Raw genomic sequence first — 72,089 nt, 5'->3', positions numbered from 1 at the left:
TAAGGAGGAAGCAAGCACATGAGATATATTCCCAACCCACCTCGTAGATAACTACTCTGGCAAAACTTTTTGAGCCAGAATGTGCAACATGAGAGAACATTATCACTGTGGTTACTTAATTTGTTTAGAACTCTTGGTAATTAATCTACTCAAAATCTAGCTATACCACTCTTGATCATATACTCAAAGGATGCTCCAGCCTACCACAAGGACACTTGCTACCATGTTCCTTGCAGTTCTATACATAATAGCCAGAAACTGAAAATAACTGAGATATTGCTCATCAGAAGAATGGATAAAGAAAGCGGTACATTTGCACAATGGAGTACTACTCAGCTGTTTAAAATGACATTATGAAAGTTGCAGGCAAATAGATGGAACTAGAAAAAACAACCATGCTGAGTGAGGTAGCCCAAACTCAGAAAGATAAACGTGGTACTTATTCACTTATATATGGATATTAGCTATTAAATAAATAATAACAATCCAATCTACAATCCATAGACCCAGAGAGGTTAGATATAGAAGAAGAAACTGGGGGAGGGGATTTGGATCTCCCTGGCAGGAGGCAATAGAATAGTTTTTAATGGGTGGATGGTGGAGGGAGCAAGGGGGGATGGGAGGATCTAATGAAGAGGAGGAGGGGAGATGCGGTTGAAGGATGGAATACAGGAAGAGACAGCTGGAATTGAGGGGTGCTTGAGGGATGATAAGGAAACCTAGTGCAGTGGAGACTTCCTAAAATATATGAAGTTGGTCCTAATGAGGTCTCCTGATGTAGGATGCAGAGTCCCAACTGTCCATCTCTTGTCACCAAACATGGCTTTTAGTAGCAGAACTAGGTTGCATTCAACTGAGTTGTTGGTTAGAGGCGTCCCATGGAAACCCCAAACAACCCAGGCTGTTGATAACACAGTAGGTTGCTCTCCAAAAATTGGTGGTTGAGGGGGTAGCATTGCCAAGGACAATAGCCACACCAGTAATTGAACATGGAGAGACTGAGCTGGTGCCTGTAAAAAGCCCTCACTCCATATTCTAGTTCATTTCACCGAGGAAGAATTGTAAACACTGACCCAGTTGCAAAACTTTTGACCCATGTTCTGTCCTTTCTACAAGATTAGTTAGAGCAATGGTGACACAAAGCTTGTGGGAGTAACCAAGCAGTGTCTCATTTACTTAAGGCCCACTCCATGAGACAGAACTCATCCCTGACACTGGTTGGGTAACCAAGAACCAGAGACTAGATAGCCCAGAGGCCTATAGTAAACAAACACTACTGGTCTTTAAAAAAGTATCAATAAAATGACTCAAATGATATTCTACTGTACTGGTAGATCAATGCCTTCTTCATTTATCACCAGAGAAACCCCGTTCTGTAGATGGGAACAAATATAGGCCCACAGCTGGACCTTAAACAGAGAAAGATCCCTTGGGAAACACAACTCTAAATGGGATGTCTCCAACAAATCCCTCCACTCAGAGCTCAGGGACCCCACAGAGGCAGGGAGCCCTGCAGAAGAAGAGGCAGAAAGAGTGTAAGAGCCACAGCGGGTGGAGGACACGAGGAGAACAAGGCCCTCTGAATCAGCTAAGCAGGACACACAAGCCTACATGTGTCTGCAGCAGGTCCTCTGTGTTTTACGGGGCTCCTGGATGTGTGAATAAGTGGGGCTCACTCCTGGATGTGTGAATAAGTGGGACTCACTCCTGGATGTGTGAATAAGTGGGACTCACTCCTGGATGTGTGAATAAGTGGGACTCACTCCTGGATGTGTGAATAAGTGGGACTCCTGGATGTATTCCCACGCCTGCTCCTGGGACTCCTTAACGTCTGTTGGGTCGCCTTTTCCAGGCTCCATGTGATGGTTCTTGAATTAAATTATTTTGTCATGCTGAATTTTTAATCTCTTTGGAGGTTATTGTTTTCTAATGAGACAGAAAGGGAGTGGATCCAGGAGGAGGAAAGATGGGGAGGAACTGGGAGGTGTAGACTGCGGTGAAACTGTAATCAGGGCATACTGTATGAGAAAAGAATCTTGTTTCAATAAAAGAAAAAAATTTTTAAATTTTCATTGTGAAACACTACACACATGCAAGAAAAAGTACAGGAAAAACTTCCCAGGACACTTTTCCTTCAAATACATATTTGTGAGTCCACTAAATCACTTAGCATTGTGGGTAAGGGCCCAGGCTTGGAGTCTCAGCTCCTTCACTCATTGCTTAAGTTAAGTTAGTTATGTGTCTGTGCCCTAATGTTCTCTCTAGCAATTAAACAGCAACAGAGCCTACTCCAGGGGTAGTGAAAATTATAAATCAGTGTTTGTACTGATTGCACATAATGTAGCTCCAGGCATACAATACAAAATATGTAATTATATAAAACATATAGTATATAAAGAATAAGGGGAGAATTCGCATGCTCATGCTAGTCTAGGGAGTAGATGGAAATCATTTTGAAATCAGGTGAATATTACCTACCAAAGTAGGGGGTAGCTTTAAAATGAAAGAAGCTGAGAAACTGGAAGAAAAGGAAGGGGGCTACCTCAGATAAACTGCAGACTTTCTTGACTAGAATTTCAGCCCTAGGAAGAACTATATTCATGTTGTTTTAACTAATCTAACAAGAGATAACATTTGTAATTTACATACAAAATCATGAGATTAGTCACCCAGTGAATAAGAGCTTGCAAGTAGCTCACTGGAAACAGTAAATTCATTTGCCAAGGTCAGATGTCTGCCTTGAAACCATCTGCTTAGGCCTAAGGAAGACTGTCTTAACTCACTTGGTCTCAGGGGAGCCTCAGGTAGATGCCTACAGCTGCATTTTGTTTCTGGTTGTGGGTTTCTTCCAAAAGGCAAGCTTTGCACTTTTACCTATGTTGCTTGTAGAAGACACAGGAGAATGCAGGTTCTTGTCAATGCATATCATCACACCTGCCCACTTCAGAAAAGATCTAGAAAAGTTGTGCCTCTCTTTAGTTGAGAAACACAACTCTGTTAAATGTAGATAGATAAATGGACATTCGAATAACTGCTCTATTTTAACTAAAATATTAAATAGTAACATATTTCAATTCTGGGTGGCTGAGAACGAATGAGCGGCCTCTGATTCCTGTTTGGTGCTCTGGCTTGGGGCAAGAATTTCTATGTAAAGTGTAAGAAAGCTTTCAAAAAAGCTTTTAGACCCACAAAAATGGGAGCCAAGTGCAGCTTCTTGGTAACAGCATTTTTTTCAGATAGTCTCTGTTTGCAAGGGAGGTGCTGTAAAAACTGCACAGCTTTTTTGTTGCTTCCTGGTTCGCCAGCACAAATGGCTGTGACACTTTCGGGAGGTCTGCCTATGCCACCCGACCCTGCAGCTGGGGCAATGTGCATGGCTCTCAGAGGCAGTGAACATGCCTCCACCGCGTTGGACTGAGTGGAGACAACAGGGGGTGCTGCGGAGTTGGTCCTAGCCACGCTCACTTAGCATTTTTTTAAGTGCTTCCGGTCAGAAAATAATTACAGATACACAATAAAGACAGATTCAGATTAAAAAAATACTCTAAATGGGTCATTTTATTTTATTTTATTTTTGGTTTTTCAAGACAGGGTTTCTCTGTGGTTTTGGAGCCTGCCCTGGAACTCGCTCTTGTAGACCAGGCTGGGCTCGAACTCACAGAGATCCGCCTGCCTCTGCCTCCCAAGTGCTGGGATTAAAGGCGTGCGCCACCACCGCCCAGCTCTAAATGGGTCATAATGTTGGATAAATGTATGTAGGGTTGGGAGAGAAAAGAAAATGAATATAAATGTTTATTTAAAAAAAGTAAATGGTTTTTAAAAAGATAAGTCTTTAAAGAGACAGAGTACAGACAGTCATAGATTAAAAGGAGTAAATAAAAATAAGTCACGTAAAGATGGAAAATACACAGAGAGTCTGGATTATGTATATTATTGTGTTTTCCTTGAATTTTTTGACTGTGAATGACAGAGAGACATTTCATTGTATGAACTTCTAAATTAAACCAACTGGACTTCTAAATTAAACCAACATATATATATATATATGTTGGTTTAATTTAGAAGTCCATATATTTTAAAGGTATCTTGACTTCAAAATTTGGGTCTAAGGACTTGTTGATTTGGAAAAGAGGTTCTGCTTTTGTTCCCACAGAGAATGAGAAACTGTGGATTCCTTCCAAACTAATGTGGTTTAATGAACCAAGACCCCACAGAAAGGTTGCCATGCACACCCCCAAAATTTACGTCACCCAGCAAAAACCAGGAAGAAGTTAGGAAAGAACTATGCCCAAATGCCCAAATATTATTTACAAATATTTGTTTACATTTAAAGGGGGATATGCTACAGAGATTCGCATTGATGTAGATCTTGGTCTATTGATACAAATTTTAGGTCACTTTTGTTATATGTATATTTCTTTGGCTCTTGATTAAGGTATTGTGTTTGTGTAGCTTATTTAAAAATGTAATGTATAATTGAGAAATACAGGTTAGTAGATATTCATCTATAATAGTCATTTGTAGTCATGTTATTTAGGTTTTCTAGATATATAGAGATATATTTCAGTTAGATAATCTACAAATTTTTCAAAGACTAGCAGAATATGGCATTTAAATGTTGTAAGAATTTAGGACTTTTCATGACAGTGGGACACATCTCCTAGAAGCATCAATCTATTTTAAGAGAATGATGGGCGTCAAAGAGGCTCCTTATGGAGTTGGTTAGCCATTTGGGCAAGAAACTGCTCTTACCTGGACTCTTGATAGTAAGCTGTATGAACTGGACATGCAAAACCCACAGAAAAATGATTGCTGAACTTACCTAAAGAAGGTGAGACAGTCCTTCAGGGTACCAGATTCATGAACGAGTCTGTCAAACATTCTTCAGTACACAGAAGAAAGCGACAAACTGCAAATAAAGGCAAAACAGTCTTTCAAATTTTCTGCTTCATGTAAAAGTCTGCTGGATACTACGGGCCTGTAGGCTGAAGATGGACGCCAATGTTACACAATAACTTTGGATGACTGGCCAGGCAGCAAAAAGTCTCTGTCAATTCTAGAGTTTTGGAAGTTGCTTACAATGCACTTCCTGTTAACTTAAACTTAGGTAATATATTTTTCTGTGGTCTTTGATGAATTTGAAGAATTGAAAATTATAATTATAGTTTTTCTTAGTTATGATAAAAGATAAAGTATATATAAATATTGTAACTATAATTCTTGCTTGATACTTGTTTTATATGTAATCTTGTCATGTTAAAGTTAAAACCTTTTTTATTTATACGGAAAAGGGGAGGTGTTGTATGTTGTGAATATATTTTATTTCCATTGGTTAATAAAGAAGCTGCTTACTTTTAACAGAGTAAAGCCAGGCTGAAAGAGATAGAGAGAGAGTAGGTGGAGTCAAGGAGACGCCATGTAGCCACAGGAGCAGACAGATGCCAGAGCTTTGCCTGGTAGTAAGTCACAGCCTCATGGCGATACACAGATAAATAGAAATGGGTTAATTGAAGATGTAAGGGCTTGCTAGGAATACGCTAGAGTCATTGGCCAAGCAGTGTTGCGATTAATACAGTTTCTGTGTGATTATTTTAGGTCAGGCAGCTGGGAACGAACGAACAGCCTCCCCCAACAGTCACAGAACATATGTTCCTTTGAATTAGGACTTCTAGCATTTTTCAAAGTGTTGAACTTCAAAGAAATTTTGTAGTGTGGCCTTTAAGATACTGGCTCTTTTATTTAGCTATTGAAAAGCAGAAAATCCCTTTCCTGCTGTAAAATCTAATTCCTAGTGATGTAAATACAGGTATGGTTATCGGGCCCCAAAGATGCACTTCATTAATTCACGATACTCTTGTGAAGTTCTTATCTTCTGCTCATGCAGAAACATGAGGTGTTATTGTAATGGTATAAGACATTGCCCTAGCCATTTTTTTTTTTTTGGTTTTTCGAGACAAGGTTTCTCTGTGGCTTTGGAGCCTGTCCTGGAACAAGCTCTGTAGACCAGGCTCGTCTCGAACTCACAGAGATCCGCCTGCCTCTGCCTCCCGAGTGCTGGGATTAAAGGCGTGCGCCCCATCGCCCGGCTTGCCCTAGCCATTTTTTGAGAGCTCAAATGCATTACCAATAGACGTTTTTTTCGCCCTCACTGCACTCTGTTACTGTGACTGCACTAACCATCGTGAAATTCTAATAGCAAGTTATTGGTGCTCATGCAGTTCTGGCTTCCCTTTTAGCTGTTATGAGAGCTCTAATCTCCATGATGGTGGGTCCCTGGGCATTACCCCAACTAGGAGACCTTACAGGCATAATTTGAATGGTTCTCTTCTTCTCGCTTAAAACCATAACAACCCAGTTCAGCTGACCCCTCTGCCCTGACACAACACTTCTGAGTTAAATATGGAAACCAAGACCAGACCTGACTACAAGAGAGCCTGTATCCAAAAAGAAGAAAATAAAAGCAAAACAAAACAAGCAAAAAACCCAGTAGCATATCTCAGTGACTCCGGTTTGCTTCATCATCTTACTGCGTGTTGCTGTCTTTAATGATCCCCCAGGTATGTTCTTAGTGATACTTGCCTTCTTTTCCTTTTTAAAGTACCATTTAAAAATTCAAACCTTGCAAGTTGGAGAGATGCTCAGTGGTTAAGGGCACACTGGTTGCTCTGCCAGACAGCCAAGGTTCAAGTCCCAGTACCCTCATGGCCCAGTATGCACGTGGCATCCAACAGCTGTCTGTGGCTCCAATTTGGGGAGTGGCTGGAGGGAATGTGCTGCTCTGACCTGTATGGTCACTGCATGCACATGAGGCATAGACATGCATGCAGACAAAACACCCATACACATAAAATAAAAATAAGAATTAAAAACTTTTAGTAAATAAATGCTAATTTTAAAAATTAATCTTGAATTCTGATATTATCTTTTTTAATACTCTGTCATGAAATTAAAGCATCTGGATCAGGTCATCTTTTTTGCTCTTTCTCCAGTTATACATCTAGTTTCTTCCTCTAAGGTAGTCGGATCCAGATTCCTCCTCAACAGGAAACAAACATTCCAGGTCCCACAGGGCTGCTGCTGTTCTAACTAATGAAGGGCCTATTACGGGTTCTCCTTCTTGTGTAACGCAAGGTTCTGCCTGTTTTCAGACCAGGTTTCAATCTGTGCTGAAAGGTAACAGATCTGTTTTGGTGAAGCAGTAAATACTGACAGCCACAGAAAGGTTTTCTAGGCTGATCGCATTAGCAAACAGAGAATCTGAAACTCATCCATGGAATCATCTCACCCAGATACCTGAATACAGTCTCCAACACTGCACTCCTGCGCTCAACCCAGGCTGCTGCAGAAGCAGCATGCTGCAAGCTAAACATATTCCAAGTCTCCTTGAGTTTTTTGCCTTTGAGTCCTAGAACATCTTTACTGACTTAATGTAAAAATGGGACTGGAGAGATGCTCAAGGCTTAAGAGCACTGGCTGCTTTTGGGGTGAAACCAGGTTCAGCGCATAGCACATAGCTGGTGTCTCACCATTGCTGTAACTCCAATGATACAGAGGAACTGAAGTCGTCCTCTGGCCTCTGTGGGCACTGTGCACAGAAGGGGTACAACATACAGACACATAGGCAAACACTCACACACATCAAATAAAGACAAATAAATCTTTCCTGGGCAAAGTGATGGACACCTTTAATCTCAGCATGAGGGAGATAGAGGCAAGTGAATCTCAGTGAGTTCAAGGCCAGTCTCATCTATATAGGGAGTTATAGGACAGTCGAAGCTACATATTAAGATCCTATCGCATGCAAACAAACAACTAATTAAAATAAGCATTAGATCACCAATGGGGGCATTTAAAGATGTTGTGTTTGCTAGGAGTTCTCTTTCATGTACTTTGGTTTGCTATTATGGAATCTGGCAAATTATAAGATCTACTGAATTCTGAGGGGCCAGAAATCCTTTTGCATCAGGTGGAATCTAGCAAGAAATGATATTTTGTTGAACTGGCTAACAAGAAGCTAACTGCTTGTGGGTGAAATGTATCAAAGTAATCACTGGTTATTGTTATCAGCATATTTGTCGTGTTGGGGGAAATGTGTTGCAGAAAGCCTACGCTGAGAAGTAAGATGGTACAACACAGAGCAATACAGCATGATAAAATGCGAACAAGTTTTTTAAAGCAGAGTTTACTTTGCTTCCTGCTGTGTCGGTGAGCACTTCAGTCCTTACTAGCTGTACCTTTAGGACAGTCTGAGGCTACCTCTCTCCTCACGGCAGCTAGAGATCCTCTGGAGCAGTGGTTCTCAGCACTCCGAATGCTGCGACCTTAGATACAGTTCCTCATGTTGTGCTGACCTCCAAGTATAAAATCATTTTGTTGCTACTTCTTAACTGTAGTTTTGTTACTGTTATGAATCATAATGTAAATATCTGATATACAGGATATCTGATGTGTGCTCCAAAGAGGTCTCGATCCACAGGTTGAGAACTGCTTGGTAGACTCGGGTTAGGAGGCATCTCCAGGCCAGTGGATTTTATTAATGTGCTATGCTCTAATACATTACTCAGTTCTTTCGTATTACTCTGATTACAATATTTTGCATCAGCCCCTTACATGGCCTCCAGGACTTTTATTAAAGAAAGTCAAATTGATTTAAATGAAATTGTGGTTTTAAATTATCAGGCCAGAAATGTCATGGGGAGAGCCGGCTGGACTGACAGGAGGGCAGGATAGCCCTGCCTCGCTTAACTTACTTTTTCCAAAGCTCAGCCTCAGTGTTGCAAGTCCATAGATTTTATTTTGGTAAAAATGCCCCAAATTGGTCACCCCAGGGGGCAGAGGCTGTGCAAATGCAGGGTGCAAGTGAACACTGTGCAAACTGTAACCCCCATCTAAGAGCCAGAGGGACTAACGACTTCTAGGCACCTAAAGGTTTTCTTCCCGTTATGGACTTCAGTTCAGCAGACATTTATTAAGCACGTAGGGTACATGTCACTGTGATTCTGGGGATATTTTGAACATCAAAACACACTAACTACATTTGTGGAATCATTGAATTATAAGAGAAACACTGTTTTTTTCAGAGCAAATTGTTTTAAGCCTATTTTTGCATTGCCCCATTTTCTGAAGTTATCTCTTCTGATGTCAGCTTGAGCCATTTTGCAGACTGGTGAGCTATCTGCTTTATGCAAGAGGATCATCCAGTAGTCATGGTCACAAACCCACTCTGATTCTCTCTAGGAATCCCATGTCTCTCTAAACAGTTTCACAGATGATCACAGGCAAGGTATTTGTATTTTCTGCTCTTTGGTTTTATTACCAAGGAGGAATGTCCACATTTAGAATCTTTTAGGTTCTTCTGCAGGGAATCTGGGCAGACAGGTCACCAATGGAATACAGCCCATTCCCTAATAGCAAGGTATTACTAATGCAAATTTGTAAAAATTGGAGCCAGTTGACGCTAGCGTGCCCCATTTTCTCACATGTAAGTTTATAACATATAGCTTTCCCTGTGTAACTTATTCAGGTCATCTGGGTTGACCCAGGCTTGTGCCTGTTGCTAATCTTTTCCAGTCTACCTTCTGGAATTTTGTTTGGGCCAGGTGAAGGAATCAGACCTTTCTCCTTCTGTTCTTCTGAGTTCAAAAGAGACATCTATCTACTCTTCTTCTCTCCTGTTGTCTCAGTTAGTCCCCCATCTGTCACTTCACCACCCTCAGCATACACGTTGTTCCTTAAATGCCCAGTATTCACCTCTCACTCTTTCCCTCAAGCACAAATGTGTCCGAAGTCTCAGTGATCTCTGCATCCAGTTGAATTCCCTTGCCACATCTGAGCCTCGTTATCTTTGGTGACCTTCACCACAATTCTACTTTATTCGTACATAACCAGAACCAAGAAGCTGTCACCATCTGTAATATACATTGTATTAATAAATTATCATGCTCTGTTTAAGCAAAAAAGCTGTTTGTAGAGCTAGGGTTGCCTACCCCCTACCTTCGGACCCAAGCATGCTTACCTTAAAATATCCAGAACCCCCTGATGGGGATGGGTTGTGCCTCCACCTCTTAGCCTGTGAGAAAGAAGGAGAGTTGAAAAATAGCGTAGGAGTGAATATACCATTTTCTTGAGAACATAGGGAGTGGGTTGAGTTTTTTTAATTACATTTCAGTGAAATCATGGACCAGAACTAGAACGTAAGTGATCTGATGGCTCCTTTCCAAAGCAAAAGCCTCAGCTACTGCTACCCCATGACATGGGAATGGTGAGTTGCAAGGCTCACACAGAAGACTTCTATCTGGGAATTTTTCTGTGGATCAGAGGCTCTAGCTGATGCTTTTATTATCAGTTTCTTCAAGTCACTTTTGCAGGATGATGTGTCTGATCCAATGCTCTACTATTTAGTTGCTGCTTGCTGTTCTTGGACTGTTGCTTGTTCTATCCTTAACAAACTCACTCCTTCGAAACAAAAGCAAAGTATGGAGGATCATTCCCTGTATGGACATCTAAGATGATGCATTCCGATGTGGATAGGCGGGATGAGCAGCCTCCTGCCCTGGGCACTCATCACTCATACTGCCTGCTCACATTCTCACAAGATGTCTGACCTCTGAATCTTTCTTTTCTCCTCATCTTAGCTAGCCTTTTGATTTTATTTCCTTCTCTATTCACCCTTTGTCACATCCTCAGTCTCTCTTTATATCTTCTCTCCCTCTCTCCCTTTCATCCTAATCTAAAACTGGATCCATGGAGGAAGCTGACTTCCCATATCTGGATTATGAAGCATTACTGTACCCATTAGTTACTTCTCTATTGCGGTGATAAGATCTCATGTCCAAAGCAACTTATAAAGAAAGAGATTATTGGGTTTTAAAGTTCCAGAGGGTTGGAGTCCATGACCATCATGGCAGACGGGCAGGTTCAAGATATAATCAGGAATAGGCTTTGTCTCATATACATAATACACATCTGATACCATATTGGGTCTGCCAGGTCCTCCAGCAACAAGGTAAAGGTGAAATTTATCGATTATTGATTGTAAATGTGCTGAAAACCTCAGAATTTTATAAAAAGATATGATGTCCATAGCAAAGGCTTAAAGAAAGAGGTTTTTATTACATGGCAGCAAGCTAAGGAGATTATAAAGAGATGCCCTACTTGCTCTTTCTATAACCAAACACTGCTAACTGCAGGGAGTAACCCAAAGGGTACTCAAAGAAAAGAAATCCGGCAAATGGATGTGTTCCACTTAACAGAATTTGAGAAATTAAAATATGCACACCACACCATTGATACTTATTCATTTTTTAATGGGCAACTATCTTGAGCTCAGAAAAGGCTGATTCATTTATTAGAAGTTACAGCCATCATGGATATACCTGCACAAATAAAGACAGGTAATGGGGTGCTGGAGCCTCTGTAGCTGAACCCTGACCATGCTATTGTGCGACTGAAGCTGCTCATCGTTCACTAGCAGTCCCAAAAGTTTCAAAGTCCGACAAGATGGCAACCCTCAAGGACCAGCTGATTGTGAATCTCCTTAAGGAAGAACATGCCCCCCAGAACAAGATTACGGTTGTTGGGGCTGGTGCTGTTGGCATGGCTTGTGCCATCAGTATCCTAATGAAGGACTTGGCGGATGAGCTTGCCCTTGTTGATGTCATGGAAGACAAACTGAAGGGAGAATGATAGATCTCCAGCATGGCAGCCTTTTCCTTAGAACACCGAAAATTGTCTCTGGCAAAGACTATAGCGTGACTGCAAACTCCAAGCTGGTCATGATCACAGCGGGGGCCCGTCAGCAAGAGGGAGAGAGTCGGCTCAATCTGGTCCAGCACAACGTGAACATCTTCAAGTTCTTCATAATCAATGTGGTGAAGTACAGTCCAAGCTGCAAGCTGCTTATTGTCTCCAACCCAGTGGATATCTTGACCTATGTGGCCTGGAAGATAAGTGGCTTTCCCAAAAACCGAGTCATCGGGAGTGGTTGCAATCTGGACTCAGCTCGGTTCTGTTACCTGATGGGAGAAAGGCTGGGTGTTCACCCACTGAGCTGTCTTGGATGGGTCCTGGGGGAGCACGGGGACTCCAGTGTGCCTGTGTGGAGTGGAGTGAATGTCGCTGGTGTCTCCCTGAAGAATCTGAACCCAGAACTGGGCTCCAATGCAGACAAGGAGCAGTGGAAGGAGGTTCACAAGCAGGTGGTTGACAGCACCTATGAGGTGATCAAACTGAAAGGTTATACGTCCTGGGCCATTGGCCTCTCTGTGGCCGACTTGGCAGAGAGCATGATGAAGAATCTGAGGCGGGTGCATCCCATTTCCACCATGATTAAGGGTCTCTATGGAATCAAGGATGATGTCTTCCTCAGTGTCCCCTGTATCCTGGGACCAAATGGAATCTCAGATGTTGTGAAGGTGACTCTGACTTCTGAAGAGGAGACTCGCTTGAAGAAGAGTGCAGATACGCTCTGGGGGATCCAGAAAGAGCTGCAGTTCTAAAAGTCCCCAGATGTCCTAGCGCTTCACTGTCCAGGCTGCAGCAGGGTTTCTATGGAGACCACACACTGTCTCCTCATCTGAGCTGTGGTTAGGGCGGTTGTGTTCCCACAGCTCTACCCTGATGCTAAGTGGTACTTGTGTAGTGGTAACCTGGTTGGTGTCACAGTCCCACTCACTGTCTCTAAGACACTGCCAACTGTGTGCAGGCTTCAGTTACCCTGTGAACCTGCTGTGTCTGTGCTATGCATCCTCACCAGACATGCCTAGGCCAATGATTTCCCAATTAGTCATAACCTGGCTCCAGTGTGTAAATTCATTATGCATATCTTGTGTATAACTGTTCTAAAGGATATTATTTTGTGTATTAAGTATCTGTAGTGTACATTGAAATATTGTGTAAAGTGAAGATCTGCATATGGATGATGCAACCAACTACCCAAGTGTCATGCCAATGAAAACACCAAATAAATCTTGAACAGTGAAAAAAAAAGGACAGGTAATGGTCCAGCATATGTTTCTAAGAAAATGAAACAATTTTTTTCTTATTATAATAAAGAGCATATTATAGGTATATTTAATATCTACAGGCCAGGCAATTATAGAACGATCAAATTGAGCTATAAAGGATATTTTAAAACAAACAGAAAGGGATGGAAAATACTTCCAGAAATAGATTACATAGTGCTTTACGAACCTTGAATTTTCTTAATGCTAATGAGAAAGAAACTATGGCAGTGGAGAGACATTGGATAATAGAAAAGACTTCTGAATTAAATCAGCCAGTGTATTTCAAGGATGAGTTGACCTCAGAATGGAACCTAGGATATGTGCTATGTTGGGCAAGGGTTTTTGCTCTTGTTTCCACAGGAGAAGAAAAGCTATGGATACCATCAAAATTATTAAAGATTCGGTTTGGAAAGGAGAAAGGTCTTGAGAAAAAAAAAATATCAGCTCATCCACAGAAGTGACAATCATAAGGGTGGTAAGAAAACCTCATGAGTGTTGGGGCAGGGTTCTGTTCTTGTCTTTGCAGCAAAACACTCATCTTCAAAAAGTGAAGAGACTTTGGACATTCAGATGCCCAAAGAAGAAACGATAACTATCCAGGAAAGATCACCAAGCAAAGAAAAATCTGACTTATGAAAACAGATCATCTACAGGGTAAAATTTCTTTACCTGAACACACACACATAAAATCTCAGTATAATAATAGCTGTGACTCACTTAAAAAATTACTGGCTTTGGAGTTGGACAATGGCTATCCTTCTGTAAATCCAAGTATGTTGTTAAAAGAAAAATTCAGAGTTTCTGTCTCATGTTAAGGAGCCATCTGGTATGGGACAGAAAGAAGAAAGAATTTAGGAAAGATTTTACTTTTCCCATAAATACTTTTGTCTCTATAGTACCTTTCACTGAATATATGTCTATATGAATAATGTTTAAGTTTTCCACAATGAACAATAAATTTTCCTGCAGTGATCTTTGAAGTTTCCAGGAAGAAGATGGGGCCTCACAACAACGACTTCACCTGGTTGATATGACGTTGTGATGCTGAGAGAGCTAATTTAAGATTGGTTTTGTGTACCAGCTGCTCAAGATGATTACACCTTGGATAGCTGGAATGGTGAACCTTCTTACAACGTTCTGGACAGAACTTAAAATGAGAACTTCAGAAAAACCTTATCGTCTACTTTGCAATTACACCAGACAGTGATCTTGAAACTTAACCATCATTTTACTTTCACAGGATCCCATAGAAAGAACATAGCCCCATAACAGCTGGAAGTAATTTTAGAAGATGACATCCCCTCTCCCAACCAACTTTGTCCTCAGGGTTAGGGGCATCAGTTAGGAGTTGATTATAACTGTTATAGGGTTGGGGGTTGGGGTGGAAATTATGTAGGCTCAGGGATCTCTTTAAAAAAGGGGAAATCGGATGGGATAATAGGTAGAGTAGTGTGAGTTTACTCATACTAATAATAATAATGAGTAAGAGAGTGAATGCTTGTGAACTACTATTTATAGACAATTTACATTAGTATGGATTCTTGTATATTGATACAAATTCAAATTATATTTGTTATATTGAATATGCTCCTATTTCTGTTTACAATATGTGTACACCTATGCAGTTATATTGTCATTGTATGCATGCATGTTTCTACCTCTGCTTAAGACATTTTGTATACTGATGCAATTTTAGAATATTTTTATCATATTGCACTATACATTTCTACCTCTGATCAAGATACTTATTATACATTGTTTACATTTTGAGGTCATTGTCCTCATTTGCTGCACAGTCATTTAAAGATTGTTTATTATTCTAATATACAGGTATTAAATATTAAATATAATAGTCACCCATGTTTGTCATACTTAGACTAATCAGGTTTTTTAGACACATGGAGATTATAGTATTCTTGAGATATGACACTCAAGGGCACACGTGAACCCGTAGCAGTTAAGACTGTTTACACAAGACTTGGACAAGATCAAGCCAGTTAAAATCTCAGCATAGATGGGGGAAACAATCACAAAGTTCCACCCCTGTCTGAGGAGCCATTGGTTACTGCTGGCTACTAGGGGAGAAAAAGTCATTTTCTTCAGAGACGTAGTTCCTGAGAAGCTGCCCATGTTCCAGTGGATTGTTCTATAGCTGTACAGACAATAGTAATGGAACTCAACAGATAGATAGATAGATGACAGATGATAGATAGATAGATAGATAGATAGATAGATAGATAGATAGATAGATGATAGATAAATGAGAGATAGATGATATAGATATAGATATAGATGGATAGAGAGAGGAGGAGGGGGAGAGAGAATATGAAGTTGGGAGGAAAAAATGTAGGTGATGGATGAAAAATTGGAGAGGAGGTAATGAGGCACATTTGACCCAAACATTCTATGTATGTGTGCATATTAAATAAACATATTTTTAAAATAGGCCGGGCGATGGTGGCGCACGCCTTTAATCCCAGCACTCAGGAGGCAGAGGCAGGCGGATCTCCGTGAGTTCGAGACCACCCTGGTCTACAGCGCTAGTTCCAGGACAGGCTCCAAAGCCACAGAGAAACCCTGTCTCAAAAAACCAAATAATAATAATAATAATACGTAAAATTAGGATTTTTCTTATGTTTTATTTTGTCGTACTATGCTAAGAGTAGAACTCAGGGCCTCACCAGTGCTAAATAAATGCTCTATCACAGGATTATATCCCTAGCCAACAAATCCTTTTAAGCAGCAAAGCCAATTTCTGGTGAAGAATTAATTTAATACAGATGATGCTTTATGGCAAATTTCGAGGAAATAAACAAAGCATATAATATAACAGAGCAAGGTACTTAGTGATGATCCCCAGTGAAGGTTCTTTATCTAGAAATGAATTATTTGGGTTGAATATGTTCTAAAGGTCTACATGGTTTAGTCAGACTCTTCTTTCTGCCTCTCTCCAACTGGGGAAGAGAGCTGGAAGTCTCTAATGCCTTTGGAGGTCAGTACAAGTACTGTCTGCCAGAGGCAGTCCTGGGAGTGTGCCAATAGAGGTATTCAGGATACGTTCTAGCACTTGGCAAGTGCTTTGAGACAGGATTTTAGTCTGCCATGTAAGAACAAAGCCTTCCTAGTCTTCAGAGGGAGTCAAGTTCTCTGTTAAAATGTTGACAATAACTTAAAAATGAAAGCACTTTTGTTTTGCCACAATGTTTTCAAATGTGCTAATTTTATTTTGCCATGCCTTTTATCTTTTAGAAAGATGTGAGTCTTTTTTTTTCTTCCTTCTAAATCCATTGACTCAAGGCAAACACTATGTGTTTCTAAGTTCTCCCTTGAGAAAATAATGGCATTATATGGAATTATTACCATAATTGAAAATGGAAAAAGTCACTGAAAAGCTTTTTTGAGGCTTTAAATACACTTTGTGTGGTGATTTGAATGAGCATGTCCCCTTCCACCCCGAAACTCATACTGACATTTACATGCTTGCTCACTAGCTGATGAACTCTTTAAGAGATGTGTCACTGGAGGTCGGATCTGAAGTTTCAAAAGTACAAAAAAGGGTGTGTGTGTGTGTGGTGTGCCTGCTGTCTATAGATCATGATGTAAACTCTGTTACTGCTCCAGCATCATGCCTGTCTGCTTCCTGCCATGATGATCGTGTACTCACCCTCTGAAATTGTAAGCCAGTCCCCAATTAATGCTTTCCTTTCTAAGAGTTTCTGTAGACAAGGTTCTGTCTCTTTGGCAACAGAGCAGAGACCAAGAGACTTCACTAACTAGTTCACTACAATTATATCATGAGGCTATTGAGGAGGCTTAGTGGATAAAGATGCTTGCTACTAAGTTGATGACTAAATTCGATCCCTGAGATCAACAATGTGGGAAGAATAAAGGCACTCTTACAAACTGTCTTCTGACCTCCATATGGACTCATCGTGGCAGGCATGAAATCACACACACACACAGGCACACGCGTGTATGTACACATGTAGATAAATAAATGTAGTTTTAAAAAAATTTGGGCTGTGGTGACTCATACCTTTGATCCCAGCACTCAGGAGGCAGAAATAGGATTTCTGAGTTCAAAACCAGCCTCCCCCAACAAGTGAGTTCCAGGACAGTCAGGACTATGCAGAGAAATCCTGTCTCAAAAGCAAACAAACAAAAGAAAGAAAGGAAGGAAGGAAAGAAAGAAGGAGGGAGGAAGGAAGGAAGAAAAGAAAAGAAAGAAAGAATTAAAGAAAACGAAAAAAATAATCTTTTTATTTGTAAAAAGTAATATCATAAAGTGCTTTAGACTACTCAATCTATTCTTGGTCTGTTTGTTTGTTTGAACATTCCTGAATCAGAAACCTGGCTTTACTCTGGCCTTGGTTGCATTGAGATGCAAAGTATGTGTAAGCTGTTGTGCTGTGAATGTCACTGTTGTTCAAAAGCTACATCTCAGGCAACCTTCACAAAGCAGCACTTTCTTAGCCCGAATATATTTACTCACATTGATCTGATCATCTAGCATATCTTCAAGCAAAAAAAAACAAAAAACAAAAAAACAAAAGCCAAAAACACCCCAGAAAACAAAACAACAACAACAACAAAGAAACAACCTCTTGTTACTTTTATGAAATTAGTTGCAGATTTTTTTTCTTGAGAAGGGAAATTTAGTTTGTAAATATTTTTCTTGGCAGCTTTCCAACTATTATTTTCTCTCTACACAGAAGATGCTTCTTTTCCTGGCTTACAAGAGAGCATCACATATTTTGACATATTTCAGTTGGAATGAAGCTCATGGCTAAGTAATGAAGGCTGCCAAGACAGTAATGCCTTGTGATGTTTTGTTTAGTTCCTAAAAAACAATGGAGCTGTATTTTCATTAAAACATAAAAATTATTTTTGTTAGCACAATTAATCATTGATTTATTCTCTTTTCTCCCATAGTCTAAAGTTGACAAGTCATTTGAGGAAGCAGCCACTTGTGGTACCATGTTGAGTAGGGTGTTGCCTCTGCAGTCACTGGCCTGCTCAGGCAACAGACTGTCCTGAACTCCTTGAGAGCATTGCAGCTGCACAGCTACTGCTTCACGTGAAGATGCTGAGTGACCTAAGGGCCATTGCTCTGGAGCTGTCGACTACCATGGGTAGCAGGAACTCTAAACAAATCCATTTAAAAAGAAAGATAATTTTGTCAGTTGACTTTAGTTCTCTGAAAAAGAAGTCAATATTCTATCAGTTGAGTTGCTACCAACATGCTAACAAGAATCCAAGAAGCATTCTACAAGGTTGTAGTGGCTACGGTAACAGCAATTTATAATTAAAACATGCAAATGGAAAACAATTTATAACATTTAAGACATTAGTTAAGTTCCCAGGAATTGCAGTACTATTTATACTTTCAATAAGACTTAATACATTTATATTTCATGCTTTTAGTTTAGTTACTATGCTAACTAACTAGAATGAAAAAGAACTATTTTAAAAAAAACTATTTTAATGAATAAGGATGATAAATTACATAATTTTTCATGTGGGAGAGCATGGTTTAGAACCACACACACACAGACACACACACACAAATAAGTGCACATAACACTGCTGGAATCTGAATGAATTTAGTGGTCATTGCAACATCATGTTCTGGTTTTGCTGTTGTGCTGTGGTTTATAAGAGGTCATTATTGCGGAAAATGGGTGAAAGGTAATTGAGCCCTTGTTATGTTTGAAGTTTTCTATGAGTCTATAATTAAGATAAAGCTTGGAAATATAAGTAGCTGCTATGGAGCTGCTTCGTTGCCCTAATTAAATTACATGTAAGCTACAGATAGCTAGAATTAAATAGAAACACGACCCTGATTCTCACCCCTTTTCCTAAGTCTTAAAAACCCATAGATTTTCTCTTCCAAATATTCTCCCCAGAAAACTGATAAAGGGCCAATTCTATGCTGAAAATCCAGCTCCTTCCATCAATCACTGATATTCTGTTCAGACTTCGGTTCTTCATTAGATTGTTGTCACTTGAGCCCTGTGTACTCTCGAGAAATGTTAGCGGGTAAAGAATAAATAAATGAATGAGCTTCCAAATATCTAAAGGGTTTTCTGTGGCATGCCCTCTAGTTAGGTCAATTCAAAAAACAGTAAAACAAATCAAATATCTCTCCCCACTACTGACCCTTTTCCATCACTCTGTCTCTCTGTTTCCACCATTCTCCCACGCAGCAAAGCTCCACAGCTCTAAAATGCTTTGGGTAATTTAATTTCTTTACTTCACACATGTGTGCGTGCACACATGCACACACACTCAAACACACACACACAGTCAAACACACATTTTTATCATTATTGTTCATTCTCTTCCCAAATACTCCCTGTATCTGTTCCTTCTAATTTATTCTTAGAAATACTACTTTACTTTTATTTTGGTACTCAGTGTGTCCTGATTCAGTTTCTGTTCTACATACTAATTTCTGGTAAACATTTTAAGAATACTGTGTTTCTCAGTTACCACACTAAGACTACAATGGCTGTGATCATTTGTTGAGTACACACACTGCATGCTAGGCACTGTGGATATTCACACTCCACTCCACAACAAGACTATAAAGCAGGCCACATTTATCACAATCTTATAGATGAAACCAGAATTCAAAAGATTAACAGTATATCACACTTTCTAAAGTAGCAAAGCCAGGGCAAGTACTCTAGGCAGCCAGATCCCGATCTCCGTGGGGTATCATTCTCCCAAATGCAGCTATGTACATTCACTGACACACAGAACCTCTGCCCAGGACAATTAGGTCCTCAGTAATGAATAGCTTCTACAGGCACTTTAGGGAAGAATTGAACTGCTCAGGAAATTTACTGAAGGCAAATAGCGCTCTTCCACAGTCCTTTAAACTTGCGCAGTATCCAGTCCCCATCTTCTTGAAATTTGAGGTGTGGCATTTCCTGGGTAAAACATGAATGGAATTCTGCTTAGTAATTTGAGTCCAGTTTAGTGGAAGAATCCAAGTTTAGATCTCATTCCATTTTAAAGCTTTTTCTTTTTCTCCACTGAGTTTTCTGCTGGCTGGAAGTCCACAGCAGTAGTAGTCCAAGTGGCATATTGGTTCCCCTTCTCAGTATCCTCTTCATTGCTCATTTAAGCTTTATAGCTGTGCTGGAGTGGTGAGGTGGGAGAAGCACACACCCACATTCCCTTCTGACCATATTGGTGTCCTCAGGGGCAAACCTGACTCCCTGCCCCTCATCCCCCTACTGAGAATGACCCACTGAATATCTGACTAGATGAACATCTAGGCCCCCGTCTTTAGCAGTCACCCCCAACTGTCCCTGGATCTGGAACCTGGGTTGTGAGGGTCTCAGGTTGCTTCTTGTAACAGACAAATGTCTACAGCAAACCTGTGAGCTTGCTCCTACTCAACTTCTTTCTCTTCATTCTTGAGCATAATGTAGTCACTTCATTCCGGTTCCATGAATTTTGCTATAAAATCAAGTCTGTAACACTCCCCCAAAACTTTGCTTAAGAAATTTAAATATGGCCGGGCGGTGGTGGCGCACACCTTTAATCCCAGCACTCGGGAGGCAGAGGCAGGCCGATCTCTGTGAGTTCGAGACCAGCCTGGTCTACAAGAGCTAGTTCTAAAACAGGAACCAAAAGCTACAGAGAAACCCTGTCTCGAAAATCCAAAAAAAGAAAGAAAGAAATTTAAATATATATTTAAATATTAACTCTTGATTATGTCTAATTTCAATATTCCAAGCAATTAAATATAACATGTATAAAGCACTCCTACATAACAAAAGATGTGGTGGCCTCAAAGGAAAAGTTGTGCAACTGATCTTTAAGCAGAGATTAGAACATAAGTAAGTATAAAACTAACTCAAGGTCACATAAACAAAGATATCAAAATGTACTTAATTTGCATTTATTTGTTATTCATTAAATGTTATTGGTTGCCTGCTTCAAGGTGGCTGATTCTTTCAGGAGATATTTAGCTGCTCAAATCCCTTATTGACTGGCTGGAGAGATGGCTCAGCAGCTCAGAGCACTCACTGCTTTGGAAGAGGACCCGGGTTCAGTTCCCAACATCTCCACAGCATCTCAGAGCCATTTGTAACTCCAGTTCCAGGAGATCTGACCATCTTTTCTGCATCAGACACACATCTGATACACACACATATACACAATCAAACAATCGTACATAGAAAATAAAAGTACGTGTCTTAAAAAATTAGTGGTCAGTGAAGACAGATATCTGAAGATAGTTTTTTTTAAAAAAAAGATTTAAATTTAAATCAGATTTGTAGCATCAGATTTTCTTTTTTATTGATTTTTATTGAGCTCTACATTTTTCTCTGTTCCCCTCCCTGCCTTTCTCCTCCCCCTTCAGACCTCCCCCAAGGTCCCCATGCTCCCAATTTACTCAAGAGATCTTGTCTTTTTCTACTTTCTACTTCCCATGTAGATTAGATCTATGTAAGTCTCTCTTAGTGTCCTCATTGTTGTCTAAATTCTCTGGGATTGTGGTTTGTAGGCTAGTTTTCTTTACTTTATGTTTTAAAACCACCTATGAGTGAGTACATGTGATAATTGTCTTTCTGTGTCTGGGTTATCTCACTCAAAATAATGTTTTCCTGAGAAATTCAAGATGTCTTTTTTTTTTCTGTATAGTACTTTATTGTGTAAAAGTACCACATTTTCCTTATCCATTCTTCGATTGAGGGGCATTTAGGTTGTTTCCAGGTTCTGGCTATGACAAATAAAGCTGCTATGAACATAGTTGAGCACATGTTCTTTTGGCATGATTAAGCACCCTTTAGATATATACCCAAAGTATTAATGGGTCTTTTTTTTTTTTTTTTTTTTTGGTTTTTCGAGACAGGGTTTCTCTGTGGCTTTGGAGCCTGTCCTGGAACTAGCTCTGTAGACCAAGCTGGTCTCGAACTCACCTACCTCTGCCTCCCAAGTGCTGGGATTAAAGGCGTGCGCCACCATCGCCTGGCATTACTGGGTCTTGAGGAAGGTTGTTTCCTCATTTTCTGAGAAATTGCAACACTAACATCCAAAGGGGCTCTACCAGCGTGCATTCCCACCAGCAATGCAGAAATGTTCCCTTTTGCTCACAACCTCTCCAGCATAAGTTGTCGTCAGTGTTGTTGATCTTGGCCATTATTACAGGTGTAAGATGGAATCTCAGGGTTGTTTTGATTTGCATTTCTTTGATGACTAAGGATGTTGAACATTTCCTTAAGTGTCTTTCAGCCATTTTAGATTCCTCTGTTGAGAGTTCTCTGTTTAGGTCTGTAACTCCATTTTTTAATTGGATTATGTGTTCTTTTGGTGTCCAATTTCTTTAGTTCTTTGTATATTTTGGAGATCAGACCTCTGTCTGATGTGGGGTTAGTGAAGATCTTTTCCCATTCTGAAGGCTGTCATTTTGTCTTGTTGACCATGTCCTTTGCTTTATAGAAGCTTTTCAGTTTCAGGATGTCCCATTTATTAATTGTTTCTCTCAGTGTCTGTACTGCTGGGATTATATTTTGGACGTGGTTTCCAGTGCCAACGCATTCAAGTGTACTTCTCACTTTCTCTTCTATAAGATTCAGTGTGGCTGGCTTTATGTTGAGGATCCGTTTGGACTTCAGTTTTGTGCATGGTGATAGATATGGGTCTATTTTTGTTCTTCTACATGTTGATATCCAGTTATGCCAGCACCACTGGTTAAATATGCTTTCTTTTTTCCATTTGATATTTTTTTAGCATCAGATTTTCTAAGGCCAATATAAATCTACTTTTCTTTTCTTTTCTTTTTAAAATATTGTTCAGGCTGGAGAGATGGCTCAATGGTTAAGAGCACTGGCTGCTCTTCCAGGGGTCCTGAGTTCAGTTTCCAGCAACCACACAGTGGCTTGCAATCATCTATAAAGGGATCTGATGCCCTTTTCTGCCATAAAGGTACTCATGTAGATAGAGCACTCATATCCATAAAATAAATAAACAAAATCCTTTTTTAAAAAACAGAAGAAGAAATTGTTGAGCTGGCCTGAACGTCTCCTCTGTGAGGACTAGCTTTACAGAAGGCCATCATATAAGCTCTAATACCATTAAAGAAAATCACAGCCAATCCAAATGCAGAGTTATGGCACTTGGTCCCAGTGGATACAGCTATAAACAAATTCCTACAACTAAGGCTCAAAGAATATTGTGGAATAACGGTCAGAAAGAGTGTTAAGAGCCAGAGGATCAAGGGGTTTAATAAAAGACCGTGTCCCCTAGAAATGTCAGAAGTGACACTCTGAAAGTCTCACCAACATGATTGCTCAATCTTGCGCTGACCAAGGATGACACCAATGGACAAGACCATGTGAATGGGGTTAGCTCACAAGGCTTCAACCCTACCAGCAAGAACCGGGGAATACTAGGAGTGCAGGAGCTCTTCTCTAGGGAAGAACACCCCATGGGTGGCTCAGTGCCAAATAGTCAGCCCTGAAAACAAATACACAAGCAACATTGCACAGACTGAAGAGATTGTATTTAGGAATATATTAGTGTACGCGCGCGCGCGTGTGTGTGTGGGCGCGCGTGTGCGTGTGCGCGCGTGTGTGTGTGCATGTGTGTGTGTGTGAACATATGCATGAAATAACAATTAGTGGAAAAAGAGGTCATGAATTTGAAGGAGGGTGGGGCAGGGTGTGTGGAAGGGTTAGGATGGAGGAAAGGGAAGGACGAAATATTGTAATTGTGAAAGAGCCTCAGAGAGGACCTTCCCTCAGGAGGAGACCCCTGAACCCAAGGAAGAATCCAAGACCACTGACTGCAAACTGCAAGAGGTTTTTTTATTGAGAGTACACAGGTACCTGCGGGTGTCAGAGTCTCTTTGGAAGACTTGCATGCCCTCAGGCTGGGCAGGGGGTCTTTTATATGGAAACAGACGGCAGAAGCATGCTTGGTTACAGGGATTCCATTGGTCAGTTCGCATGAGGCGATAGGCTCACTTGGGGACAAGCTCCTTGAGGACATGAAGATATAATAGCTGACTTGGCTCTATCTAGGGCACATGTAGTTTTTCCCAGAACTTTTCGTTCCCCTCCTAGGCCTGATGTCTGACCATAGATATCCTGTTTGGCAGCCTAGGAGTACCGACTTTACCTTGAACTTATACTTGTTTGTGTGAAAGCCTTGCAAAATGGCATTACAGCAGCTAAGCTGGGGTCTTTCAATTGTATTATAATCTTTTAAAAAGAAATCATTCAATATTAAATTGTTAAAAAAAATTGATGTTGATGCAAACAACTTTAAAGAAAATTAGGTGTGGGATGTTTAGTCTGCGTGTATTTCCAAGTGTTCTGTGCATACCTGGTGCCCTTTGAGTGTCGAAGGTACTGGATCTCCTGGAATTGGGATTATGAATGAGGTGAGCCACTATGTGAGTGCTAGGACTCAAACCCATGTCTATTGGGAAGCAGGCAGTGCTCCTAACTGCTAAGTCATCATTCCAGCGCATAAGTCTCCCTTCAAAGCAGAGAAATGTTTTATAGCATATGAAGTTTTCCTTTCCATGTACAAAATATGAAAGGAATCATTTTTCTAGGTTCTTAGAAAACAGAAAATGCCTTGTTTCTATTTCTCACTGAATGTAAGCTCCTTGCTACAAAGGTTTCTCTCTCCCGGTCCTGAGAACTGCAATGTGAGATGGCAGGATGCTCAGTCAAACCAAATGATTTGAATGAAGCCCTTCTAGCGTGTGCATCGGTGCTTGTTACCAATCAGTAAGACGGGTGTTAGTTGACCCTCGTGATAGACATGAGGATCGGATATTGACGTGAACAGTGGGGAGCTCATGTGCATTTTCACTGGCTCTGGTTCTCACTAGAGCACAAGAGAATTTATAAGGTTCACTCCTTTGTTAACTTAAAATGAGAAAAAAGCAACGGAAAGGCAACGAAAGGTATGAAAATAAAATGTGTGGATTGTCTTAACACTGTTTTATCCCGTGGTAGATAGAGTGGACTCTAAAAATTAAGTAATTGAATCAGTTTATTATTGTCCATTTTGTTCTTTGATTAGAGACGAATCAAAATACATCCTTTTGTATAACTCAAATATTCATGAAAAATGGTCATGTAGTTTTTCAGAAGGAAACCTTCAAGTCTGGGAAGTAGAGATTTTATAGGCCATATTCTCTGACCTAAATTCCAACCAAAAATAAGACCTTAAAATGTAATTACTTGGAAATTATGAAACATAGTTAAGATAAGCCTTGGGGCAAATATAAAATCAAAGGAATCATTGAAAAGAACTGTTCTTCAAAAATCAGTAGAATATGTGAAAGATGTGTTTAGAGTATTCTCATTGTTGAAGAAAAACTAAGAATATGGCAACTTTTTATTTAAGAAAAACGAGAGACAAACATTTAAGATAAAAATAATATAGAAAGACCTGATACAGTTACACAGGGCCCTGTGGAAACATACTTAAAACTCTTGCAGTAGAGAAGTTACTAGAGAAACAAAAGTTAGCAAAACTACCCAAGAAAATTCGAACACATATTGCCATGTGATGATTGCAAAAGTTGGAAACTGACTTTTAATGAAATATAAAGAAAACAAAGGAGAAGTTAAAGCAATTCTGAATAGTTCAGATGTTATTGTTCCAGACACTACTGCAAAATCCAAGACAAAAATGTGGTACTGTTCTGTCAAATACTGAAACAGCCATGGACCAACATAGATGTATGAACACACTTGAGAAATGCTAAAGTCAAACCTTACCCCCAAAAAGTGGAGCAAGGCGGGCTTCTGCTGCTGTTCTGAGGTGGATCAAAGTGTGCTTCTGCTGCTCTGAGGTGGGGCAAGGTGGGCTTCTGCTGCTCTAAGGTGGAACAAGGTGGAATTCTGCTGCTCTGAGGTGGGGCAAGGTGGAATTCTGCTGCTCTGAGGTGGGGCAAGGTGGGCTTCTGCAGCTGCTCTAAGGTAGATCTTGGCAGCCAAGAGGTTCGGATAGAACAGAGAAAGCATCTCACTCTACCCCAGGTTACTTTTAGTCATTAGTGAATAAGATTTTCTTTCTGGTAGTGCATTGTGCTTTTCAATGTTAACACATACTTATGAATTAAGACCATGAGGGAAGGAGGGTGGTATTTGGCTAGAAGTGGGTATATGAAGTATTTAGTCAGGTTAAGAGCTGAGAAAAGTGTGAGAACTAATCTTCCAATTAGCTCTCTTCCAGTTTCTCTGAACAAGCTTCCATTTTCCACAGCCTCAAGCTCACTGAAGACAACCACCAAGCTACTATTAAGAGGAAAAATTTTAACTCATCCACATCAACAACTAAACTGACTTGATATTCACTTTGTTCCTCGTATAGTGAGTGAGGGAAAATGATTTTCTAGGTATGCAAAAACTAAATAAAAGAAACAAAGACAAATAAAAAACTTCACAGTTTTGCCTGATGTTACTTATTGATTTCCAGCTGGGCAAACTTCAGTTTGTTCAGAAGTCTTTCCAAATTAATGGTTTGTGTGTGTGTGTGTGCGTGTGTTTGACACTATATGAAGTATTTCTTTTAAATCACATCACAACTGCCTTCAAGGGGAGCTTTGTTCTCAGAACATCCATTAATTCAAGCATTACTATAGGACAAACTCATTTTGTACTGTAGAAGTTCCTAAGTGATTCATCTGTCAGGCTCCCTCTCCTCCCCTCCAAACACATTCTTCTTCCTCCCACCTCCACAGTTATTTCAGAAGGTTCTGTAGCAGGTTCTCAGAGGCCCCATTGTGTAGTAACAAAAGAACTCCAGCAAGGAGAATCAGGTTCTGTCCTTGCTTGCTGTCCTCAGTGGAAGGATATCCTTTTCCCAGGCCTGAAACTTGCTCACAATTTGAACCCAAGTTCCAGCTCATCATGGAAGTCAGACCTATTGGGTGGATATGCGGGCAGGTGCTGAAGAACTTCTCCGGAAGACGTATGACTTCCTTCCTGTAAACTGGGATATGGGCGTGGGAACAACTGGGGACAAATCTCACAGGTTTCCTCGTTTTCCCAGTTACCCAGGAGGTGGGCCAGTGTTCCAAAGTCTTGTGAATGTCAGGGGCTATTTCTCCTAACTTCTCCTTTCCTTAGTTGAGGGGATCCAGAAGGCAGTCATGGACCTTATAGATGAGTTTAAAGATGATCTCCCTACCATCCTAAGAATATCACAGTCTAATCAGGTAATGTGATTTATAATCTTCAAAGGAAGACAAAATATGGGATTTTTATGTATCATACAAATCATTAATACTGATATCAGTAAGTAAAGCTTAAGAAAACATTATTTTTGCTTAGGAAAAGAAATTTCTAATTACTGGGAGGAGTCCTTGGATAGCAGAGAGATAAACCAGGAAGTGAGTGAGGCAGATCAATTAAGATTAAATTAATCACTGTGCCATCGGATTAAAAATCTGAACGTTTTTCATAGCAGAAACTGACAATGTAGTTCACTTAAGATTTGTTTAATGTAAAATTAGAAAAAGTAGCTAGAAACACTTAAGTAAAATCTAAAGCAATTAAGTGAATATAAACATTTAACTGAGATAAACTAATCTTGGAGAGACACAGTGTGAATATGTGTGTGTGAATGTGGAAAGTTTACCACCTTAAACAGAATACACACCCACCGTGTTTTTAAAGTGTCCGTTTCATAAAAGATTTGAAGGAGATAAAATATTGGAATTGGAGACAGAGGGAAAGAAGGAATTCTGAAGATGTTTATAGTAAAGAAAGACGTGATCTTATCTAATCTAATTATCCCGAGTATCAACTTTGTTACAGGACGCTGGAAAAGACATGTGGCAATGTCACACATCAAGTTTCTAGCCCAAACCAGAAACTGAACCCAAAAGCACTCTGAGCAACATGGCAATCATAAAGTTTACATGTTTCGTTAGGAAAGATATTGGGGCTGTTTTAGCCATGTCTCAAGATAAACCATCTCAAACACTCATCATCACTTCCCTATTGCTTGGGATTGGGGAGAAAAGGATTGGGAGACAAACAGGATGTGATCCCTGTCAGTGAGTTTAATCTAATGAAGACTGGTTGTAATGGTAAGGTTAGTAAGTATTATTAATTTAACCCAGACCTAGGACATGAAGATCTTTGGATGTCATGGAAAGAAAGAGGTTGATCTTTTGTCTCAATTATAACACAAACATATGACAGAGAAGATTTTGAGGATGGAAATGACATCCAATTTTCACTTTGAATGTAGTTCTTTGGGCTACGGAGATAGTTAAATGGGTAAGATCGCTTGCTGTGCAAGCAAGAGTTGTGTCCCCAAAATTCACATAAAAACCAGGCCTTTGCACGTGTCTATCACCCTAGCATTGCGAGTCTTGGGGTGTCGCTGGTTGATCAGCCTAGCTGAAAGGGTGGCAGCCAGTGAAAGACCTGTCTTGAAATATCAGGCGGAGAATGATACAAGAGGAAATAGGAAGTCCTCCTCTGGCCTCCCCATGGGCCCATGCACATGAACACAGACATGTGCATCACACACACACACACGCACAGGAGAAAAGAGAAAAGTACTTCTCCAGTGCTAATGTTTTCTTAATGGAGGCAGAGTTTCTAGTAAAATCATGTTATAAATGGTTGCCAGAAACACTGGGAAGATAGAGGGAGTGTAGTATTTAGTCTATCACAAACTGATAGTGTGGGATGGCAAGGCCATACGGGGTAAGGAGGAGTATACATTTTCTGAGTGACTGGAAGAATAATGACTATTAAGGGAGAGAGAGGACAATTGGACTATGTGAAGGAAAGAGTGTCGGGACATAATAAAATTATTTTAGCAGTTTGGATTCAAGGAATGTAACGAATTGTGTTCAGGCTATGTAGTTGAGCTGTAAATTGAAGTTGCTTAGCTTATAATTCTGACTGTAGACTAACAGAGAAAGTAAGCCTTCTCTATTTGGGTGTCTAGACCTGGAGAGAGTGACGTGAAGTGCGGGATCCCAGGTAGATAGTTGTTGGGCAGCACACAGGTTGTTCAGCTGAGCAAGACAGACTAAGGATGGAAAACTCCAGAGGAAAGGCAAAATTCTGCAATTTCAAACCTTCAAGTTAGATAGAGTCTAGTTACCTCCGTCTCTGTATTCCCCTGGACTTCGTACAAAGTATTTTGAAATCCCAGAGACTTTTCTTGACCATATTCTGGAGCTCTGAGAGGAGAGATAGACAGATGTCCAGTGAACCTAGGATAATAGGTACAATAATTATAGAAAAAGCATGAGGGGGAGCCCTAGAGGCCAGAGCATGCTAGAAATGACTTATTTCTTTTCCAAAATGTGCTTCCTCCAACGCCAAAGTTAGAGAGAGACATTGAGATTTTGTTCAACCAAAAGAAAACCTGCAAATTTTTATACCCCTTTCATCTTGCTCTATCTTCTGAAAGTATCGCTGTCACTTGATCCAAGACTGTGACTTATGTTCAGACAGATGTGTACCTTCTTCCTAAAGAGAGCTCTATCCTGTTTCCAAAACCTTGAATTTCTTTCCTTATGAGCTTCTTAGACTATTTAAGGAGGAACACAATGATAGCTTTTGCCCATTGTTCCCCATTCACTTTGCTGACTTAGACCATAAACCCATTTGTGTGTGAGATGTACAAAGCATAGGATGTGTAGAAGAAGAAGAACCCTCCTGAGAAAGTGCTTACCTCTGCTTACCGCAGTACTTGCCCCCACCCCCACCCCAATCTCCTAGCTCTGGTTTTGTCTGGATTTGTCAAGAACTATTGCAACTTTCACAAAACGTTCCTGATTAAGTTCCACAAATATTAAAAAAGGAAAGAGAAGAAGGTGGGGTCAGGGAGGTGAAGCCACCATCTCCACAGGGCTTGTGGGAGCTTTGTTTTCAGTTGGAGTTCAACATCAGCTGAGCCTATGGAAGATGTGTGATCTGACACCTGTTTGAACGGGATCTCTCCGCTTTATTTGCTGCTGAAATAATGAAAACAAGCAAAGTTGGGAGAAGGGAAATGTGCAGGTGTCCAATTCACTAACCTAGAGAAGAAATATGTATTTTAGACTAGGGGTGGATAGGTGAGGGGTCAAATTCTGGGACAGTACAAAGGAAGAATTGAATACGTTTGCTGACGGGCTGGTTTTATAGGCAGAGGATAGTAAGAGCTGTGATAAAAAGAAATGAAAGGTCAGCGTTAAAACCGCAGACAACACACCCTGTGGGGAGGGGGAATCCCCACAAACATAGAAACCAGAAGGCCCCAGGTGGGGGTAGGAGATCATGTATTCAAACGGGGAAATCTAGAGCAGGGTTCCAGAAGCCACTTTACTGATTTGCCCTCTGGGTGCTTGGGTGGGGCCTTTACTTCCCGGCCTCTGCAAACTGCTAAAATAATGGCGAGCAGTGTGCAAAGGAACTCCCACAATTCCACTGGAACCAGATGCTAGGCTAAGCGTCTAAGAGAAAATTAGCAGGCAAGCATGAAGATGGCTTTATTTGGGGTCGATGTCTATATTTAAAACCACACACATGATCTGATTAGAAAAACAGGCGTGGTGGTGGCGCACGCCTTTAATCCCAGTACTCAGGAAGCAAAGGCATGCAGACCTCTGTGAGTTCGAGGCCAACCTGGTCTACAGAGCTAGTTCCAGGACAGTTAGGGCTGTTGCACAAAGAAACCCTGTCTCTCAGAAAACAAAAAACGAAAAAATTTAGAAAAACAGAAAAACAGTATGAAGAAGAAGAGGAAGAGGAAGAAGAGGAAGAAGAAGAGGAAGAGGAAGAGGAGGAAGAGGAAGAAGAAGAAGAAGAAGAAGAAGAAGAAGAAGAAGAAGAAGAAGAAGAAGAAGAAGAAGAAGAGGAGGAGGAGGAGGAGGAGGAGGAGGAGGAGGAGAAGAAGAAGAAGAAGAAGAAGAAGAAGAAGAAGAAGAAGAAGAAGAAGAAGAAGAAGAAGAAGAAGAAGAAGAAGAAATGTAATAGTGCTTTGACATCATCACAAATATGGCACTCCACATGAGAAATGTAGGCAGCTGCCCCTCCCTGTCATCGTTTGGTCAGAGTGCAGGCGAGAACCACGCCTGCTCGCATGTGCGTGCGCATGCACATGCAAACGTTGCATTTGCTTTCTTACGTCAGTTTCCTGAGGGGGGCGGAGCATGTCTTTCTGGGAAAGGGCCAGTTCTATGGTTTGTAGTTGGGAAGATACAAGTGATCAAGAGAATTGCATTGTTGGAAGTAACAAAGCCTTGAAAACTATATGGGAAAATTTTTGTTTGTTGGTTTGTTTTGTTTGGCTTTATTTTAAAGAAAGTGTTTTAAAAGGCATGTATAGCGGCTCATGACCAAATTGTAAAAACTAAGCATTAGAGGGAAACAAAGACCACAGTCATGAGCCACAGGAAAAGACGGAAAGTCAGCCAGGATTTCATGGTGACAGCTAAATATGCCTGTATTTCAATGCAGGCTTGCATAGAAAAATGTTTTTAACAATCGTTCATATTTTGATCAACTTAAATTATCTGAGCCCTACGTGAGATCAGAGCTAACCAAATTATCAATGATAATTAACCTTATTTTTATATAAGACAAAAAAAGCAAAAAGGAAAATGTAGAAGGTGCGTTGGACAGATTGATTAGTCGTCTGGTGGGATAAATCAATTTGCTTAAGAGAAACAGTGACTCCAGCCGTGGCCTAGTGAAGACGCTAAAGCCAAATAGTGCATGACTGCAACTCCATCACTCAAGTGAGAGGAAGGAGGTCCAGATTTTGAGCCCAGTGGAGTTTGAGACTAGTTTGGCTTAGACAGCATGACTGTATCTCAGAACAAACAGAAGAAAGTCAAAGACCCTGTCATGTAGAAAATAAGGAGAGGAATCTGCAGAAGTAACAGTATCAGTTCCTAACTGCCGCCATGGTAGGTTTCCCCAAACACTGACCACTCAAACACGGAGACAAAGTTTACAAGGGGAAACTTCCCAGGCCTGTTTGTCCTGACTACTCTTAGTAATAACTACCGTGAGGGAGAGTGTAGGTGAACTGCAGTCACCAGCTAGAACAAACCAGTGCCAATCCCAGCTGGGGGAGGAGCTGCAAAGGGTCAGGCAGTGGAGCCTCAGCCTCCAGGCGGTGTGACTTCTCGGCTGCCCTTCAACCACACCCAGGGAAGAAAACCACACCAGGTCACTATCCCTTTGGCCTGTTTTGATCACTTTGTTTTTAGATTGCTTTCCTCGGTGTGGCTTAGGAGGGGAGCAATTTCAGCTGTCTGGATAGTACTAGCTACTGTTGCTGCTGCCTGGGAGACCGAGAACTTTTCAGGAAAGTTAATAGAACAAACCATATCAGGACACCAAACGGCAAAAATGCATCATCACGGTGGGCTAGACCATCTTCCAGTTGTCGTCAATGAAAAATACTGAACAGTAAGAAAAATACTAAAATCTGGTGATGTCTATTTTTAAAGTAAATATATAAAATGTAAGCTCTTAGGTGAGCACATGTTCACTGCAAAGAAAAAAACTTAACAGATATTTTCTTTTTTTGTTTTTTGGGTTTTGTTTGTTTGTTTGTTTTCTGAGACAGGGTTTCTCTGTAGCTATGGAGCCTATCCTGGAACTAGCTCTTGTAGACCAGGCTGACCTCAAACTCAAAGAGATCCGCCTGCCTCCCCCCCCCCCCCCCCCCCCCCAGTGCTGGGATTAAAGGTGTGTGCCTCCACCGCCTGGCCAGATAGTTTCTATGTATATATTAAGTTTAACAAAACACAACAGACTCAAATGTTGCTTATCTGTAGCCAATGCCTAACTAATTTTTTCCCCTAAGGATGGTCTGATGACCCCCAAATTGCTTAAATTAGTGATGAAGCTGCCTGTTTGCTGCCTGGAATACAGTTAAGCACACTTTATGCAGTGTTGCGGTGGTGAACAACCGATCAGAGCACACAAACCACATGTACATGTTACACATTTTGATGAAGCTACAGTTTTTGTTAGAAATTGCTAGGATTTCTGAAGTGTTGATATGCAGGGTTCCTTATGTTATGGTTTTGGTCCCTTTAAGAGACAAGCCACACCCATTCCCCTCCCCATCCACTGAGGCAGGCTGATCTTCAGCTTCGGGCCTGAGCTCGCTCTCTCTTTTCCATCTTCCTCTCGGAGAGGCAGCAGAAATGGCTGCCGGTCCCAGAGCGGTGGCCCGAGCGGCGGCGGGGGGCCATGTGGCAGCAGACAGCGGGCCCTGGGAGCAGCCAGTCCCAGGCAGAGACAGCTGCTGGTCCCAGAGCAGTGGTGGCGGGCCATATGGCAGCAGGCAGTGGGCCTCAGGCAGAGACGGCTGCTGGTCCCCGAGCAATGGCTGGTCCCAGGCAGGGAGACACATGGCAGGCGGGCAGAAGACAGAAACATGGATAGACACGACAGGCAGGGTGAGGTTGAATGTTTATTCAGGGAGTTATGGAGGAGGAAGGGTGAAGGGGGGGACAGAGTGGGGGGAAGAGAGAGAGAGAGAGAAGAGGAGAAAGACAGAGAAGGGGGGAAGCAGAGAAGTGGGGAGAGAGGCAGAAGCGAAGCTGCCTCTCCGAGAGGAAGATGGAAAAGAGAGCGAGCTCAGGCTGGAAGCTGAAGATCAGCCTGCCTCAGCGGATGGGGAGGGGAATGGGTGTGGCTTATCTCTTAAAGGGACCAAAACCATAACATTCCCAGGTCTTCCTTATAATAAAAAGCAGGCACGTCAAGGAAGCAGAAAAGGAAGGGCCCAAGATGGCGGCGGGCAGGTCAGAGGTAATGGGAGTGGGCGTGGCTTGTCCCTTAAAGCGACAGAAAAGCACAACACCTTAGACTTACTGACTGACATAGGATATTTGATTTAGCTTCCTTTACTATACTCTAGCTCATGAATAAAACCCTTAAACTTGCAAAAATATTTCTAATGGTCTTAAGTAACTGCTTGAATATTTCATATATCGAGCAGTGCGTAGTTAAGAATTACTGGTTAGCGTCGAGCCTGGAAGTACAGGGCTGTAGGGCAGCCATGCAAAGGATGAGGCAAAATGGCTGCACATCCCAGGCCTCACTGGGCTACTGAGTGGGTTCACACCCAGCCTGCACAACTTAGCGAGACCTTGTCTAAGAACAAAAAGGAGAAAGAAAGCTAAGACATAGCTCAGTGGTAAAGCACTTGCCTAGCACGTACAAGATGCTGGGTTAAATCTCAAGTATTGGGGAAAAAGGAAGGGAGAAAGGAGGAAAGGAAGAAAGAAAAAGAAAGAGAGAGGAAGGAAGGAAAAAGAAAGGAAAATAGGAAGGAACAAAGAAAGGAAGGTAAGAAAGAAGGAAGAAAGAAAAACATAATCTTGTCTGCTTTTTAAAACAGCCCCTAAAATCAATGTAAAAATACTATAGACCACCAGGCATAGTAGCACATGCCTTCAATCCCAGCACTCAAGGCAGGTGGTGATGGGTAGATCTCTATGAGTTCAAGGCCAACCCAGTCTGTACAGAAAATTCAAGACAAATCAGGAGGACATAGTGAGACCCTGTTTCAAAAATCAAACAAAAAAGCCAAAACTCATAAATCCAATTAGAAATGAAACAATTCTATCTTTTGATTAATTCGATTCTCAATCTTTATCCTAAGGAAAAATTAATGTGTTCATACACAAGCTTTAATTAGGGGTATCAGTAAATTGTAGAGGGTGTATTTGTTGGGCTGAGTAAGTTTACGATGTAATGTACAGTGTTGCTATATACTCAGTTTCTGTTGAAAGTAAATGCTAGTAACATATCAGAGAAACATATATCAGATTCTTGTCAAAACCTACTTTTTCAGAAAAAAGATCCAGTGCAGAAAACATCCAAAGTCAGAATGGCTCTCGCTTTAGCCCAGATCAACCGGGGAACACTAATCCAAGGACTAACCAGCATATCCAGCTCTTCCAAGTCAGTGGCCAAACTCCTGCAGCCCCAGCTGGCATGTAGACTCTTGGAGCTGAGGCACATATCTCACCGGCTGCTGAGAGAGATGAATGCACCAAGCCAACCCCTGTACAGCAGGCAGGCAAGTGGGTGTTGCTTTCTCATGAGCTGTGGAATGTTGACGATAAGTGAGTGTTGGATGCTCAGCCCTAAATGGGGCATTTATATCACCATTTCAAGGCTAAAGGAACATCGTGGAAGGAGTGGTGGGTGAGGGCCAGAGCATGGGAAGAAATGATGGGAAACCCCATCTTCTGGATGTGACACGCCTTCTCACCCACGAGCTCACAGCAGCGGTGGCTACCTGCACAAGGCTGAGCCCGCTGATACTCCTTCACCAGCTGGGAAGCACTGATACTCCTTCACCAGGTGGGAAGCACGAGCTCACAGCAGCGGTGGCTACCTGCACAAGGCTGAGCCCGCTGATACTCCTTCACCAGCTGGGAGGCACTGAATGGTTGCTGAGGAGCGTGAGTCGTTTTTCTTGAGTGACACAGGCACAAGTAAATTGCCCCAAACCTATCTCATACAAACACCCCAATTACAGTAGTGGGTCACCCCTCTCCCGCAAAAAGGCATGAGAGTAGGAGGGGACTTGTTGGGGAAAAAAATGGTGTCAGAGAGAAAGAACAGAGAGAAAAATGGAGATTATAATCAAAGTACATTATATTGCACAGAATTGTGAAAAAATAAATAACATGTTAAAACTTCTTTAAAAATAAAACTGAAGTGAATTTGGGATCCTTCATGTGAAACAGAAAAAGTTGAATAAGAGGAATGAATGCAGCACAGTTTCTGTTTAAGTCTAGAAGGGAAAACAATGCTGACTTTTGTTTTTTACCTTATTTAATTGAGCTGTGTAAAACTTTCCATTTCAAATAGTTCAAAGAAAATATAAGTATGATGATTTTTCAAAGCAGTTGTTTTGCTCCTCCCTCCCAGAACATTGCAATGTACCCCAACAACCTCTGGTGTGCTAGCTGGAGTATCCATCTATCTGGTCACTCAGTGTACCCCAAAAACCTCTGGTGTGCTAGCTGGGGTATCCATCTATCTGGGCACTCAGTGTACCCCAACAACCTCTGGTGTGCTAGCTGGGGTATCCATCTATCTGGTCACTCAGTGTACCCCAACAACCTCTGGTGTGCTAGCTGGGGTATCCATCTATCTGGTCACTCAGTGTACCCCAACAACCTCTGGTGTGCTAACTGGGGTATCCATCTATTAGGTCACTCAGTGTACCCCAACAAACTCTGGTGTGCTAACTGGGGTATCCATCTATCTGGTCACTCAGTGTACCCCAACAACCTCTGGTGTGCTAGCTGGGGTATCCATCTATCTGGTCACTCAGTGTACCCCAACAACCTCTGGTGTGCTAGCTGGGGTATCCATCTATCTGGTCACTCAGTGTACCCCAACAACCTCTGGTGTGCTAACTGGAGTATACATCTATCTGGGCACTCAGTGTACCCCAACAACCTCTGGTGTGCTAGCTGGGGTATTCATCTATCTGGTCACTCAGTGTACCCCAACAACCTCTGGTGTGCTAGCTGGGGTATCCATCTATCTGGGCACTCAGTGTACCCCAACAACCTCTGGTGTGCTAGCTGGAGTATACATCTATCTGGTCACTCAGTGTACCCCAACAACCTCTGGTGTGCTAGCTGGGGTATTCATCTATCTGGACACTCAGTGTACCCCAACAACCTCTGGTGTGCTAGCTGGGGTATCCATCTATCTGGTCACTCAGTGTACCCCAACAACCTCTGGTGTGCTAGCTGGGGTATCCATCTATCTGGTCACTCAGTGTACCCCAACAACCTCTGGTGTGCTAGCTGGGGTATCCATCTATCTGGTCACTCAGTGTACCCCAAAAACCTCTGGTGTGCTAGCTGGGGTATCCATCTATCTGGTCACTCAGTGTACCCCAACAACCTCTGGTGTGCTAGCTGGGGTATCCATCTATCTGGTCACTCAGTGTACCCCAACAACCTCTGGTGTGCTAGCTGGGGTATCCATCTATCTGGTCACTCAGTGTACCCCAAAAACCTCTGGTGTGCTAGCTGGGGTATCCATCTATCTGGTCACTCAGTGTACCCCAACAACCTCTGGTGTGCTAACTGGGGTATCCATCTATTAGGTCACTCAGTGTACCCCAACAACCTCTGGTGTGCTAACTGGGGTATCCATCTATCTGGGCACTCAGTGTACCCCAACAACCTCTGGTGTGCTAACTGGAGTATACATCTATCTGGGCACTCAGTGTACCCACAAGAATTTATGATTATCTCTAATTATGTTTGCTGCATGCCTTCAGGGAACTTCTGTTATTTCTTGTTAAGGGGAGCAACTGTTAAAACGTTTTCAAGTCTGAATTTTTTTAAATGTTATGACCCATAACTCCAGATACCTCAAACTGGATGCTATTCAAACATCTGAACTTGCTCTGCAGGAGACTCAGAGACTTTCATAACAAGCATCTCATACCAGGCACATCAGCTTGAACATAGGCTGAAAGGACAGGAAACCATGCTCACACTGGGTTAAATCCAAAGAGAAGACTCTTAGTTCATACACACAGCCTAGAGTTAAGATTCCAGGCACTTGCATAGATGATGAAGCAACATGCTAACTTGTTTTCTTTGCATGACTTCATTCTTTTTTCTACATCCATTCTATTTTTAGACTATCTAAAATGACTTGTAAGTGTTTGAGGGGTCTCCCTCCTTCCAAGCTCAAGTAATTACAGCAGAAAACCAAGTTCCTGAGCCAGTGTTTCTTGGATTCACTGGTGAAAGATGGTGCACAGTCAGTGTTTGCCTTTACCAGGGAAATGAGCTGCAACAGAGACATGAGACTGAATGTTTCACCTTCATGTATGTCTGTGCGTCATGTGTCAGGGATGCAGATTTGCTGTTCACGGTAAATTATTAGCTAGAGCTATATCCTGTTGGTTCCCTACTTTTCATTCAAAAGGATGACACATAACTGTGCATTTTTAAGTGCTTATATTTAATGTTGAGAGAGAGAGGAACCATGAAATGAAGAATCAGCCTATTCCAGGGACACTGAAACACCTCCCTAGCTTCTCTTCTAAAGGGGCAGGGTATCCATTACCCTGCAATGTGTCTGCAGAAGAAAGGAGAGGGCATTATCTTGGGCGCCCTCTGATATATCTGGAAGATTCATCTCTCCACAGGAATGCACTCGTAGCTCTGAAAGCCTTTTGACATTTAAAGATGCCCCTTGCTCAGAACATACAGTTTGTGCAGGAATTATGAGAAATCCATGGAGAATAATCTCTCCGTACTCATAAAAAGTTAGTGGCAGAAAAATTCTGTCTTTGCATTCCACATAATATGTGTGTGTGTGTGTGTGTGTTTAACCACTTACGAGAACAACAAAAACGAAGCAAACAACCAACAACTACCACCCCCCATAAACTCCACAATGTATTTGCTGTTAGCCTTGACTGACAGTGAGATTTTGAGATCTGTATCATATATATCTACCTCATTTGATTAGCTTACTCTAGAGACATGTTTTGAGATGGAGTGGCTGGTCCAAGGCTGATGTGCTGTCATTGTCTGTTTTGACATCAATTTACAGTTGGCAAATATAAAAAAAAATCCTCTTGGGGGCTGCCTAATGATGTTACTTTAACTAATTAGCAGTGAAATAGTTCAAAACACAGAAATAAGTTAGCAGAAGTTTCTCATGACCAGAAGTGAGCCCTAATGTGTTTCAGACTGCCCTCAGAATGCTCTTCATAAAAAGAAACACATTCTAGCCCTTTCTCCATTGTTTCACAGAGTTGATCACTGGGAAGCTGAGGTGAACATTTCTGTATATACTTTTATGTTTTTATTAAATTGGACATGTCTACTTACATAGTCATGTATGCTTACAGTTTACAGAGACTACATTCTACTGTAAGTATCCTTCTGAAAATTCTTGGTTTTAGCTAACGTTGAGAAATGTAGCTGGAGTTTATTTTAGCTCCTCTCTGGTATTCTGGGAAGCAAAGATAATCTGGAGTTTGTTACTGGGAGGATGAACAATTTAATTTCCAGTTCTTTTCTTTTACAAACAGTGGCTTGGTTAGCATGCTTATAGACGTCTTCCGCCCACATGCATGAGACCTTGTCTGGGTTTGTCTCCAAGAGGGATCTTCTTTCTTCAGTCTTCACTAACTCAAACTGTACTTCAGGAAGGGTGAGCTTCCCTGAGCAACTTCTGACTCTAACAATAATTAATTCAATTTTAAAAAATTCTTAGCTAAATATTTCGTCTTTCTTTCTTTCTTTCTTTCTTTCTTTCTTTCTTTCTTTCTTTCTTTCTTTCTTTCTTTCTTTCTTTCTTTCTTTCTTTCTTTCTTCCTGGGACCAACCTCCAAGCTTTCTCAATTCAGGGTTTTGTGCACCACCCTGAGAATTTCAGGCATCTTTCTAAGGCATGATCCCAAAGAGAAAATTGCAGGGCTAGGTGGGGAGCAGCTTCCTTCTTTCCTGCTGTGGTGGCTCCAGCTGTTTGTGTTTCACCTTCAGAACTGCAGCACGTGTGCCCCCAGGCCACACACACAGTTGTGTGAAGGTGTCTGGTCCAGTGAGGGACTGGAGAGCCCGAGACAGAAGCTCACATACTGGCTTCTCTGTTAGCTCTCTCTCTCTCTCTGTTCTCTTTCGTAGTCTTAGCCTTCCATGATGTTTTGGGCATTTGATTCTAGAAGGAATTCTCACTGGCTCTGTGTAAGTGTTTACACACAGCTCAGCCTGATGTGTCTCTGGAGCCAGCTTTCTTTCTGCCCTACTTACTTCTCTTACAATTTAATATAAGATATCTACATCTCTTTTGGGAAGTAAGTGAATATAATTAATTAACTCAGCAAATATTTATCAAAAGCTGGTATATAAAATTACTAGTTTAGGTCCCAGGTATATTTTATCCTTGTTCCATGGACTACGAAGCTAACAGGACATGCAGACACCGTCAGTCACATGTAGCAAGTGCATGACCAAAGGATGCAAAGCAGACTGTAGAAGCATTCAGAGTGACCACTGCAGACTGCCTAGGAAACCCAGTATTCTACATGAGACTGGAAGAAAGAAGAGCGAACCAGATGAGGTGGCAGGAAAATCATTAGAGGAAATGAAGGGTCCATAATGGAGGTACCTGAGTAAGAGAGAGCATGGCCTTTTAGGGAAGCAGAAATAGTAGTATGTGGTTGGAGGGAGCAGAGAGAAGAGGATTTGGCATCCAAAGTTTCAGGATATCTGAGCATTAGGGGTGAGGGAAACACTGCAGTGACTATGACGACTAGCGGTGAGAAGGCTTGTCTCAGAGAGGAAACCATTTGCAGTTAGGAAAGAAACAGCAGGTCAAACCTGAAGGCACAGTGAAGGCATAGACAGAAGTACGAATGTGAGCACAGCAGCACCGGAGTCGAGGGTACAAGAGGGATGCAGGAAGTGTGAAGCATAGGAAGGAGAGGGGATGCTCTGATGAGGTGTGACGTGTAGGAAGGCCAGGGTTGCTCTGATGAGGTGTGACGTGTAGGAAGGCCTGGGTTGCTGTGATGAAGTGTGACGTGTAGGAAGGCCAGTGTTGCTCTGATGAGGTGTGACGTGTCAGAAGGCCTGGATTACTCTGATGAAGTGTGACGTGTAGGAAGGCCAGGGTTGCTCTGATGAGGTATGACGTGTAGGAAGGCCAGGGTTGCTCTGATGAGGTATGACGTGTCAGAAGGCCTGGGTTGCTCTGTGGATGGAGTGCATCCATAGATACAGTATCTTGAGACTTGAGAGTCACAGCATAGAGAAGCTATGTTCTTTCTTAATAACCCACAATTGATTTTCCCAACTGCTTCCAGGTGAAGCTTTGTGGTGGAGAATTTCAGGGGGTAGCAGCTGGAATTAATGTTCAGAGGAATATGCTGTCTGAATGCCCGGAGGATATCATTTTATGTAAATATGGCGGCCTAGTAACCAATCTGAAGTTATCTCTTTTACAAGTGACCATGGGTCTCTGAAAGTGATGAACGCTAGAAAGAAGCATCCTTCGTACCTGGAACAATTTAATTAGTTCTATCAAATTTATCTTATTAATGGAATACCAGTGAAGCAGATGTCTTCCCTGTAACGTGGACATGGAGGAGCACTTTCATTAGCACACTGATGATGTAACTAGGCTGATATTTGAGCCCTTTAGTACAGGGGAAGTCTAACATAAAATCTGCAGTAATGGTTTCCTTAAGATGAGCAGAGAAAGGATGCTGCTGACCCAGAGCCCCTAAGATGTCTACACCTAGGTCTTTTGAATGGATGCTCAGATCTGGGGCCTTTAAAATGTGTGCAAAACATATTTTATGTTTTTATCGATTTATTGTTTAAGATAAAAAAAATATGTACAAAACATGATCTGCCTAAAGACCCAATCCAAACACGTCACCTAAAGAATTTCCAGAGGACAGACTGACCTGAGCACAGAGGTTCTGAACCTGACTGTACAGATAAGACTCCCCAAACTCCCCAGATTCTGCTGAGCTGAGACCACAGGGATGGAAGAATAGCTAATAATGTTGAGCCTCAGGAATGCAAACCCCAAGCGGAGGATACCCTGGAGGTTTCAGGCATCCCTAGCACCAGTCCTCCAGCCTGCAGCTGCTCTTGCTGCAGTGACCTAGATAGTCAGCTTAGATGCTGACTTCAGCCAAGGCACGTCAGTTCCAGACAGAGCTATTGATTCTGGAAGGCCAGTTAATGCGAAGCCACAGAACTGAAAGATCTTCCTGGGCTGAGAGGATGAGATGACTGTTTCTATCGTGCAGAGGCAACGTGGGAGGTAGAGAGCAAGATGTGTGCAAAACCCTAGTGAACCTCAGTCCCTATGCTGCCTGGAGATTTCATTCAAGCCCACTGAACTTTACTCCTCCCCCGCCTTTCCTGCACCCTGCAGGGTGTACTCCAGTTAAGAATTAAAATGCACATTTACAAATATCAGCTCTGTGGGTGATGGGCCTGCCACAAGACTAACAAGCAGGTGGGATTTGGACCTGGGAAAAGCCATTTCCCAAAAAAGAACTTTCCAAAGACATACTACTCCTGGTTGACCAAAAGGAGAAGGCATTCGACCTCTACTGGACCATCCGAATAAAGGCTTTCTCAGGAATGATACTGCACAAGATGCTGAGCCAGGCTTTCTGTACTAGAAAAGTGCAGTGCTAGGAGCTTTTCTTATAAGTGTGGCGGTGAGTTATTGCACAAAGACATGGCCACGCAGCTTTTACCAACTTACAGGAAAGCCTTTCTTCCTGGGCCTCCCTCTTAACAGTGGACAACATGTTTTACATTTGTTCATTAGTCCCAGAGAGAGAACTTTGTACCCAGCTCTTCCCCTGTTCTCAGCAAGGTGATTTTGAGCAACATGAAGTCAGGTCTGGTAACTCTCCACCCTACAGCTATGTATAATTGGATCTTTATTTTCTTAGCTGCTCAAACATGGCTTTCTTGTGATTTATGTCATCATTAATGAAAAGAAAATGAACAGATGTGGTTCTTTATGAGATGAGACAGTCAATTATGTGAAAGGAGTGGAAAGGTTGAACTCGGTTCTTGTCTCAAACTGTATATATTGTGCATATTAATGTAAACAAACTAAAAATATTGACATAGTAGTGATACTGTAATTTAATTCAAATATGTAAATAAATAAAATTAATGAAACAAATGTAAGATAAAATATTTCTGGTCGGCCAAGAAAATGTAAACAAAGACTCCTATTTTTTCCAAACATCTCCTGCTTATTATTTTAGTTTATCTATATGCTACTCCTGCTAAAAGGCAGAAGCAGAGCAAGGTGGTTTATAATATTAAGAAAGCATGCAGTGTTCTGTGAAGACACCATGACCAAGGCAAGTCTTACAAAGGAAAGCAGTTCACTGGGGCTTACAGTTTTAGGGCTTAGTGCAGCAGCATCTCAGCAGGGAACACAGTGACAGGCAGGCAAGGTGCTGGGGAAGTAGCTAAGATCCTGAACTACAGGCCAAGAAAGAGAAACTGGGTCTGGCATGGACTTTGGAAACCTCAAAGCCCATCCCCATGACACACTTCACTCCAGCAAGGCCACACCTTCTACTCTCTGACGGCTGAGCACTCAACTATTTTAACCTATGGGGGCCATTCTTATCCAAACCACCACTGCATGTGAGCCACAAAACTGAAAAAAAAAAATGCTTCTTGCTAGTAGCCACATAAATTTTGGAGGAACTGTTTCCTATGGGGACGATTTGTTAAAGAAATCGAAAGCAGTATGATACTGAAAACAGCAATCCTTAGACAATAGACAAAATTAATTACGAGTATAACAGGTATCCACATAATTAATTTTGAAACTAATCATTTTAATTGCCTTTAAATAAGAGAATAAATCCAGGGAACTGTGTAGTGAAACAAAGTACGATTTCTTACAGACACCAGTTTTATTTTGTTTGGTACGACTCCCTACTCGTTCGGCACAGACCTTCGTCTAGGTCTACAAAGACACATCTTGTTGAGTAGACCTGCTTTCCTTCTCCCACTCTTTCCCCACATGCTTGCCCTCTGCAGCCATGAGCTGTGCCATCTGTGCATTGGGAGGAAAGAAGATGTGGCCTTTGACTCAGTTCCCAGGGAAGCGGAGACATTCTCCATGCTGATTTACAGAGATAAATTAGAGGAAATCCATTTCCTTGGGGATGAGTTCTTACCGAAGTAGAAAGCATTTATTGACAGCAATAAGAAAGGATATCTGGGAGTTGGTGTGGCTCGAAGAAACAACCAGGCAGTTCACACTAAGTCCCCCACTCTTAGCTGAGAGCTTTTTTGGCCTCTTGTTAGCTTTTGCATTCCACAAACCCCTTGCTGGCAGCAGGCAGCCAAAGTGAGGCCAGCACACTCGCACATCAGCCTCTGCTTCTTCAGCTTAGCTGGACAGCACAGAAGAGTCGTCTCTGAGCCCCTCTTCCTACTGCACAGATTTTTTAGAGATTAAAATAAGGAGAGATGCTGGCATATACGGAATGTTCCGTGAATGTTAGTGACAGACAACTGTATTATTCAAGCAGAAGCCATCTCAATTTTGGCACAGTTCTGTCCATTTTTTTCTATAAAAAGCTAGTTGTATTTTTTTTATCCATGAAAGATGGACAGAATTCTTAAATTTTAAATCAAAATATTCAGACAAGTGTGCAAGTCATTGAAAGCATAACTCAATGAATTCTCATAAATAGAACACTCTTTATGGTAGCCATATCCCAAAAATCTACCTTCTTCAGCACTGATCTCACTCCTGTGAGGAAGGCATCTGCTTCCTTGATTTCCACCAGTTTGACTCACTTTTATTAGAGTTTAATCATTTGCTGGGCATACACTTTTAACCCCATTCTTTCTCATATGCCATGAGATATTAATAGCTGTCAAGTCCCTTAATGCTACCTGTGCCCAGGCACTTCACTAAGTACTTTAGCATTTTTTTTTTTGTCTTCTGGACAAAACCTTGGCATAAATATGTGCTGGTTCCATCCTCCCCTCTCCCAGCAGGACAGGGGGCAGGCCTGGGTATGACTCGTGCACGTCTAACTTTGCCGTTAGCAGCTATGTTGCTGCAAGAGGGTCCTTCTTTTATTCCTTGGCTCTTTGTGGAATGGTAACAATAAAAAATGTCACCTTCCTGGGGTTGTTCTAAGGATAAAATTGAGTGTTTATAAAGCACATATTTGGCAGTACTGCTGTTTTATTTAAGCTAAGTAAATAAAACATTTTATAAACATTAGGGTCATTCTGTCTGCTACCCTGTCAGTTTACGAAGGGGGGCAGCACAACACCTGTAGCATAAAAATTTATTAAAATACACTTCAGAAGCACACTTAAAGGCTGCAGAATATATTCTTGGTTAAAGTTCATTTTCCTAACCTGTCTGCTATCATTGGTTATTTTGGCTTTTTTTTTCTTGATAGTGTAAATAACTTTTGCAAAATGAGATCGTCTTATGCTGCCCAGGCTGCCCTTAACCTGCTGTGCTGAAGGAATCCTCCTGCTTCAGCTTCCCTTCCACCCCCAATGGCTGAAACACATGCTCTTATGTGTGGGTAAATTTTTGATTGTTTTGGGGTTTTTTTTTGGTGATGCTAGGGAATAAGTCAGAACTGCAGCACGCTAGGCAAGCATGCACTCGCCGAGCTGCAGCTCCAGTCCCAGCGTTAGCATTTCTAAGGCGTGCATACACTGTTCTTCCTAGCATGACTGCACTGTCTCCTGCGTGTTTCTATGACTATTAGTTACAGCCCTACCGTTTGGACAGTCACCGAAGCGGAAGAATAGCATGGCTAACTGCACTTCACTGGGAGGGGTAAGGAAATGCCTCATTTCATAGCCTGTTCCATGCAAAGGGGTGGCTGTATGAAAAATCCCCTTAACCTGAATATGCCACACTGGTGTGCTTAGGATCGTTAGCAGCGTAGATCCTTCAGAGTGGCAGGCTGGGTAAGAGCCGGGAGCCTGGCCTGAAGCTTACTGATCGTCTAAGGTCAAGGCTGGCTGCAGCAGTCCCATGATTAGCATTTCCAAGCAGGTCATTAATCTCCAGGAAATGCTTAGCATGTTGATTACTGTAGGCTTAATTGAGGCTGTGAATAATTTAGTAAAGAATGATTGCACGGATTTGGACAGAGAAAAGCCTTTTCTAATACTCAGGGGAGCACCTCCTAGCCAGCACATTTCACAGCTGTAACGCTGAAATATTTCAGGTTTCAGAAACAGAAATTTCAGACTTGTGTAGATTTGCGGCTGGTTTTTATTAGTAAAGGGATATGTCTTCTTGCTAATGGGAGAAGCAAAAAATAATGGATTTTCACAGGGTGAGAAGCCCAGATAGTTAAAAATAGAGACAACTTTCTTTAGATAAAAAGTTTAAATTATCTTAATATTGTAAAATATAACATCGAAATCTTGAAATTTTTCGTTTTAATAAACTTTTTTGTTGTTTTTGCAGGTCAGAAAGGGTTCTTTGTTTGAAATAATTTCTTTTCCAGCAAAAACTGCTTTAACCAGCATAATGTATGCTTCCTACGCAGCACTAATTTATTTGGTAAGTTAACTGCTAGATTCTAACACAAATGTATTTCACATTGTTAGAAGTAGCATACTATGGCATCTGGTATCAGCTTTAATGTCACCAGCCAAGGCACACCACTGGCAAAATGATTCCATACTAGTCGTCTGATTCCTGCCCAACAACCTCGGGACACAGTTTGCTTATATGATTTTACTTCTCTAAAGGAAATTGCTATCTAATGAAATTTAATCAAATTTAGTAAATTTGATAAAATTTAGTCAAAACAGATTAACTTTTGCTTTGAGATATCTTGTTGTCTAGTGATAGCCATTGTCTCATGATGGTTTTAGTTAGTATTCCATTATTTGGGGACTATGACTTTGAAAAACACAGCTACTATATTTTGACTATAAGTGGTGGGCATGACAAAAATATAAAAGATTGTATCAATTATATGAATTTCCATCCATTAAAAATATCCATATAGGCTTTATTAAAAACACAATTCAAGAAAGGTCTTATCTTGACGAATTATCACAAAATCTATTGGTCTATTTCGCCGTGAGGGAAAACATTGCCATTCTTGCTTCTCTTCCATAGGTGTGGCAGACATTTTGACTTGTGGGTAATTCAGCTTTTTAGATTGAATGTAGATTGAATCATGGCACATATTTTCTTTCACATCTGCTGCTGCTGCTCATCATTGTCATTATGAAATTCATTACTTATTATAGCAGAGTCTATTCCTGTCCATTGCTGTATAGGGTTTTAGTGATTGATACTCAACTACCCATGGGCATTTTAGATCGCTCCTAGTTTGAACCTTCACAGCTGCCATACATATCTTTGTACATGTCCTTTGTTGAAACTGCTAGGTTGTTCAGAGGTTAAGAGCACTGGCTGCTCTTCCACAAGTCCTGAGTACAATTCCCAGCACTCACATGGTGGCTCACAACCATCTGTAATGAGATCTGGTGCCCTCTTCTGGCCTGCAGGCAGACATGCAGACAGAACACTGTATATAAATAAATAATTGCTAGGTTATAGGAAATGCAAGCACTTATCACTAAACACATGCTGTAATAAGCTTTGAAAATGGCTTTTAGCAATTAAAGCACATCCTAGAAGACCATAACAGTCCTATTATGTCACCAGTGGTGCTTGATACTGTCAACATTTTCTATTTTAGCCATTTTTAAGGGGGTGCTATAATACTGCTTCTAGTTTACATGTTCTTGAGTATTAATGAGATTGATTAGCATTGCATAAATTAATTGGATATCTCATCTGTGAATTTCTGTTAAAATCTCCAAAGCCAAAGCAATGGAGACAGCTAGCCTCAGGTGAGACCTCTGAGACCTTGAGCCAAACCAACCTTTCCTTCTTTAAAATGGGTTTTCAGTTACTTCTCGGAGCAATGAAAAGCCACTTAGTATAGTTCCTTCTGTTGATAGAGGCCTTTTTGTCCCTTTGACCATTTTGGTTTGATGTATATTTTGTTTGATGTGAATATAGATTTTCCTGCTTGGTTTCATATTTACTTTTTGTAGAATATAATTTTCTGGCCTTTCACTTTCAGTCTGTGTATGACTTTGTTAGTGATGTGAGTTCCTTGCAGGCAGAATTTCTTGGGATTTGTTTGCAATGCAAATCAGCCAGTTTGGAAAGTTGTGTGTGTGTATATGTGTGTTATGTGTATATGTACACATGCATATATGCACAGAGGCAAGAGTATATTGGAGATCTTCCTTGATCATTGTTCACCTGGTCTTCGGAGACAGGCTCACTGAACCTAGACTGCATCAGTTCAGCTAGGCTGACTTGCATAACCTGTGGGGATTCGTCTGACCCTCCCCCTCCCCACCAACCAGTGCTCAGGTTCTACTGTGTGCTGGCCTGCTTCTTTGTATATTTAAGGCATATACTCCTGTTTACATAAGGTATCCAAACTTCTCATTGCTACTTGGTTCTAAATTCTTCTTGCACTGGGAATATATTGGAAGTTTTCTGCTCTTTCACTGAATAAGCTTCTCTGTGTCTTTTATAACTTGGCTCCTTCATCAATACTGGTTATTCATAAACCTAGTCTTCTAATCACTGTCCCAGTTACCATTCATACTGGTCACGATTTACCTTTCCACTGCCATCCGAGTGTGCCATTTGTTCATTCTTCTTCAGCCTCTGACACGATGCCTTCCAGTTGATTTTGTTTATTGGTGAAATGTAAGTGACTTTTCTATTTTCTAGTTCGAGTTTCGCCTATACTGGTGGTTTGGCTATTTCATTCAGCTGTTCATTTGTATTCTATTCAAATTCAGTCATCATTTTGAAGAACAATCTCTGAATTCCTTGCCGTTCATATGCCTCAGTATCTTTGGATTCAGATATGAACTTTTGGAGGAGTTCTGGGCCTTGTTTTACTCCTAGCTCTTGTATTTCTATATTTGGATTTGTACACCTATTAGACAGACATCTAATGTTATGTGAGGGTCTTAGCAAAAAGCCTTTTCTTTCCTTTTTTCCCCTTTTGGTTTTTCGAGACATGGTTTCTCTGTGTAGTCTTGGCTGTTTTGAAACTCGCTCTATAGACCAGGCTGACCTTGAACTCAAAGATATCCTCCTGCCTCTGCCTCCTAAGTGCTAGGATTAAAGTTGTGTGCCACCACTGCTTGGCTAGAAGCCTTTTCTTGAGAGTTCTGTATGAAGAATCACTCAAAGGGATGAAGATAATCATAGTAACAACAGGAAAACAAATCTTCTGGATACAGAAACACAGCAGACAAGTATAAAACATAACAGCAATGCCACCACCAATAACAACAGGAAAGAATGAGGCAGAGACAATATAGAATAAAGTAAAGAGCTAAAAGCAGTAAGACAGGTATTTAAAAGTCCAATTAAAATGAAAAGTGTAATTAGACACAAGCAAGAAAAAAAATAATGTAAAGAAAACACTCAAACCTCCCCCTAGCTGAGGCCCATGGATGGCAGCTTCTTTCCTGTCCTCTAACAGTGTAGCCAAATGTGACTGGTGGGGAAGTGGGGATAGTGGACGAAGATGTGGCCATTGACTCCCCCACCAAACAGATAAGTGTCTGAGCTTGCTCTGCCCCTCCCTGCATTTTCTACTTGGCTTGGCCAGTGATGCGTGTGGCAGAGCTGTATTCACCTCACAGGCTTTCTGTGTGCATGCTAAGGAGCCATGACAGCCCCAGCAGTAACAGGGCTGAGTGGGCATGCCTCTCCTGAACCCCAACAATCTCTGATAGGTGAGTACGCTCTTACTCCAGATGCCCAGGCAAATGTCCAAGTGTATCTTCAGACACCCCAAAGAGTATGGGAAGCAAACAGACAGCTAACCTCTGACTGGTGATGGGAGAGAGGGAACCCGTGGGAAGTGAACTTTATCTACTGACCTTTCAGCATTCCAACTGAGAATAAACTAATAAACAGGGGTGGGTACTGACCGCTGTGCCCCCACATCTTGCACTTCCCTCTGCACAAACTTCTCAATGACCAGCAGAGATGCTCTTCTCCTTGTCACTGCTCTGGGATCCTCAGGGCCTTGGAATTTTGACCTTTGTGTGGAGTCTGAAATCCAGCATAGCGCAGTCCTTAACAGTACGTCCTTTTCACACTGGATCCCAGCAAGACACTCTGAGCAGTGAGTCACCTTCAGAACAAACCGCAGCACTGGACAATGAGGCTTGCACGAACTATGGATTTCTCCTGCTGTTAAGATGGGGTGGCAGCATCACTGGGACTCTCAGCACTCTGCCGCACCTTGGTATTCTGGCATGAAGGCTGGAGCTGCTGACTGTCTGGAACCTTGGCCGAGCGGCCTTGCTGCTTCGCTGTCTTTCAGTTCTCCCTTCTCTGCTGTCCTCCAGCCTTCACTCTTTCTGTCGCTGGACTGGCTCTTTTCGCTTGTAGAGTCATGCGGAGGACACTTCTATCCCACCATCCTGCTACAGAAGGCATCAGAGCCGTCCTTGTGGGAGTGGATTCAGCTCTGGTTGTCTTGAAAGAATAGAAGCAAAAGGTTTGAGGCCTCAGGCTGCTCTCCTGCCCTGTCTTGCCTGCTCCTTACTGTAAAACTCATCAACATATATCTTCCCTTCTTCCCTTGAATTTTTTTTTAACCCTGCCTCCTCCACCTCTTGTTTGCTGGGATTACAGGCCCTTACAACCATGCCTGGTTTATGCATTGCTTGAAACCAAGCCTATGATGTCTGTGCACATTAGGCAAGAACTGAGCTGATTTATACCCTCAACTCTCCCTGTTCAATCTAGAATCAGCTAGTCAATTTATGTGCATGTGCACGCACATACACACACACACATGCATGCACACACACACAGGCATGCACACACACACACACACACACACATCTGCACACCTGTTTGGATTTTAATTTAGACTGCATCAAGTTTTTAGATTGTGGGAAAAGTTTAATATTGATGCATGTTGCAATATGATAAATATTAAAAAAATGTATAAGAATGTAGTAATAGGAGCGGAGGGGCTGCGTCCCCAGCACCCCGGCCGCCTGCTAGCTTATGCCCGAAAAAACAACACACAAACTGTATTCATTTAAACACTGCTTGGCCCATTTCTATCTAGCCTCTTCTAGGCTAATCCTCACATATTAATTTAGCCCATTTCTAATCATCTGTGTGTAGCACCCCAAGGTGCGCTTACCGGGAAGATTCTAGCCTACGTCCATCCTGGGTCGGAGCTTCATCAATCGCATCTCAGAGAGCAGAGCTATCGCATCTCTCCAGGAGAGGGGAGCATGGCATCTCTGCTCCAGAGAGCAGAGCTGTCGAGTCTTCGCTCACTTCCTCTTCCTCCCAGCATTCTGTTCTGTTTACTCCTCCCACCTATGTTTTAACCTATGAGGGCCAAGCAGTTTCTTTATTGCTTAACCAATGAAATCAACAGAAGACTGAAGTAAACAGAGGATGTGCCATGCTCACAGACTAGTAGAACTTACTCTTTCAGTTATAAAAACGTGGTGCACACTTTTAATCTCAGCATTTGGGAGGCAGAGGCAGGCAGATCTCTGTGAGTTCAAGGCCAGCCTGGTCTACAGAGTGAGTTCCAGGACAGGTTCCAAAGCTACACAGAGAAACCTTCTCTCAAAAAACTAAAATAATAAATAAATAATTAAATAAAAAATAGAAGACATTTTATGAAGCTCATGTAAACAGACCCACACACAAAGAAACTGGGGGCAATAATGTTCTAAGACAATACAAAAAGGATTTTCCTGATAAGTAGGGGCAGATCAACTGAATACCATTGGGGTAAGTATTTTTCTTTTACCTCATACCTATTCCACATAGATTATAAATCTGTAAGTGAAATACAAAACAAACAGCTTTTAGAATATAATAGATGAGAATGTTCTCATGACCTTGGATATAATTGGTGACTTTTTTGAACAGAAAAAATCCCACACAATATAAAGAAAAGCATTAATAAGCCAAACTATATGAGAATTAAGAAATTGTGCTTTAAGAGTCTGCTATCAACATGAAATGACAAGATATTGGAGGAACCAATGAAAAGGCACATGAGGCAGAACAGCACGACAGTGGAAGCAAGGGAGGACATGGGTCTAGGGCAAGATAGGACCCCTAGAATATGCCTCACCCCTAGGAAATATGAAATATTTTCTCTAGGTAGTACACATGACCTAAAATTGCCAGAACATCCTAAAATAAGTCCATCACCTGGGGACCAACCCTATGGGAAAACATTTCACATTCGAATCTAAGAACAATCTATTGAGGAGACGCAATGGTTATAAAAATGTATGAGTTAGATACAATAAGGTCAATGGATTTAACAAATATCTACACAATATTCCATACAATAGTAGCAAAATATGTGTGTTTTTAATCAACAAACGCTACTTTTCACAATATATTTGAGCCATTAATATAAGCTTTACACATATAAAAATGAGAAAGGAAGAAAAGGAAGTGAAAGAAAGACTATAGGCCAAAATATAATCTTTGATAACCCTTTATTATCTTTGAAATTAATTAGGAGCAAAAATTCTTAATATCATACTTGCAAACTGAACTCAGAAATATACCTTAAAAAAGCATCCAACATGATTAAGTCAGTTTCACCTCAGGGACGTTAGGATGGTTCTGCATTTGTAAATCAATACACTTAATACAGTATAAAACAGAAGGAAGACAAAAATGGCATGATCATCCAATCAATGCAGAATAAACCCTGGAGATGAAATTATATCATTTGGAACAAATTGAAGGAATGAACCTGAGGTCATCCTGTTAAGCAGAAAGACACTGAAAAGAAAGTATTGTATGTTTTGTCTCATTGCGTATGAACTATAATGATCTTTTAAAACACCTACACTAGTGGACGGGCTACCAGAGAGGCAAGGCACTGGTGAAGAGAGGGTGGATGAGATTCAGATGCAATATACACATGCACGGAAATATCACAACGAAGTAATGTGTCACTGCAATAAAGTTCTACTAGAAATCTGAAGAAGAGGAAGGAAACACTGCAGTATTTATCCTCAGGCAGTTCTTCTGTAAGGTAAACTAGTTCCTTTAGCTTCGTGACCGATGCTGTGCCCCTCCCTCTTGGCTCACTGCCGTCATCAGGAATGCAGAATAAGCTGAATGAATAAACTTGCTGCATTTCTCACTTCTGAGATTAGTCTTATGCATATTTTATTTAAACACTTTTCCATACTTAGGATAAGGAATCAATCTATTGCTTGCCATGTGTCAGGGTTTCCTCAAAGGGCATTTTAAATTAAAACATGTAGATTATTGACTATATTAGACATGTTACTGACTTTTTGTGCGTAGCTGCTAGTATCTTAAAAAGAAACATTACTTTTCAACATTTTTTTTATTGATACAGGCAGTCTGTATTAATGCCGTGCTGGCAAAGATAAAGAACATTTTCCAAGAAGAAGAATCCCTAAGGCAAAACAGAGAGAGTGAGAACTTTAGGAAAGCCTTTTCTGAGCCTGCGTTTCCACAGCCCATGTTCTCGGAAGGTGAAATCACAGCGAAACCTTACAGATCACTGCCGGAGAAGCCGGACCACCTCGCGACTCTCACCAAGCCTCCTGCCAACAAGCAGAGTAACAAGATCCAGGTTTTACACTCTGTGTTTGACCAATCAGCTGAACTGAATGAATGAGAGATCCAGAGACAAATACCACTCCAGAGAGCTTAGCAGTCATCCATCCATGGGAACATCTCATCAGACAAAACCAGAAGACTAGTTTTCATATGCTGAATGCTCTTTTTAAAGGGGCAGAGCAGGGAAAATGATGACATCATTCTCTTGTATTTATATGGCATAGAGAATAAAAGGAAACGATGTAGAAGATATGTCTGACTACCCAGTATTTTTCATTTTTTTTTAACATATTTTACATAGTAAATGTGCAGGTACCTAAACAGGCCAGAAGAGAGTGTCAAATCTCCGGGAGCCACTTGACAAGGATGCTGGAAACCAAACACAGGTCCTCTAGAAGAACAGAACATGCCCGTAACCACTGAGCAACTTCCCTGCCCTGACTATACAATATTTTTAACAAATAAGAGAATTCATATTTTGTTGGGCTAGAGTTTACACTGTTTATAATATTGATGTATTCCTAATTCATTTATATTTTTAATTAAGAATTATCCTAAATGCTTATTTGGAAAGGAAAATTTCATAACTAAAAGTTATACATTTTGAGGCTGAAGAGATGGCTCAGTTAAGAGCAGTTGCTTCTCTTACAGAGAAGCCAGATTCGGTTCTTGGCACCCACAACTGTTTGCAACTGCAGCCCCTGGGGATCTACTGCCCTCTTCCGGCTTCTGCATACCAGATGGAGTGTGGTGTGCATACACACAGGCAGACAAAAACTTTATTTAAAAAATGCTACACTTTCAGAGATAGTAAAAACTGTATTTCTTTATATTTACAGGCAGAGTAGCCAAGTCTCCTTACTGATTTTATAAGTCATTTGTAAAGTTATGAAGGACTTGAAATTCAGATGCCATAAATTTATAAAAAAATTGCATATCTGATGAGACAGAATGATAAGGTGAGGTTGTTATCTATTAATGGAGTTTGGCCATATCCTCATTCCGGCTATGAATTCCTGGCTCAAATGATTGTCCTGCCTCAACCTCCTGAGATACCAGGAGTACAGGGTCACAGCACTGAACCTGGCAAAGTGATCACTTTTATTTCCAAATTTAAAGATAAAAATTTAGAACAAGAATCCATATTGTCCGTCACTGCCATTGGCTCCTGACAGAAATGCTGCTATTCTTGGTCGCCTAGACCAAGTCCTAGATTTGCTGAATGGCGCAACTTCAGTTGCTTTCAAGCACTTTATATTCTAAGATATGATAAGATTTGTGAATATCCAAGAAATAACAGGCTGGTATGAACTCTGCCCAGAGATGGCGCATTTTCTGAACCCAGAGAGTAACTGTTGATGGAAACATTGTTGAAAAGTCCAAGTCTGGCTTGTTAGTGTTCTCAGAAATGAGTAACTTTTGTGATGTGACCCCTATCCCAAAAGAAAAGGAAATACAGCAGGAGGTCCAAGCACCCGTGAGTCACAAGGTGGGTGCCGCGGCCCACACTGCAGTCCCCTGTGCGAGAGCAGCGAGTGCTGCTAGCCAGTCGTCTCTCCGGGGCTCCTGGCTCATTTTCACAACAACCCAGTGAAAGAATCCAGGTGAAGGAGAACGTTAAGCACTAGGTATAGACACTAAATCACCCTGCATCATGAAAATTACTATGTTTGAGACTTAGTTTTATTTTTAACAGTCTCACCACGAATTCATAACCTACACACCCTTTTTGGCCCCATTTACACCTACATTTTACTGAGTGAGTGCTAAGTTCTGCATGACAGACACCAGGGTGCTGCTCTCTATGCTCAATAACAAGCACGATATGGGTCCTAGGCAGTCAGAGCAGCAGTGGCCACAAATTACTGGTGTAGTAAGGTCAGGGTAAACCAAGAGAACATCAGTCTGCTTGTAAACTCTGAGGAACAAATACTACACATTTATGGGAATCTGTACACACACACACACACACACACACGCACACACACACACATGCACGCACATGCAGGCACACACACACACACACACACATGCACGTACGCACAAACTGTTCTCCAAAATTCTTTTAAACTTCTATTTGAAAGTTTCATGCAAACAAAATACTTTGGTTCGTAAGAGATTTTGCTAACGTGGGTGGTTTTTTTAAATTCAGAAATTAGCCCTGTTAAGAGACAAGTCGAACCAAGTTTTATTTGGTTTTGACATCTAGCACCCTCCTTCTCCCTCTCCTGTAGGGTCTCACTATGGAGCTCTGGCTGCCTGGAGCTCACTGTGTAGACCAGACTGGCCTCAAAACCACAGAGATCCACCTGCCTCTGCCTCAGAATGCTGGAATCAGAGGTGTGTAACAGTATGCCTAGTTTTAAGTTTCTCATTTTTAAGTTCAACACATACATTGGCCTCATTAGAAGCAATTTTGACTTATAAATAAATGTCTGCTAAACATTTGTAAGCAAAAGTATACATTAAAATTTGAGTGTCTCAGTATACCTAATTTTACTTTTAAAACTGTAAAAACCATAATTTAAAACAGGAGGCAGATAATTTGTAGACAAAGCAACACAAGAACAGAAGAATGCTGGGAACCATAGAAGAGAGGGATGGAGGCCATTCTGTGACTGTTCCCAAATAAACCTGCAGATTTAAAGAAATCTTCTCCCACTTCAACTTTTCCTGTTACACCTTCTGTTTTATCTGTTACTGACCTTGTAACCTTCCTAACTGGATCTTCTGAGCCTCTAAAGGACAGATTCCAATCAGTCCAGAGAGGGGTGGGATATATTCTGTCGACCTTCAGTGGCCCAGAGTCATACTAAAGTAAACGTGCTTTCAAAACCACCAAATCCAGGACTTTCAAAAATACTTGCTTTTATTTTTATTTATGAGATGTGTGCTGGTGCCCACACAGGCCAGAAGATTCCCTGGAGCTGGAGTCAGAGGCGACTGTGAGGTGTGAGGGTGAGGAAGAAGAGCAAGAGCTCTGAGCCACTGGCCCATCTGCAGGCCCTGGAAAAACCGGTGGTTTTTAAAGTTACATGTACCTATGTTGGAAAAAAATTATCTTTGGTACTGGAACAAAATAACTGTAAAATATTTTCAAACATACACATAATTTTGCTGCCATATGTATTTTTTAATCAGGAAGAACTCCGAATCACTTTGAATTCTCCAGTAGCATAATAATCAGAGTCACATTTAAAAGGCTCCTTAGAAAGTGTCACATAAATGTTGCCATTGTCCACCGTCACAGTGTGTATCCTTTGCTTTATTCCCTTGGAGCACCACTCAGGTCTTGCTGATGGGTCTTTAGGGTTTATAGACTGGTATAATCCTTCTCCTGTTGCCAAAGTGATTTTGTATTTATGCCAGGGGCAAACTATACATGGTTGTCCATTGAAATCCTAGAGGGGAAAAACAAAAGATTTAATAGGCTGACATTACAAGTGTTTAAGATAGGTTTCAGATTTAGTTAAGAATCTAATGCAGGAGAATCGGGTTAAAGAACCACACCAGGCGGACTTGCATGCACTCAGGATCAGAGGATCTTGATGCCAGCCTGGACTACACAATGAGACTGTCTCATAACCAATGAGGAGCTTGCCAGGGGGATGGCTCAGCAGGTGAAGGCCCTTGCCACTAAGGCTGATGACTGAGTTCCTGGGAACTCATGTGATAGAAAAAGACAGCCACCTCCACACAGTTACTCTCTTTTTCCATGCACAAATAAGCAAATCAACATTACAAATGTTTATATCAATATATTTAAATAAATACTAAAAAATGTTTATTACAAAAGCAGTGTTTCCCTCTCCTATTTCCAATTTCCAAGTTATCCAGCCCTAAGCAAAAGGAGGACAATGGAGTTTCTGTCGCCAGCTAGAACTCAGCGGGAGCACCAGCAGAGGAGGGCTGGCTGGCAGAAGACCAAGCTGCCTCTGAGCCACAAAAAAGGGGTGGGGCTTCCAGTGCTGCCAGAGGAATTTTCAGTAGCTTCTAGAAGAATTGTAAGGCCTGGGAGTTACTGAAGGTCTGTGTGCAAATGGCCACAAAATCTGTGGTCCCAACTTTCCAACTGTCCTAAGGAGCATGGGCACCACCTGGATCTGCTTTAACTTTTCAACTGTCCTAAGGACGTGTTGCCAAGCCTTAAGGAGCATGGGCACCACCTGGATCTGCTTTAAACACAGCTGTTTGCTTAACTTCAGGAAGCATTTGTGGGAGTGGGCTTCTACATGTCCAATAGGTACCACTGTGTCAAGAGTGCTGGGCTGTGGCGGACACACTGAGTAGCAAGTTCTTCATGGGCTAAAACCCTCGACAGTTCTACAGTGCTCACATCGGCGTGTGCTTTAGTCCTGTACACCAGAAACAGACATGCTAAAGTGGTTCCCACAGAGGTTCCAAAAATAAAAATATTGGAAACATCTGAATTTGCTTAAATTTAATTTTACATACCTCAATTTCTCCCAAGTGTAAAGGTCCTCCAGAATCTGAAAAGGAATTGATATTATATCTAATCACTAAAGTGAACTTTGATAGTTTTGTGATGAACAAGTAACAAATTCTAAAAACAAAATCTTACGGTAACAGCGAATGTCCATAGCATGGTATTCCCCTTTGTGGTAGAAAATGACCACTTCTCTGTCATGGACAACAGCTGTCATTCTTTCCGACTTTCTAACGTCATCCTCTCGGCCAACACAGACAGAAGTGTTCTTGTCGTCACCACCTTCTTCAGAGACTTCAGGGTCCATGCTAATTAGTAAGGGGAGAAGGAAGAAAAGAGAGGAAGGGATGTGAGAAAAGGAGAGGAGAGGAAGGAGAAAGGAAGGAGGAAAACACTAGAAGTGATCCTTTCTAGTATGGACACAACCTAGAGATAAATATTGGTTGTCTGAATTTTTTGAAACTAATGAATGCATTTTTCTACAGCTGTATAGAATGTTGTTGGACTTTTTAAAAAGTATTTATTATGTATACAATATTCTGTCTGTGTGTGTGTCTGCAGGCCAGAAGAGGGCACCAGACCCCATTACAACTGGTTGTGAGCCACCATGTGGTTGCTGGGAATTGAACTTAGGACCTTTGGAAGAGCAGGCAATGCTCTTAACTTCTGAGCCATCTCTCCAGCCCCTATTGTTGGGCTTTTTAAAAAAATTCTTTGTTCTTTGATCTCTTTTGTCTTTGGGAGGCCACCATTCAGCTCCCAAATAATCACACAGAATCTTATTTTTACTTATAAATGCCTAGCCTTAGCCTGACTCATTTCTAGCCAGCTTTTCTTAAATTATCACATCTACCTTTTGCCTCTGAGCTTTTATCTTTCTATATTCTACACACCTTTCTTTACTTCTTACTCCATGGCTTGCTGTGTGGCTGGGTGACTGGTCTCTGAAGTCCTCCACCCCATCTCCTTCTCGCTCCTAGATCTCCTCTTCCCGGCTTTCTCCTCCTATTTATTCTCTCTGCCAGCCAGTCCCACCTATCCTTTCTCCTGCCTAGCTTCTGGCTTTTCAGCTCTTTATTAGACCAACTAGGTGTTTTAAACAGGCAAAGTAAAACAGCTTCACAGAATTAAACAAATTCAACATAAAAGAATGCAATACATCTTTGCATCATTAAACAAAAGTTCCACATCATAAACAACTGCAACTTATCTCCAGCTAACATTCCACAACAATAGAACACTTGTAAATACTAGATTATAGCTGGTCTTTACTCTGATTTATGGACCCAACACCACCAAACCAAGGAAAATTCCCCACTATCAGAAAAGACAGGCAATTTCTGAGCAGCGGCATACAGCCTAAGGCTTCATGCCCTTTCATTCCATATCAAATTCAATATCAAAGAACATCCAGCTGTTCTCTGTACTATTTCTCTATGTTGAAGGAGTCCGTGGATTCTTGGGTACCCTTGGTGGGTGCCTCACTTGAACACAGTCTTTGTTTACCCCACCTGATAATCACTCTCTGCAAGAGAGAGGTGTGGACAGGTTTTCACACCATTTTCACACATAGACACTAAGATGATTTCCCCCTTTGACACTAAGAGGATTGTAGAGTCTTTTATTCACTTTTTGTATTGTAAGTAACGCAGTGGCTTGTGTATATGTTAAGGCTATAGTCACATTCCAGTGATTCCATGTGGGAAGAACCATCATGACATCACGGTTGTGGTGACTTCATAGAGCAATCTCTTCCTAGTAGAAGATGTCAATGTATGGGGTTCTGTAGGTACCCGAACTGTTTAGTGGAGCAGTTACTTCAATTCCTTTATTCTGTGACAAAATGACAGAGGTTAAAGTGTCCTGGTCACATCTAATCACACTGTTTACTATACCAACAGAGAAGCTTCTTCTTTTTCTTCTTTTTTGTTTGTTTGTTTGTTTTTCGAGACAGGGTTTCTCTGTAACTTTGGAGCCTGTCCGTAGAGAAGCTGCTGCTGCTGCTGCTGCTGCTGCTGCTGCTGCTGCTGCTGCTGCTGCTGCTGCTGCTTCTTCTTCTTCTTCTTCTTCTTCTTCTTCTTCTTCTTCTTCTTCTTCTTCTTCTTCTTCTTCTTCTTTTTAATATTTATTTATTATGTATACAATAGTCTGTCTGTGTGTATGCCTGCAGGCCAGAAGAGGGCAACAGACCTCATTCCAGATGGCTGTGAGCCACCGGGTGGTTGCTGGGAATTGAACTCAGAACCTTTGGAAGAGCAGGCAATGCTCTTAACCTCTGCTTCTTAAGGAACAACTTTGGTAGTCATCTTTAAAAGCCACCAGAATTACAAATGATGTTATCTTCAGATTCTCCTGAGTTTTCTCATTAGAGATGATCATTTTATGAATGCATTATGATCACAATGACTATGTGACTGGCACTTCAGGAATTGGGACATGCAAGCTTTCTGCCCTCTCAAGGATTGTGTTCTACATGGCAAGACTGATATCAAACAAATATATAAGTAAGAATGACACAAGATGAAATTATATTGGGTGATGTGAGAGAAAGTAACAGGGTGAGGAAATCTTGCAAAGAACCAGACTATAGAGTAAGATAAACTACCCCCCAAAATGAACAGACTATAGAGTAAGATAAACTACCCCCCCAAATGAACAGACTATAGAGTAAGATAAACTACCCCCCCCAAAATGAACAGACTATAGAGTAAGATAAACTACCCCCCCAAATGAGTCAGACATGTGAAGAACTGGTGGGAGAGAATTCCATACTGAGAAAGAATGAAAGCCCGAGGGAAAGAAAAGGCTTAGCTAATTTGAGGAACAACAACAACAGACAAACCTGGACAACACTACGCAAGACTAGCTAGCAAGACTAGTTAGGCTGCCTGCACAGAGGTGAAGGACACCACCAGAGGTGACAGAGGGAGGGTGGCCAGTCTAGGGGTACTGGGAGTTTTGCATGTGTTCCTTTAAAAACATTGCTCCAGGGTGACTTGGCCAGAGTGTTCTGAGGTGAGGGAAAAAAAGAAATGCGGCCTAAGCCCACCCTGAAAGCTTGTGTTCAGAGACAAGAGGAAGACGTGGAGAGAGGCGACACCAGCCCAGCACCCAGTGACTGTTAATCAAATGAAATTTATTACTCTATCATCTGCCTTACACTGCAAGTAGGTAATAATCAGAAAAATAAAGGCAGTCAATAAGGTAAAATCACTAACTGATACATGAAAAAAACTGGGTCTTCACAGGAAACCATTCTGTTCTAAAACTGGTTAGGAAAAAGCTCTGAGTATCCTGCTCCCTTTGTGTAAACTGACTTAGTTTTGACACTTCAACTCTCTTTAAAAGCTTATATCCAGGGGCTGGAGAGATGGCTCAGTGGTTAAGAGCATTGCCTGCTCTTCCAAAGGTCCTGAGTTCAATTCCCGGCAACCACATGGTGGCTCACAGCCATCTGTAATGAGGTCTGGTGCCCTCTTCCGGCCTGCAGACATGCACACAGAAAGAATATTGTATACATAATAAATAAATAAATATTTAAAAAAAAAGCTTATATCCATAATATAGAAGCATTACAACCCTCTGTTGCCCATATTTCAAAGTGCTTTGGGCCAAATGTGGAAATTACAAGGTGAAGAAAGAAATCAGCATTAAAAAATGAGTTGATATTATTCCTAGAGACAGTCTCGGCTACATGTCTGCTCAACCCTCAAGACTACCTACTCTGTAACACTGTTCAACGCGCAGTCCCACAGCTGGATGTTTACAAGGCGTGCTTGTTTGTGAGACAGGTCTTGTGAGTCTCAGCTGGCCTTGCACACCGATCTTCCTGCCTCCCTCTCCTAGTGCTCACATCACAGGCATGAACGACCACACCAGGTCTATGCAGGGCTCTGTGTGTGCACTGCAAGCACTCTACCAACTGAGCTGCGTCTCCAGCAGCAAGTGCTGTGCATGTGCGTGTCAGACATAGCCCTCCAAATCAAAACCAAATCCTTCTAAAGGTTTGTAGCAATCCTAGATCTTATCTTACATAATATTCTCTCCCTCTCCCCCCTCCCCCCCGTTCCCATTTTTAAAAGGTTATTTTATGTAAGTGGTTATGCTGCCTGTGTGTGTGTCTGTGTACTACATGTTCATGCTTGGCTGGTGTCTGAGGCCAGAAGACAGCATCAGATTTCCCTGGAAACCAGAGTTACAGAGGATTGGATGCCAACTCATAGATGCTAAAGAGCAAACCTGGGTCCTCTAAAAGAGTAGCCAGTGCTCTTAAACCTCTAAGCCATTGCTTTAGCACCTTTGAATTTCATCTAAACAATTTTATAATTGTATGAATTTGTTATCAGAGTGTGAGATTTACAACTCTGACTTAAGCAAGATAAAGAATTTTGTATGAATGAGGAAATGAAGTGAATAAAAATGATGTTTGCTATCAGTAGAGACTCAACTGCTGTTAACCACACTAAGTGGACTGGGAAATACTCTTAGTATTACACTTATGCAGTTGTCTACAATTGAAAATACTATGACACACACATCAGCTTCAAAGACCCCAGTTGTCGGTCGATGACCCTCAGTCTGCCTTCTAAACCACACTGATACTGCCATATTCACAAGGAGCTGACATCTTGACCAACCCATTTCAGTCTGAGGTTAACATTTTACATAAATGTACCCACATATCCAATTTGTTTAAAGGAGAACTTGGACCTAGAATAAATGACTCCAACCCATAAACTTTACAAAGTTAAGAGGAAAAAAAAACTATGACTCATTTTAAAAGCAAGTTTATAAAAACAAAAAACTTAGGAACAAAATCTTCACTGAGTTTATTAGAAGTGAGCTTTGGAAAAGGAGATATATCAGCTACTCTAACAAAGCAAGTGCTACACCAGGCAGAAGGTAGGACAAACGTTAGCATCACAAGCCCAGCACTAAGACAGGCAGAAGGTAGGATATGTGAAAGCACCAGAGGCCTGGGCTTGGAGGGGGAAGTCAGTGTGTGCACTGGTAGGGAGAAGCCAGAGCTTTCACTCAGTGTATAAACTTCACATAGATTAAGTTTAGGAAACTACTCTGGAGTCTGTAGTCAACTCTTGCTCTGAGTAACCTAGCTGGGCTGGGATGCAGCTCAGCAACAAAGTATGTGGTGATAGCCCATGCCATGAGTTCTAGTCCTGTGGGGGGGAGGGCGCTGGAGTTTAACTTGGCATTTAACTGTTATTTGAAAAAACTAAGATATATGCTGTTTTTAAAATTATCCCACAATAGAACAGCAAAAATAAGTTTAACAAGAAGAGCAAGGGGCCAGCTGTGGCACACACATCTTTAATCCCAGGTCTCACAAGGCACAGACAGGTGGTTGTCTGTGAGTTCAAGGCTAGCCTAGTCTACATAGTGAGTTGCAGACCAGCTAGGGCTATATACTCTGTCCAGAGGTAATAAAAAGGTAAAGGGGACCATCACCACAGTTTTTTTCTGGGTTGTCTGTGACTGACAAGAAGCTGGGACAATATGTCTCTGTGCTCATTGGGTTTTGCTTGATTTGGTCAATTACATGAATTGCTAGTGGGAGCATTTACCTTCAGAGCTGGACTGCAGTCTTATCAGATTTCATTGGAAGAACACAAAGGAAGCAAATAATAAGAAAACAGAAAACAAAAAGGAGAGGAAAGGTAAATAGGCTGAAGTGAAAGGAAAAAATATATTAAATTTGCAACACATATAGCCCTCAAAGTAAGAAGCAGAAAACATGAAGACTCCCTATGAACAGTAAGTAAATGTCAAATAGACAAAGAAAATGGACAGAAGACAAGAGCAAACAGTTCACAGATGAGGAATTCCAAGTGGCCAACAGTCACATGTGAAGATGCTTAACCTCAAGAAAAATAAAATGCAATGCAAAGCCCAAGCTAGGATATTTACATCCAGCAGACTAGCAAAAAGTTATAGGAGGTTGGCAAGAATAAGGTATAACCAGTAGTGATGGCATCGCCAAAGCTGAGCAGTCATGACCCAATAGCCCACTTGAGGCATGTTGAAAGAATGACCACACCAGCAATAGATAAGAAACAACATAGCCCATTAGAGGCAGGATGGATAATTTGTATACTCATTCAATGGAATGTTGTATTGCAGTAGAAACGAACTCATTTTTAAAATGTGGAAAGTAAGCTTTCATTTCTTTTAATCATGTGCAAAATCACAGAAAACCATGTTATTCATGAATACAAGCTTTGTGAGTGTTTTCATTATTATTTTATTTTATGTGTCTTGGTATTTTGCCTGCATGTATGTCTGCACACTGTGTACATGTCAGGTGCCTTAAAAGGCTGGAAAATGGCATAGGATTCCCCTAGAACTGGAGTTACTGTTTGAAGTCACCATGTAGCTGCTGAAAATCAAGTCCACGTCCTCTGGAAGAGCAGCATTCTTAACTCCTGAGCCATCTCTCCAGTCCCCATGAATGCATGTTTATAAACTTACAGAGAAAAAAAAGCAAGAGGATAATAAAAGTATTCTTTAAAGCCTCAAAAATGTTGTTAGTTCTTAGATTTAAAGTCATTCTTTCTAGTATTTAAGTTGAATCCTACTTTGTCTTTGGTGCAAGGTCATGAAAAGAAGGTTTTGAATCCCTAGAGCATTTTCCCACACAGAGATAAGAATGAACTACTTGAGAATATATTAGGTCAAAACTTAGCAATAGATAAAAGGTTAGCGCCACCACCACCACCACCACCAAAAAACAGCAAACGGCAATAGATGTAGACTAACTCTACAGGTTAACCTCTCCTGACAATCAGACAAATAAAACCAAATGCAGCCTCCCTCAAATTCCAGTGTTCGAGCATGGAACATTTACAAGGTTTGACTCAGACCAAGAAAAACTGCAGTGCACTCTGAAGGGGCTGATAAGGAACAGAAGGCTCCACATGATAACAGCTTCAAAAAGCTATGATTACAGTCTTACATAGAAAAGTACTATCTTTCAACTATCCATGGTACTATTTATGATATGAGATAAATTATTTAAAATTAACACCTATATTGTTCTTAATTACTGTGAATATCACAGTCAATTTAGGCAATGAGTCCATGCGCTCACCCTTAAGAATTTAAATTTTGTTACTCTGATACACTCTTCATGCATGCCTACATATGCTTACATATTTCCTCTATTTTAAAAAGCAGAATTTTTAAAAAGTGGAGTTTTTTACACTAACATAAAATTGTATGTATTTGCAGTCTACATGATGTTCTGAAGTACACATACATGTGGAATGACAAAACCTAGCTAATTAATTAGTTACCACACATAATTAACATGTTGTGATGAGAACATTTTCCATGTACTTAGCTTTTTCAAGAATAACTGTTAGTCACCATGTGTACAATAGAGCTAAGATACCAGATTCCTTTACCTAAATAAAAGAAAGTGCAAAGTTAGACAACTACTCAATTTGAGCAATAGATGATTTTCATCTTTAAAAAATTTAGTTCTGCCACGCAGTGGTGGCGCATGCCTTTAATCCTAGCATGCGGGAGGCAGAGGCAGGCGGATCTCTGTGAGTTTGAAGCCAGCCTGGTCTACAGAGTGAGTTCCAGGACAGCCAGGGCTACACAAAGAAATCCTATCTTGAACAACAACAACAACAACAACAAAATAGTTCTTCTGTTCCATAGTTCTCTTTTTGAAAAATGGTGGGTTTTGTTGTTGTTTTGTTGATACCTAAAATTAGGTACCTAAAAGTGAGACTTCTAAAAATAAAACTACATATTATCTAAGTGAACGTTCCCGTCAGTTTTAGAAACCTTTCTAATGCAGATAATTCATTCAAGTAAACATGCACTGGGCATAAAAGACGACATGAAAGTAAAGGTACTCACGTGTGACTCCTCTTAAGCAATGACTAAGGCGCTCTAAGAGCAAGCAAGCACTTGGCCCACACACTATCCCAATGCTTATCTCCAGGGTGACACACTTGGTTTTAGGCTCAGGGAGGGAAAATGCTTTAGCAGTTTTATATCACTTTGGATGAATAAAAACATAAGGCCAGCTACATTTGATGAATGACTACTAGCTTGGACACTGCATGTAAAGGCTCATTACTCCTGAGCTAACTAGGTATTGCTTTCATGTAATTAGCAGTCAGCGATTTATAAGAACGTGTGACCTGAAAGAAAGTCATCTTGAAAGCCACAAAAGCCGTTCAGCAAAAATGCATAGAGGTCTTTATATTAGCGGTGCATACATGTATCAGGAAACATGGTTCCTGATCTAGGAATGCTAATGCACAAGACTGTATCCACAAATATTAAAAAAAAAAAAAAAACACCTGCTCAATTTTAATGAAGTCATGCAGCTGAGCAAATTACCGCCAGCGTCTGGTATTAAAGAGGACAAGAAGGTTCGCCTGAGTCTGAATCCCTGGAATACGCTTGATTTGGGGCTGTGGCTGCATTAAAGGTCGTCATCACAGAGTGCGGGGACGGAAACTGCTTTAATACACCTCTGCTATTTCCAGCTGGGTGCTGCCGCCGGGAAGAGCCCTGCAGTTCGGCTCAGAAGGCAGCGACGGACCGAGCCGGCACCAAGACGCAGTCCCAGCGGCCATTCTAGGACACGGGGGTGCGAGGGACCTGAGGATCAGCTTTCACGACTGCCTGCGCAGCGGCAGGAGAGTGCGGCCTCGCCGGCGCAGAACCGCCGCCGGGCGCCACCGGAAGCCCAGGCCCGCCCTCCCAGGGACCGGAAGCAGCGCGCCGGAAAGCTCCGCCCGCACGCATCGCCGCACCCCGAGAACCCACCTTCCGTGGCTGGGGTCCTCGCCCCGCCCCACGCGGCTCACTCGCACGGCGTCCCGGGCCTGCGCGCGCAGTCTCCAAGGGGGCGGGCAAGGCCACGTGATCGGAAGTACCGGGTCCTGGGGCTTCCGCCCATTGTCTGTTTACTGCTTCAGCTCTGGCCTGTTGTGAGTGCTTTTGATGGTGACAATGGTGACAGCCAGCCCACCCTGCTCTTCCAGCATGAGTGACATCAATTCTATTTTAAAGGCGATTAATGGTTTCACGCTAGATTTACCCAAAGTTTAATTGCACTCAGCAATCTCACGCCTAAGAATACACCTTGTAAAAAATATTGGCAGAAGCCTCATAACTCTTGTAATCCATGTATAGGATTGTCTATAGCAATGGAATAATACCTAGGCCGATGTTCAGCTCAATGGTTGGATAAAACACAATACGGATATGAAAACTTTGCAGCCATATACTGCATACCCAAATATCCAATTGCATGCTGTACTGAACACTGAAAGACAAAGCATATAGGTTCCCATGTGTAATACGCTCTTTTTAATACAAATTAAGTTATTGCTTGAGATACAAATACACAGGTATGTGTAATATTGAGTTGGAAGGGTCACCCCAGCCCCTGGCCTGGGCATTGCCAAGCACTTGGACTCCAACTCTCAGCCTGCCAAGCGCTGAACCCTCCTCTGTGGATAGGGTCAGGACCACTCCCACAGGGTATTTAGGCTCCCTTCGGGAGAAGGAAGGCGTGGTTTCAGGTTTGTGTGTGCTTTGCTCCCCCTATGCTCCTGGCCACCCAAGAGCACTGTAATTTTGATGGTTTGATTGGAGTATTTTGCACAGGCAGAGAGGCTCGGTTAGGAAATATTCCTAATAGTATACATGTAAACTTTTTTTAAAAAAAGCTTTTTAAAAAAATCAGTGATTTTAAGGGGATACGGTATGTTTTCACTTTCAGTTTTTTAACTGCCTATCACCCTTTTCACATTTACTTATATTAAAAGCAATACAATAAAAATTACTCGCCTAGCAGTGGTGGCACACTCCTTTAATCCCAGCACTCAGGAGGCAGAGAGAGGCAGGCGGTTCTTTTTGAGTTCAAGGCCAGCCTGGTCTACAAGAGCTAGTTCCAGGACAGGCTCCAAAGCTACAGAGAAACCCTGCAATGGAAGGGAAGTGTGTGTGGGGGTGAGAGAATTCCTCATATTTATTTTTTTAGAGAGGAACTAAATGAGTGACAGGTTTTCAAAAGTTCTCTGTAAACTTGCCTGTAGCAAGCAGGCACTTGTAGAGCCTGCTGCTGTGGGACTGAGGTGGATCACTTGAACCCAAGTGTTGTTGGGCGACACAGAGACTGTTCGGGTGGAAGCGCCACCCAGTTCCTGCCATCCATATACCCAAACAGTCTGGAATGTTTGGGTTAAGGCCACACCACGGCCCCTGGCATCCATATATCCAAAGAGTCTGGAATGTTTGGGTGCGGTGGAAGTTCCATCCCAAGCTCCCTCTCCTGGGAGTTGCCTCATTTCAGTCTCCATCCACTAGAAAGCCCACCAAACTATGACTCCTCTCAGAGATGCTAAAGACAACTCCCACAGCATATTTAAACAGCAACCCAGAGACCAAACACTTGGTTTTCTGGTCTTCCTTTACCAGCTCCTCTCTGGGGGCATGGAAAACCATCCCTGAGTGTTGGTTTTCATCAAACCTGGGCTTTTTCTAATAATTTGATTTAGTCTGATTCAGATTATTATGTTGGCAGAGAGGCTTATCTGGGTGCAGAAACTTCAGAAGCTTGTGAGCCTGCCAGTCAGAGTTCTAGCACCAGATTCCAGGTAAGGATCAAAGAACCGAGTTCACAGTGTTTGACTCTGACCTCTACACAGGCATGCTGTTGAGTGTGTGTGCCCGCTCACACAGAATCCCTTACAGCTGTAGCCTATAACCTTGTCTAGACTTTACATTTGCCTAGGAATTAAAAAAAAAAATCTTGTTTCCAGTCTGCACTCTAGATCTATGAAGTAAAATCTTAGAAAAGGGATTCAATATAATTTCACTTCCAAAATGACTCTGCGGAAAGCCCACTGTTGAACATTATAACATGTAAATAGCATACTAACAGTGATTACAAACCTCCAGTGTCCCAAAGGACTGGGGAACCTGAAACTTTAGAGTCTTGCTCATTTATCCCAGTGTACTGCATACATTCTTTTTGTCTTTTAAGACAATGTTTTGCTGTGTTGTCGAGGTTGCTCTCAAAATTGTGAGCTCAAGTGATCCTCTCAAATCATAGCACCTACAAGTGGACCACCATGTTTGGCTTATAAATATTTTAGAAATAGACCCCAATACGTGAAACACAGAGAAGCTCAGGAGCCTAGTGCAGTGTTAATGTCCCTGATATTATTCTGTTCACTATATAGTTTTAGGATGACTAGTAATATTTTATAGAACAATGTTCCTTCTGACCGTTTGGGCCATTGACCAAACACACGGTAATTATCTAGTTTTGATATATCACTTATAAAGTCATAATAAAGATTGAACTTGATATTTGCATTATCTATTGGTTATCTTGATTTAAAAAATATTTATTGTATGTGTATGTGTGTGTGCATGAGTGTATGTACATGTACCGCATGCATGTAGGAGCCCTCAGAGGCCAGAAAAAGCCATTAAGCCCCTGAAATTGGAATTAAAAATGGTCACAAGCCATCATGTGTGTAGATGGAACTGAACCTGCATCTTCTGCAAGACCAGTAAGTGCTCCTAACAGGCACACCATCTCTCTAGCCAAATTATGGTTTTGGCACATGGAGCACATTAACGGTGTCCAGCTTGTATCTCCAAATGATTAAATAAGGGTTTCAACTAGAAATAAAGTTTCCTTTTGCTTAGCATAACCAGACATTTAAATTTTTGTTTATTTTATGCATATTTGCCTATATGTATGTCTGTGTAACCAAAAATATGTCCACTACCTGAGAAGTCAGAGGAAGATATTTAATCACTTGGGACTGTAGATACAGACTGTTGTAAGCTGCTATGTGTGGTGGGATTTGAACCCAGGTCCTCTAGAAGAGCACTGAATGCTCCTACCCACTGAGCCATTGTTTCAGCCTATAATCTGACACTTTTTAAAGGAATAAATATTTCAGATCCATTGGCTTTCCATCTGTTTCCAACTCAACAAGCCAGTATGAAAGAGAAATTTTTTTATCTTTCTCAAAGTAATATGTAGTTAGTCATTTCATAATATTAAATATTTGGAAAGCTATAATGGATAGTGAATAAATTACTTCCCTCTACTTCACAGGTGCACACACATGAACACACAAAATTATGTATCCCTTAGGTCACAGAGTACTTAAGTCTATGTACAAGTCTTTGCAGCTGAGCAGAACATATGCTCACTGTTCCTCTAAGTGCTGCCTGTGACCATCTTGGGACACTTTCTACTTTTCTCCTTTGAAATGCTTTATTTTCTCCATGTCTGTGTTTTGTTGTTGTTGCTCCTCGCCAATGTTTCTAACTTTAGTCTACTAGTGACACCCAGTGGTTCTTGTGAAATCAGAACACACACTAACTTTTCCTTCATAGTCTTGACTCTCAGGGACAAATTTCAATCATCTCTTCTGATCTTTGGGGAGTCCAGGGCCTCTGTACTGAGTAGCAGGCTGTTTTTAAGCAGATTTTCCAGATACATACCCTTTCTCTTAAGAAAACCACTAGTTTTCACTACAGGGAGGTCTGAAGCATATTCACTAATCCTCAAAAACAGAAAATATTGATACTAGTAATCTTGTTAGGCCACTGTAATGAAAACCACAAAACCAAATAAGGTATACATCTATCTTAATGTTCTATTCTGTGAAAAATACCATGACCAAGGTAGTTTCTAAAGAAAAGAATTTAATTTGCTTATGAAAGACCCCAGTGCTGGGGAGACTCTCACTCAAGTCTCGGGATAACACGACTCCCCCAGTAACTCACGAGAGACTGTCCTTGCTGCAATCACACGAGGCTTTAATCGATGAGATGAGACGGGAACCAGTGCACTGGGACCGAGACTCATAACCCACGCAGGGGAAGAGTTCGACCACGAGTGACCTGGAGAAGGGGTTTTTATAGGAAGAAACCACAGCCCAATAATCTGAAAGGGAGGGTGTCACAGAAAATCACAAGGGGACAACTCCCTGCCTCTCAAGACCACTCAAGGTCATAATCAGCTAGTTCCTGAAACAGTATTCCAAAAATACCAATGATGATCACAAGGGGGAAACTCCCTGTTTCTCAAGATTACAATCTAACTTTATCTTCAAATACTTCCTTAAACACAGTCAGTGAACCGGCTAATCCTAGATTCCTGATTCTTCTCTTCCTGCTTAGATTTTGGCTATTTTCTTCCTGCTGGGGGGGGGGGGGGCTGGATTTACCCAGGTCTTTCACTTACAGTTTCAGAGGGTTAGAGCCCATGATGACAGAGTAAAGGTATGGTGGCGGGAGGATGAGAGTTCCCATCTTGATCTGAGAGGAGAGAGAGCTCACAAGGCTTTTGAAATTTCTAAGCTCTCCCTCCCCAGTGACACAACAAGGCCATACCTTCTAAACAATAACTGGCAACCAAGAATTTAAATATATGAGTCTATGGTGGCCATTCTCCTTCAAACCACCACAGTTCCTTTATTTTACATCTCTCTCTCTCTCTCTCTCTCTTTCTCTCTCTCTCTCTCTCTCTCCCCCTCTCTCTCTCTTGATTTTATTATATGTTTATTAATTTATTGTGCTAGGGTTCAAACCCAGGTCTTCACGTACACTAGATAATTTACTGTATTACCTTTTTTATACATTTTTTTTTAATGCTGCAAGATCCCCGGCGGCAGTAGGCAGCAGAAATGCTGTAGGTCCCAAATGGTGGTAGCGGGCCATGTGGCGGCAGACAGCGGGCCCTGGGAACTACCAGTCCCAGGCAGAGACGGCTGCCGGTCCCCAAGCAGTGGCTGGTCCCAGGCAGGGAGACAACATGGCGGGCGGGCAGAAGACAGAGACATGGATTGACACGACTTGCAGAGTGAGGTTGAATATTTATTTAGGGGGTTATGAAGGGGGGATGGAGAAGGGGTGCAGAGGGAGAGAGAGAGAGAGAGAGAGAGAGAGAGAGAGAGAACAAAGAGACAGAGAAGGACCTAGTCATCATGATCCCATGATCTGTGGACCCACTATCAGAGATATTCCTGTAGATGTAGTTTATTAATCTGTAGATGTTCCTCAATCTAGTAACCACTGCAGGCACTAAAAATTTGGAATTGTTTTTCATTGTAATTTGGCATAGCCTAATTTGATTTGCCATAATTATATCCAATTCCATTATGTTCAAAATTAAAATATTAATTTTCAGCATTGGCAAAGGTTGCTAGACCACTTCCAAAACATCAAACAAGGATCAAGCTAGCAAGCTGATCTTTTTAGGGAGAGCTATGTCCTATGTGAAGAAGGGATATGCTAAGAAGAACACCTAAGTCTCTACCATAGGCCTAGAGAAGGTCAATATTGTTAGATAGAAGAGACAGAGAAGAACAAATTTATGGATTCCAATAAAAATGCTGAGTGCTAAGTCTCTAACAGGCT

The 72,089-nt window shown here is 41.5% G+C and overlaps 2 protein-coding genes and 1 pseudogene across 6 annotated transcripts; 2 read left to right on the top strand and 1 right to left on the bottom strand.

Annotated features, from left to right (window-relative positions):
* The first annotated feature begins 11,430 nt into the window (after window positions 1-11,430).
* LOC142852871 (L-lactate dehydrogenase A chain pseudogene) lies at window positions 11,431-12,661 on the top strand (annotated as a pseudogene).
* A 14,238-nt stretch (window positions 12,662-26,899) lies between these two features.
* Spata9 (spermatogenesis associated 9) lies at window positions 26,900-53,327 on the top strand. The gene is made up of 5 exons (XM_075977871.1): window positions 26,900-26,960; window positions 27,119-27,207; window positions 34,827-35,054; window positions 45,998-46,093; window positions 52,977-53,327. The coding sequence occupies exons 1-5, from the start codon at window positions 26,900-26,902 to the stop codon at window positions 53,259-53,261; spliced, it is 759 nt and encodes a 252-aa protein (XP_075833986.1). The 3' UTR covers window positions 53,262-53,327.
* Window positions 53,328-56,315: 2,988 nt separating this feature from the next.
* On the bottom strand, window positions 56,316-66,532 carry Rfesd (Rieske Fe-S domain containing). 5 transcript variants are annotated; one of them, XM_075976437.1, is made up of 5 exons: window positions 65,987-66,414; window positions 63,233-63,252; window positions 57,786-57,958; window positions 57,659-57,693; window positions 56,316-56,604 (listed from the first exon to the last, which is right to left on the bottom strand). In XM_075976437.1, the coding sequence occupies exons 3-5, from the start codon at window positions 57,955-57,957 to the stop codon at window positions 56,341-56,343; spliced, it is 471 nt and encodes a 156-aa protein (XP_075832552.1). In that variant the 5' UTR covers window position 57,958; window positions 63,233-63,252; window positions 65,987-66,414; the 3' UTR covers window positions 56,316-56,340. The 5 variants fall into 5 exon arrangements, with proteins under 5 accessions (XP_075832552.1, XP_075832553.1, XP_075832550.1 ...); XM_075976438.1 differs by lacking the exons at window positions 63,233-63,252; window positions 65,987-66,414 and adding an exon at window positions 66,459-66,532; XM_075976435.1 differs by lacking the exon at window positions 63,233-63,252.
* Between the last annotated feature and the right edge of the window lie 5,557 nt (window positions 66,533-72,089).

The sequence above is a fragment of the Microtus pennsylvanicus genome, chromosome 6, assembly GCF_037038515.1.
Source record: "Microtus pennsylvanicus isolate mMicPen1 chromosome 6, mMicPen1.hap1, whole genome shotgun sequence".
NCBI lineage: Eukaryota > Metazoa > Chordata > Mammalia > Rodentia > Cricetidae > Microtus > Microtus pennsylvanicus.
This window is presented reverse-complemented; position numbering and strand designations above follow the sequence as displayed.

Coding starts and splice junctions, on each gene's coding strand:
- Spata9 (XM_075977871.1), top strand. CDS start 26,900: ATGGAAGTCAGACCTATTGGGTGGATATGCGGGCAGGTGCTGAAGAAC. Junction 35,055..45,997: donor AACCCCTGTACAGCAGGCAG/GCAAGTGGGTGT, acceptor TTGTTTTTGCAG/GTCAGAAAGGGTTCTTTGTT. Junction 46,094..52,976: donor ACGCAGCACTAATTTATTTG/GTAAGTTAACTG, acceptor TTATTGATACAG/GCAGTCTGTATTAATGCCGT.
- Rfesd (XM_075976434.1), bottom strand. CDS start 66,112: ATGCAGCCACAGCCCCAAATCAAGCGTATTCCAGGGATTCAGACTCAG. Junction 57,959..66,026: donor TTTAATACCAGACGCTGGCG/GTAATTTGCTCA, acceptor CTTACTAATTAG/CATGGACCCTGAAGTCTCTG. Junction 57,694..57,785: donor TATGGACATTCGCTGTTACC/GTAAGATTTTGT, acceptor ATTCCTTTTCAG/ATTCTGGAGGACCTTTACAC.